Genomic DNA, 72,089 nt, shown 5'->3' with positions numbered 1-72,089 from the left:
TGATTTCTGCAATGACACGGGAGACCCTCTCGCGCTCACTCCCACACACACACACACACACACACATCGTGTCACCTCTGATCCCTGTGTGTACACACCTGAACACCTGATACTGTTGAGTCTGGCTGTCGCTCACATTCATCTCTTCACCTTACGCCATTTTTTTTTTTTCTTTTTGGTCTTTCCCTTTCTCCTTCTTTCACGCTCTCTCATTCTACTTTCTTTTCTTTTCTTGTTGAGGCCTTAAGGGGCCGGAGAGAAAAATCACCCCTGACAGATCCTTTTGTGTTCTTGTACTTTTATGAGATATAAACAGGAGGGAGAGGGAGCTGTGTTTGAGCAACACACACACACACACACACACACACACACACACTGCACAGATCAAACCGCTCTTGCTGTGTCATAAAAATTACAGTACCTTTATGAACGAGGAGGTCAATAAACAACTAACACACCCGTTCAAACATCCGTTCAAACAACAGCATACTGCACACACACACACACACACACACACACACAGGGGGAGAGAGAGAGTGGTAAAGGTGAGTGTGACTGAAAGTGTCCTGCGCTGCTAAATTTAAACCTGAGCTTTAAGTGGGTCTCGGCTTTTTATGTCTATCGCAGCTTTGTCTCAAGCACAAAGTACACAACAAACACACACACACACACACACACACACACACACACACACACACACACACACACACACACACACACACACACACACACACACACACACACACACACACACACACACACACACACACACACACACTCCACCACAAACACACAAGAACACGGTCTGTTTGTGTGTTAATGATTAGGAGAAGGAGCCATTTGCTGGCAATGGGAATGTGGGCAGTGGTTTCCTAAGTGGTGCTATCTGGGTTACAGGGCCAAGGCTGCCGGGTTTTCTATCTCTCGACTCTGCTTCACGGGGAAAAGATGCAAACACTGCAAACTGATAGAGTGACTCAGTTAGTGTGTTTTTATTGTTCAGCTGTGTGGTCTAAAATCTACTTTTATTAGAGACTAAACGTTCTCTTATAAACTGTATATTCTACCAATATTTTCAATGTGCACTCCTCTTAACAACAGACTAAGACATACTTGTGTCTTAGTCTTGATATTAGATGGTGCAAAATTGACCAACATTACAAACCAAATCGGCCTAAAGGACCATAAAGTTGAAGAAACACTTCTGTAAACCAACTGCAACAAAAAATAAATGTAATAAACTTGGCTTTGCAGATAATAAATCACATTTTTTAACTGTGTTCATGTGGTTTAAGTAGAAACGGGCAATATATCATCAACAAGCATCAAATAATCATCATATTTGAATACACAATTGTGAAATGCACTAATTATAAGAAACAAAATATTATACATATTGATGAAAAAATACATGGAATCAACAAAATTATATAAAAAAATTAACTTAACCATTTTAAGCCTAATTATTTTGTTATAGCAGAATTTGACCATTGTCAAATTCTGTCATTGAATTGTTTCTTCCATTTAACGTTAAATCGCCAAATAAATATTACCTGAAATGAAAGGTAATAACTGTATTTTAAGCATGTAATAAAAACAAAAACAGTAGATTTTTTTATTAAAGTATATTAATAGTGTATTGTCACTCTCCTTCAAGAGGCACAAATATCTAAAAAAAACATTTTTAGAAGCCCAGCTTTATATCCCGATATCCCCTAAAAACATCGGGATATTATTTATAAGCCATATCACAGAGCCTTTGCTTCAAGCTTAGCTTAAAGAAAGTGCAACAACAAATGTATCAGAGACTGATTTCACCCTGAACAAAAAAAAAGTTGTGGGTTTTCAGTGTCAACAAATAATAAAAAAAGATTGTTGTGATTCGTCTTATCCAAATCTCCCCTCAGCATAAAGGTCCCATGCATAATTAAGTCAAGGTTAAGCAAATAGAGTAAAGATTGTCGCCTGATGTGGCGACTAATGGACTTAAGTGTTTACTGTTTTGCATACATTTTAGACTTTGTTTCTTTTATATTACTTCCTGCGGGTACTCGGAACTGGGTCACTGTGCACGTTCCTCAGATAGCGAAAAATCCTCAGATACCGTTCGAGGTTGTCATGTGAAGAGCTGTGACTTCAGAGTGGACGAGGGCCTCCTGTATGTGTGTGTGTGTGTGTGTGTGTGTGTGTGTGTGTGTGTGTGTGTGTGTGTGTGTGTGTGTGTGTGAGTGACGGCTGTGTCCGAGCCCAGTGACAGCGACCCGTGTGAGTGTTGAATCGTAGTGACAGCGCTTTGGGGGAGAAGGAGATGGGATGACTCCTGTGGACAAGTGACCTATGACCCCCTCCCCCGATGTCAGAACTGAGGCATCCTCGAACAATAGCATGAGCGGACCAAGAGGCCGAGAAGGAGACAACAACACAAAAAAAAGAAAAAGCTAAGCTAACCGGCTTTGGGGTCTTCTCTACCTTCACTGATCCAGTTGTGGAGCCATATCAGTGTGTCCATCTCTGACACTAATGCCGTTCTAATGAGCCCGCTGATAATGCCGGCTTAACCACGGGGATGTGACGGGAGGGGCAAAGTGTCAAGGGTTAATGGGGAGGAGGGAGGAAGGATTTGAGGAACATCAGGATGACCGAGCAAGTGAGCAAGTGTTGGAACCCAACCGCAGGTGTGTGAGTTTATAGATCAGATAACACTTTTTGCGTATGTGGATTATCAAGCATCTTTTAGTTAAACCTTCAGCATCTGTAAGTTCACAGATGAGACGTAGTTTGATTACGTCTGGAAGCAGCGTGGGATCATGGGAATCGCTGTCTTTTTTGGGTCTCGTTTAGTTTCACTGTGTGTTCACATTTTCCGGAATAGTTGGAAAATTTTCCGGAATAGCACGATAAAATAAAATAACAGAAGACAAAAAACACAAACGGGGTGAAGCGAATGACGTCTTTAAAAAGGTAGGTTATAGGTATATAGGTCTAATTAGTGTTGGAAACTAGTGCTGTGCAATAGGTTAACGCGCGTTAACGCATGACACGTTTCCATGACGACTGACCGAAAAAAGACGCGCATGGTGTCATGTTTACGTGCCGCGACACCGGAGTCCAGGCACCGCTTACCAGTTAGCTCCGTTAGCTGCATTAACTCCTTTTAGCACCGTTGGCGCGCCTACAGTCGAACTGGAGTCTGGTCTGTTTATTAAACGAAAAGAGCAGTGCTATAAATAATCAGCGTACCTGTGTACTGCGTATGTGTGCCTCTGTTTTTAAAGTTTAGCGGTACTTTAGCGACTGATTCTAACAATCCGGAGTCACGTAAACATGAAGTCACGCGCGGCTTTTTCCAGTCAGACCTCATGAAAACTCGCCACGCTTTAGCGTCGACGCCGTTAAACGATGTTGACGCCGCTAAACGCTGTTGACGCCGTTAAACGATGTTGACGCCGCTAAACGCTGTTGACGCCGCTAAACGCTGTTGACGCCGCTAAACGCTGTTGACGCCGTTAAACGATGTTGACGCGTTAACGTTTGACAGCACTATTGGAAACATTTTGGCTAAAATACACAACATCAATCTCGTCGTTTAATATGCTAATGCAGAAATGTGACACATTATACACTAAACCCGTACTCAACTCAGAGGTTTATTACGGCTGTAATCCTTTTACTGGCCGCGCACACAGAAGGCGATGAAAATGAGATGCGTATCATAAAACACGGAATGTAAAATTGATTTATACCTGTGGTCGCCAGTGTACTTAGTCGCATTTTACTTCACGGCACCATGTAAAGTTAATTACTTATCTCCACTGTATTTTATTGCCCTTTTTTTAATGTGTACAGTGTGTGTCACTGTCATTGTGAGGCTGCATTTTAATGCCACACCCAATAATAATAATAATAATAATAGTAGTGTTTACAACAGGAAGATTTACCTTTGTACATTAGAGAACAAAAACAATAATCTTGGCTTAATCTTTCCCCCCCGTTATGTATAATGTGCTGCGTCTTCGTAAGGCAAACACCGAGCACTGAATTTTGACGATATGATGATGCAGAAAAGCCCTGAAACAGATGTGAAACCATAAACGACGTCATTTCACGACAGAAGACGAATCCCTGCGTGAATGACAACGACACGACTACTGTTTCTCTTTCTCACACACAGCACAGCACGAGCATAGAGAGCATATTGACCAGGCTTTTTACCATGTTTCATGTTGCCCTACAGGCAAGTTGGTTATGGAATTAATATTAAATCACATGCTGCTAATATAATCTGCTGCCTGGAACAGAATATTTGTCATGTCAAACAGGAAAGCTATTTAGCTATTTAGCTAACTCTGGTATAGACCCGGTTCTGTACATGGTCCCTGTCAACTAAACTGACCACAAATGCAAATTAGCCATTTAGCTAAGTCTGATATAGAGCGGTTCTGTACATGGTCCATGTCAATTAAACTGACCACAAATGCAAATTAGCTTTGTAGCTAACTCTGGTATAGACCGGTTCTGTACATGGTCCCTTTTAGCCATTTAGCTAACTCTGGTATAGACCCGGTTCTGTACATGGTCCCTGTCAACTAAACTCACCACAGATGCAAATTAGCTTTTTAGCTAACTATGGTATAGACCCGGTTCTGTACATGGTCACCGTCACCTAAACTGTCCACAGATGCAAATGAGCTTTTTAGCTAACTCTGGTACAGACCCGGTTCTGTGCAGGGTCCCTGTAAATTAAACTGTCCACAGATGCAAATTAGCTTTTTAGCTAACTATGGTATAGACCCGGTTCTGTACATAGTCCCTGTCAACTAAACTGACCACAGATGCAAATTAGCTATTTAGCTTACTCTGGTATTGACCCGGTTCAGTACATGGTCCCTGTCAACTAAACTGACCACAGATGCAAATTAGCTTTTTAGCTAACTCTGGTATAGATTGGTTCTGTACATGGTCCCTGAAAACAAACAGTTAAACGAACTGCTTTAAAATGAGAGACTCTATTGTCTAAGATGTTTTTGTGCAGCCGTTTAAAATCTTGCTGTTTACTCACCTCTGAGTGAAGTGTGAGGCCCTGTAGCCGTTAACTGCTCCTGTTGTAACTGTTGTTTATCCGATCTGTGTGTGTTGCTGGTGTAAACAGGCCTAATGAAAATAATGTGAACAGAAAATGTACCAAAAAGACACTAAAAAAAAACACTGTTGAGCTGCAGCGATGGTGAGAGTTTTCAACTACTTTTGCGCTGTCAGTCCATTGTTAATGAAATATTTATTAGTGCAGCATTAAAATAGTCAATAAAAAGCTTTGGACGCGAGCGAATGCAACCCTTTTACCGATCAAAACACCAACAACTATGTGCTTACAGATACCCTCGTCTGCAATAAACACACAAAATGGCCATAAACACAACATGGCTAACCACGTTTGAACCGAAGCACCCTGCCCTACAAACTTTAACACTGCAGAATGACATGCAATGACATTGTGTAAAGGGCCTTTTTCACCTGTCTATCTTGGCCCCGTGTGTGCTTAAAGCAAACTCATTGCTCAGCCTGGAATCTGCTCTGTCCACACAGAGCCTCTTTGAGCAGGGAGAGGCTCGCGAAGACAGACCCAAGGCTCGAGTATTGACTCACCGGGGCCGACAACCTTATCACGGTGAGAACCCACACACATGATGAATGAGTCTATGGCGCGGCAGATAAGGCGACAGGTAAGCGGAAGGGTCACGGGTATAGAGGGTAGACTGGCCCGCTATTACAGCAATATATAAGCTGAGCATACATATCTTTGTTTCGCCCGCGGTTTAGACAGAGGTCAGATACGAGCGACCGGGGGGAGAAGGACGCCGAGAGGAAGCTCAAACAGGTTAATCTGCCTTTTAAGAGTCTGTTAACCACATACAAAGCTGTCAAGAAACACGTCCGGGTGCTCTCCACACACCAACATGTGTGTGAGCAGACGAAAAGGACACGTAAACACACAAGTGTGTCGGCGCACACAGACGCACACACACACACACATTGGGTTCAAGGGGCCACTGAGTGCAGGGCAGTAGGTGTGAGATTACAGGAGCGGGGCCATCCAAAGGGCCGCCTGCTCCTATCTTTATTTAACCGCTGATTAGACGGACTCTTTGAAGGCCCCTTTAATTGCCGCAGTGATGGGCGCTCTTAAAACCTGGAGGCTTTTTTTCGCCTCTTTTATTGATTCCTCCTCTTATGACACCAATAAAAACGCCCACACTCTTCCGTCGACTTGGCTTTTCCGTTTCTTCCCACTTTTCTCCACTGTTGCTCCCTCTGCCGCTCGTGTTCTTCACCATGACTCCACTTTTTTACGTCACGCGTGGTCCGACTTGCCGCCGTCCCGTCTTCATTCAGGTTTGACAGCCCAGCGCTGCGTTTGTGCCTCAAGCGAAAAAAAGGCTCGAGACAAGAAATTTTGGTTTCCTGTTTTTTTTGTGTGTGTCATATTTCACGAACTGTGCATGCGAGGAGACGTGTTCCAACAGAGAGCTCAAGAAATGTGATGTCGGATTAAGAGACAGAGACATCTGTATTGACAGTGCGAAGACGCAGTGTGGAGCAGGTATTCGGGTGTTTGATATAACCCTCGTCATCATCTTAGATCCCGTTTCCCACAATAGCAGGCAGCTTTCACTGTGACGAGCTTGGGAAGAAAGAAAAAAAAAAATCCCTGTTCGGTTTCTGCCGAACAGGATCTGTGTGTGCGTGAACCCACCGGCTGCCTTGTTGTTTCATTATCCACAGATTTCTATCAGATGAAGTCACCTCATTAATTTTTACAGGCATTTTAACGGCACCATTGTTTTTCGGACTTACTCTCGTTTTACAGAGCAACAAATACTGCGAGCAAAAGCGAAGCAAACGTGCCAAGGTGTTGTTGACAAGGCAAACAACCACCATCGAAATGTGATAGAAAACAGTCGGATTTATTGTTTGCAAAAATAGTTACAACTTTTGGATCAGTCAACAATCCAGAAAGTCTAATTAGTTATTAAATAGACATAAACAGCCATATTTGGGCTTGTGATTACTCTGCAGCTTTAAAGCTCACATAGAGTGGTCCTGTTGCACATATATGTGAGTTATGGAGGTCTACTTACATACATTAACTTGTTTTTATGGTCAAAAACTAATTGCTGTAAACGAGCCGATGGAAATCTCTCTTTTCTGACGCTCTCCTCAGCCGCTGTATTTCAGACTGAAATCTCACACCCAGAAGACAGACTGTGTTGTGATTGGCCAGCCAGTGTAGAGCCTTCCCAACTGTCTTGTGATACCCGGAAGTGACATAATTAGCACACCAGCTCTCAGAAGCGCAGCTCCCCCCTCTGGAACGGTGGATGCACTGCTACTCATTGTCAAAACATTGTTTTATGACTTCGACCCAGAGTCAGAAGACACAGTCGCTCGTGAACCACCTCTACAACGGACGTTATTCTTCTTCTGCGGTACAATGTACGCAACCGGATGTGCCCGGACTAGTACCCGGACCAGGAGGATCCGCTGTTCAGGAGAACTGCTGTTTACCGGAAGGGTTTTTATCAGAGATCTCACTGAGCCCGAGATTACAATACAACACAGCGTTCTCAGTAATGGCTGAACTGAGTGTTTTGAACCTTCAGGGCTTCATAAACTAGGTAATATCGCAGATACACACCAAAAAAACAGCGTTAATTGGAACTTAGGCCCGCTTTAATGCAATAACCCACAAACTAAAATAGCCATGTCGTACAGTGAAATGTTCAACAACAAAAAAAACAGTGTGATGTTTCTAATAACTCAATACACAGCACATGCTGTACTTTAAAAGCCACATGTCCCGTTACGATCTTCAAGCATCTTAAATATCACTTCCTCTGTTTTTTTTAAGATGCTGAAGCCAGACAGAACGCAAGCATCCTTGTTTGATATGTGACACGACACAGACACCCAAAGATACTCCCACAATACATCCCATTCTTGACAGCCACAGTTGTAATAATAGGTCACGACAACTGTGATTCTGATAATGAAGGACAACACATACAGCAGTCACACGAGACCTTCTTCACCCTTGACCTCACATCCTCCTGGTTGTGACCCCCGCTGATTCAAACAGCCTCCACTGTCTGGCCGTTAGCTCCTTTGACCATGACCTCTGACACAGCTCAATTCCATGGGCACGGACTTCCCCATTGTGTTGCACTGCTCATCAAATGTTTCCTCATCGATTACCCAATCGGGCAATCGAGCCAATTCCCGTAAAAAAGCTTGGTGTTTCACGCATCATTAACTCAATGAGCAAATTTTGTTTACGACGCCTCAATTGGTCTCCGTTGAGCTACAGTTGCTTTTCCGTCTACTGAGAACCAACTGTCTGAAGGTGGTCTGAGGAAGTCTGGAGGCGAATCTAATATGTGTGAAGCGGGAAAGGAGTCGTTTCGTTTCCAAGAACATGACCTACGTGAATTTAGCACACATAAATCACGTCTTTGATTCTCTTTTAATCGTAAAAGCCACGGAAAACTTGATGCGACTGATAGCTATGATGGAGCATCTCTAATACGGGCAGATTTGGTCAGATCACACCCGCACGTCTGAGCTGTAACCTTAGAGGCTCTGTAGCAAACGACTGGTTCTGATCCCATTACAGACTCATTGATCTTTGTCTGGCTCCTGTTCTGCAGCGTCAGCCCGGGGATTGTATCGATTCCAGGTAGAATCAACAGAAGCGCTGACCAGCCATCATCGACTGTCTAGGAGGATAAATACTTTGCTGCTGTGATTCCATCGGGCACTGAGAAAAAACTCAATACTGAGGGCAGTTTCACACACATAATTGTAAACAAACACAAATTATGTCATTAAGCCGTCGCATAGAAGTCAACAATATATGGCTGCATGCATGCTTGGGATTAGACAAACGGGTTTCCACACAATGCATAACACAATGAGGATGAGTTCAGGTGTTTGCACAAAAACTTCAACCTTCAAACTGTTTTACTCAAGGCTAGGGCTGGGGACCAACCTTCAGTCTTTCTGTGGTATAGACTGGTTATCACATTACGTCTTTATCACCCAATATGAAAAATGTGTTGTCATTCAAGATCACATTTCAGGACCTAAGACAGTAGTTAATGGTGTGCAAGACGTTAGGACCAGAGACAAAGAGGAAGATGGGGATTAACTGCATGTATTTGGGTGGTGCTTGTTTCATGAATGAAGGAATGTCAAGACGATCTAACGTGCACAGAATAAATATGAGAGCAGGAAGTTCCTCAGTGTTCTACTGCAAGAAGACGACTGGACCGGTTAAAACCTCTGTATTTTACTGTTAGGTGTAAAAACCTCTGTATTTTACTGTTAGGTGAAAAACTGGTACAGTCATTCAAGAATCTGTATCAAAATCCAGATATAGACATCAACACTGTATAATTTGTTTAATCAACACCAGTCCTACATGTGGTCATTATTTTTAACTCCTATAACCCCAAGACTTCACCCACTCATTATCTCACTCACTCAAAGCAGATGGCACAACAGCTTAGCTGTGGGACTGGCACCCTAAGACAGATCAGACACGTGTAATTAGGGATATTTAATCAACTAATTTATAGCCCAATCTCTGGCAGCGCATGAAAACCTCTGACTCCAGAATGCCTCATACATATTCTCCCCTAACCTTGGACAGACGAGGTGATGAAATACAGTGGAAATAGAGTGTGGGTATCATTTAAATGCTGTCTGTTCTGGTTCTGATACCAACTCGGCTCATCAATTCCAGTTCTTATCTCAAACTGGGTCAAATATTAAATAATACAAATCTCTAGTCTAGTCTCTTCCCTGGTATCTAAGGGTAGCGTGTTCCAAAGTTTAGGGGCTGTATCTAACAAAAGGTGGTATCCCCACTTTTCTCCAATAAACCAGCAGCGGACAATCGCAGTGTTCTTTGCGGTACATAGCTAACAAGGGAGTTGACAATGTAGCTTGGTCCTAACCCACGAAGTGCTTTGTATAAAATGAGGAGGACCTTGGGAGCCAGTGTACACTCTTAGAAATAAAAGTGCTAAGTAGAACCATATAAGGTTCTTCGGCTTGTCCTCATAGGAGAACCCTTTTTTGTAGCCCATTTGGAGGGTACCACCAAGAACCCCTTTAAAACCCTTTATTCAGGAAAGGGGTTTTAAAAGGTTCTCTGGATCAAAATGGTTCTTACTGGAAACATTAGTGTTACCAAGAATCCTTGAAAAAAAACATTTCTTCAGGAAAGGGTTTTTCAGAAGGTAGATCCTCAGCCCTTGTAGAAGGAACCCTCATTTCTAAGAGTGTAGGGCAGCTAAGACCTCTCTCTTCCTGGTTCTGGTTAATAAATGAGCAGCAGGATTTTGAGCTGAAGTCTGTCAGTGGTTTTCTTTGGGAGGCCAGTAAGAAGTACATTACAATAGTCAAGTCTGCGTGAGATAAAGGCATGTATTAGTTTTTGGGTTTTTTTATGTACCTGATCTTGTTATCTTTTAGGAAACGTTTAACAGATTTATCATGGGTAGCCAATTCCTAGCACATGGTAGCCAATTCTTATTCAGTTGATTCTTAATCCTAAGTGGTGATGGGGCAAAAAATGGGTTATGTAAAGGGGGTTAATTGGGGGATGGGGGAAAGGGCAAATAATGAATTCAAGCCTAATGGGGAGCCGGAGCTGAAAGAGAAGGAGATGGGGGACGCAACCGTCAATCCTGGGTCGATCATCAAAGTGGTAAGGCAGATGAATTAAAAATAAAGTAAGTAGTAATTATGTAGAGTTTTAGGTAGCCCACAGGGGGGGAAGGTGGGGAGTGGGTAACGAGGCTTGCTTCAGTAATCCCAACACTGACCTAGTTTTATAAGGTCAACTAATGATGTTATGCCAGCTGACTTTTTCAACAACCCCCCATTTACACCCATTCTTAATCCCATCAGCTGACTGCTCCATCCCCCCCCCCTCCCCGACCAAACCACTCACCTCAAAAATGAGTCATGCAATTTACAGCCACTGGCAAATTGAGCGATGTCTGTAGGTTATCCCAACAGCATACCACCCAAGTACGTGTCTTTTGAAGGGGAAGGTTTCCAACAGCGGCGTGTTTATATAATAACAACATATATCCGATGATGACTGCGTTACCTTCTAGCAGCTCCACCTTGTCTGCTCACCAACACTAAACATGACCTTAAAATACTCCAGGGTGAAACACAACATGACTTGTGTTGTTTATCCCCCAGCTCAGCCAGGTTCAAATCCGAATGGTCTTTTGGTATCAGGTCCGGCATGCGATGTGGACATTCTTGCAGTGACGACAGGATTAGGGAGGTAGAATCTGGGTTAAAGACACTGCGCAGTGCCATCTGTTGTTTTGATTTTCACCTCCAATGACCACAAGCAACACAAACCCCCCCCCCCCTCTCTTTCCCCATTGCCTTAAATCATTCTTCATTTCACCAGCGTAAACAAGGCAGTGTAAATACTGAAGCAGAGACATGTGAGGCATGTGAGCTGATTATAGCAATAGGAGAGTAACATTCATAGTGATGAAAGAGACGCAATAGTCATAAAACAGCCCGCATCTCGAAAAGTTAGAAGATTCACGATCTTCTACTCGAGCCCCGACCCCAACAAAAAAATAAATGGAATTCATGGCTAACATTTATCTTTTTTTTTCCTCCTTTATCTCCTTTTTCTTTCGAGCACAATTGTCGTCTCCCTTTTCTGAACCCCTTTGTCTTTATCTGTGCTCGGTGTATCTCAGTCTGTGGCCGTTTCCCAGGCTCCTACAGCTGATAACCCAGCTTAGTGATTTCCACACAAACACACTCTCGTCGCGGACACACACTTCTTACCCGGCCACAAGCATGCAAACACACACACACACACACACACGTCTGTCTTCACACTCTAGCCTTACAGCTACAAACACAGGGACACCTCTGCAGACTAGACGCCATGTTTTATTCAGAGCCATTTGACTGGCAGTGCTTCACAGTCAAATGTCTCCTCCCCACACTTCTTACCAACAACATCCCAACAGCAATCATTTAATTACAACCAGATTAGGGTAATACTCCAACTACAGATTTTTTCTCTCTCTCTCTCTCTGTGATCACTCTTGACTAATCTTTTTAATCACATTAACTAATAATCAGTGTCATAAGCATAAACTCATTAACACGCTGAGATGTTTGTCCAATCACTTGGTTTATTTATCCGGGGCATGTAAACACATCATCATCGTCGTTTCATTTTGAATTTATGTATGCGCCATAAAGGTCACGGAATGTAGAGTGGGATATCTATAAATAACAAGTGATGGTTGGAAAATTGAATATACATGAACTATGTACTTTATTTTGTATCATTTTCTAAGAAAAAAAATAAAGGTTTAGAACAAATGCAATGTGCAAAATATGATATAATTCACTGATAAATACATAAAATAATTGTTTTTTGAGGAAATGGTGGACCTACAGTGACTTACACGTCACCTATTTATAACCTAATTATTGTTTTTTATCTGTTTAAGTTGATATATGTAAATTCCTTATTATTATCTAATTGTGTCACACTCACTCAAGTTGTACACAAATTAACTGATGCTGCATTTTCATAAGTAATATCAATGTAAAACAAGGTCATTTGTAAAAGACACAAATTCCTACGGCGTCTATGGTTCACCTTTTAACTCATTTAAGAAAAATGACGTCATTTGCCAAGCGAAAGTATGTTAAAGGACTTGGAAATGTAATGTATAAATTGCTTGCATCTGTGTGCGTCGGCTCTTGCTCAACGGAGCCATGTGGCCCTTTAGTAATGTGGCCCTCCCATGTGCCTGTTCGGGGACCATGGACCCAACACAGAGGCAATTTTATACCACTGACATAAAAAAAAGGGGGGGAAAGAGGGAGTGAAAGAAAGGAAGAAAGGATAAATCAAGCCCAAAGAAAGACAAAGGCAACTGGCCAAGGGGGCCCAAAGTGTCATCTTGCCTCCACTTGGGGTGAAAAGAAGGGAGGGGAAAAAAGAAAAAAGAAAAAAGGAAGTCTAGAATTTACCAGAGGAAAGTTCTCTTTCTTTTCCTGGACAGCTGAGTGTCTTATTATGGGATTAGATTTAACCAGTGCCCCCCTAGGAATGTGGAACAGAGGGCTGGTGGTAATGGGTGGAAGAGTTTTAGGGGATGATATGGGTCGGGCGCTGAAGCTGTAGGGGTGGGCCTGGATGTGGGGTGGGGTGCCGTTTTTTTGGTGGTGGTAGAACGGGTCAGGGAGGCAGTGTACGGGAGGGCTTGGCAGCCTGCCCAGGGCGAGGGGAAGCCGCAGCACTGGGGCCCACATGGATCCTTGCCAACAGTGCAATTACTCCTCATTCTGAACAGCTGGCACATAATGGGTATCCAGGCACTTGTAGGCCCTGCGATAGGACATGGAGATCCCAGGTCACTGCCCCCTTGCATGTACAACATGGCAACCAGAGATCATCCCACCGAGGTGGGTTTGGGGGACGCAATCATGCCAGCAATGCCGATGCACGCCAGTGTCATAACGGATAACCCGGGTTAAAAATAACATTTAAAAAAAAAAAAACCGCTGCGTATTAAGTAGGCGCAAATGCGACGCAAGCACAGACACATAAATGCATCAAAGTGCAAGGATAGGCCTCGTCTGTGTTTGATCCACAGTAATATGCTCGCAGGCTGAGACCCGCGAGTAGAGTGTGGGGGAATTCTGTGTTTATAAGTTCAGTCTGTTTGAAACTCAGTCCAAGTTTATAATCCACCCACTGTGTGGCGGCTTTGTGCTTTCCCCTCAAAGCACTCACACAATGTAAACACGGCGTTTAAAAGGGAGATCTTTTTTTCTTCGTTTTTTTTTTTTTTAATCTACAGTCTAAAACAAAGGGAGCACAGGAAATGGACTCCATCTTGAGGGAGAAAACAAACAGACCGGGGCCTGTCAGTCAAGCTCATATGGCACGGCGATGTCATACGAAGTACGAGACGTGGGTACCGACGAGTTGGGCCCCGCCGATTGCGCGTTATATCCCCCGGGTACCAGCGCCAGTAGCTATGGAACACATGGCGAGCGAATGTGCAGTCGTAATGCACGCTAACACCCGTTAGCAATACAAACTGACATCCTATGTGTAGAATCCTCTCTGTCAGGTGGTAACGATGACGGCGATGATTGATGTCTTGTGTGCAGTGATTCAGCCCGGGCTTCTGGGTAGCCTCACCACAACCACTCCAAGAGTCTTTGTGACTCTCGGGAAACCTCATCCCCAGTTTCCCCCCCCCCCCTTCAGAGGTTCACGTACGGGACTCGCAGAGACCATCAAAGAAGAGGTTTCCGAAAGATAATGTCAATACTATTGAGTGTGCACATGTGTACACACACATTACGCCTATGCAACTGTGTGGGGTACAGAACAGATGACAGCCTTATGCCGAAAATTATAAAACACCCAGGCCATCTGATAGAGTTTAACTGGCATGTTCCACTTCACTTAAGGGGCAACAAACAAGAGAATCTCTGTGTGCTGCTAAGTCAACACAGACCTGGCTCCACATCCCTTTAAATATGATTAAAGATTTGTTTGTACTTTATTTCTGCTCTTAATTTTATCCCCTCTGTAATTTCTCTATCACTGCTCCATCGCAGGTCTCGTATAGAGCGAACATGTGTTAATCATTCTTTTTTGCTTCCACAAATGTTTATCCAGGAAAGAGTTTATTTAGCAAACACACAGGTCAACCATTGAGGAGAATCACTTCAGTACCTGCTTTGTGAAAAGAAAAAAAAAAAGTGACAGGTAAAGAAAATAATTCCAATTTCCCAGACCAAATGTTCTCGGCTTTTTCCCAAGGTTCGACTGAGTGACCTCCTGGTGACAAGTATACCAACTTATAACCTTTTCCATGGACAAACAAGGAAGGACCATAAAAACACTCCAAGGAATTCAATGGGGGAAGTTAAAGGTCCATTTGTGCTTTTGTTGTTCCACCCCCCCCCCCCCCCCACCACCACATCTCAAGAGCCACATTAGACAAAGATTAGGCAAATTGGCCCAATAACAGATTGTTTGAGATGTTATTTTGGAGTTGCTGTTGTGTTTTTGTCTGGAATTGACTGTCGTTGCGGGAGTGAGGTGTTTTACAGTTAATGTTGAAAAGAGCGCTGCAGATGTGCGATGCAGTTTGAAAAAAAAAAAAAGACTCAATGCCTTTTTAGTGGTGTACTTGCATAACTGTCTTTCAACAAATCAAATGTGAACCTTCTGTTTTGGTGATCATACTCTTTGGTTTGATTAATTCTGTATTTCCTTTGTTTTACTCTTTCAGCCCAGGAACTAAAACGTGAGCCCTATCCATACACATTGCAAGCCTGAATTCAGTGACAAATTTAAGTTAACTGCAGATCAATTGGTATCATCATTTATATTGGCAAGTTACAAGAAACCCAAGCAAATCCCTTTGGGTACGTAATAGGCCTATATATGGACAACAGTCGACAGTAAAATCACTGCAACTTTCCACAACTTGCGTTTCCAAGTGGAACGGTTTGGTACGGTACGGTGTTTCCATTAGGAAAAGTACCAAAATAACCAGGCCCAACCGTTGCATTTTTCAGTACCCTTCCCTTGGGGTACCAGATTACTGGAACACTATGGTACGGGTGGAGCTAGAAACCACGACAGTCTGCTGATTTGGCGACAGAAAAGCACCCCTCCCTTGCGACCGGTGACGTCTTGTTGAGACAAAACAGCCACAAACGGAGCTCTGGTACAACGTCACGTGGTATCTTGCAGAGCCAGACCCACGGGCCGGGTCAGGCCATTTTTCCTACCACTATCCTCGGGCCGGGTCGGGCCCTTGAGCAAGCGTTTGTGTTTTCGTGTTCGCGTGGTACGTTATAGCACGCAATATTGTGTGAACCCTGCGGCCGTGAACGCATCATTTAAAAACCATGAAGCGTATCGTCAGTAGCAACATATGCGTTCATGGAAGTGGATCTCAGCACCTCTGTTATTGATGTTATTGTATTAAAAAATTATCTGGTTTAAATCGGGTTCGGGCTCGTTATTAGAGTTAATGGGTTGGGCCTGGCGATTTTTTGGGCCCGATCTACTGTACCAAACCATAATATCATGTCAACCACATGATGACTTTATTGGAAGACATGGAAAGAGTCCTTAATGGTGCGTCTATCCTGAACCACACAATGATGCACGCACTTAAGTGTCTTCCTGCACAAACTTTGCACTTGTAATTAGACTTTAAAGTGCCTTTAATGCTAATCCCCGTAGCTATTGTCTGACTCGATTTGAAAATAGCTGTCAAACCGGTGATATTAGAGGTTGAACTATGATGAACATTTGTTCGCTGAGATGAGCAAAATGCCAGTGAACGCTGATTTACACCTCTCCCCAAGGCCTGTCAATCACACGAAATTAGATGTTTATTAAAAAAAAAAATCTGCCGTTAAACACCGCCAACCCAACGACCCCGAAAAAACATCCATCAGTCAGGTCGGACGAGAACGAAAACAGGTACTTGTTTACAGTCAGAGTGACACATGGCAGGAGAGTGATGCTGCTTTTTATGAAATGAATCCTCGCTTTGGGGCCATAAAGCAGTCAGCGAAAGATGAAATACTTGTTTGGATGTCGCTGATAGGGACGCAGGCGACGAGAGCAATGGCCTTAAAAACGTCAAGAGTGTGACACGTTGGTAACGTTTCATTATTGAATATTTATAACATGGCTTCAACTAATGGTTCTTGGAGTGCAAAAGAGTTCCATCACCTTATCCGTTGTAGGGGGCGGGGGGTGGGGGGTAGGGTAGGGTAGGTAGGGGGACGCCTTCAGCATTCCTGCTTACATCATTCCAGTGTGGGAAGTTGGCGGTGCAGCGTTGAGGGCTGCGTTTAACGTGCCTATCAGCAGCCACCATACTATCAACATCAGCTTATGACTGACTGTAATGTGATTAGAAACACACAACATTAAGTCACCGCCTGCCTCCAAGCATGACCATGACTTCCACTGCTCATGGGTAGGATTATGCTAATGTGAGGCAGTTGGTGTGTGTGTGTGTGTGTGTAGAGGAAGGAGAAGGAAACGATGACAAAGGCACACGGCACTTATTTCCCTCATGTTTTTCTTGTCCAAACACGATTGTTTCCGTCACGCGCCATTGTTTTTCCTCACCTCTGTTTCCCCTTTCTCTTCCCTTCTTCTTCTTGGCTTTTCAGACTTTTCCTTCCACATCAGATGACGCGGGGGCCCTCGCATCTGCCCCGTTGGCACAAACCCCGGTCCTTTAGCTGCCAGCAGAGGCTCAGCGCAGCCTGCTGATGTCAGAATAGCTTTCTTTCATCTAAACCTGCTTCATTCAGCAACTCCGCTCTCTGGCCTGCACTTTGTTCTGAACCCTCTTTTGTGTGTGTGTGTGTGTGTGTGTGTGTCTGGGTGTCTAGGTTCTATGAGCGGATTTTTCACCATAGGGTGGTCGTCAGTTAGGACCGACACCTGTTGTTCGCAGAGGAGGAGCGAAGACGTCCTGGCTGCATGGCACAAGATGGATTCGGAGAGTGCAGCTGCCAGGATGACAGAAACAAGGCCTTATAGTAGAAGCAGAGGCTGCGGTATCAGTATAAACACTTGTTTGTGTTTGTCTGCCTATTCTTAATCCAGCATCTCTAAAAACTTAAGATAAGACTTAAAAAAGTCCTTCTGTCAAACAAGGCACAATCAAACAAATTTGACGGTGATCCAGTTATGGGATTACGGCTACATCGCAAATATTGGTATTCTGCCAAAATTATGAAAATATAGATTAAATATTGAAAGAAAGACTTCTACCGCTTTTCCACTATACACACTCTTAATATAGTGCTAAGTAGAACCATATAAGGTTCTTCGGCTTGTCCTCATAGGAGAACCCTTTTTGGCTCCAGGTAGAACCTTTTTATAAAGGTTTTGGAGGGTTCCACCAAGAACCCTTTTAAAACCCTTTATTCAGGAAAGGGGTTTTAAAGGGTTCTCTGGGTCAAAATGGTTCTTACTGGAACCATTAGTGTTACCAAGAACCCTTGAAAAACCCTTTCTTCGGGAAAGCGAATGGTTCCAGGTAGTACCTCAGCCCTTGTAGAAGGACCCTTTTGGAACCCTTGAGTGTAGTACCGCCTCGCCTCAACTCTACACGGTTTGTTTGGTTTTCCATTACAATATAAGTACCTACTCAACATGGGCGGAGTCATCACTGCACGGCTGCATGAAACTGCTGTGACTTCGTTTTCAAACGCGACAAACACACAAACGAGTGACTAGCAACTTATAAAGCAGTTGTTTTCGATGTAATGAATCATTAGAATAGTTCATTAGAAAGATTCGTTCACAGAATCGTTTAGAATCGCCGTTTTCGGCAGTGCTGTCGCTAAATACACCAGCCTTCTGTTAAATGTTGAGATTTTAGACACTCCCTTGCTAAATGTTGGAGATTACCGCACGTTTTGAGGATTTTTAAGCAATTGTTCGGTTCGATTCTTGCGTCGGACGTCACGCTCATGAATAGTATCGACTCAGCTCGCTTGGAACCTCGCCAGAGCAGTCGTACTAAAAAAGGTTCCAGGTAATATCGCTAATAACTTGATTTCACGACCTTGCTATTCCGAGGTAAAGAAATCAAGTATATTAATGTCTCTCTTCAGAGATGGCAGGTATTTGACGTTAAACTAAATGATTTATAAGACAGTTTATAGTGTAGAGAGTGAAAAATGACAAAGATACAGCATTATAACCCAGCAATTGCACCTGATTAATCTGAAGCACCAGGATACCTCGGTATTTACATAATCAATAATCTTGTAGGATAAAAAAACCGCTGAACACTGACAAAGACTTATTTACATCGTTAGAGATTAGCGGTACTCAAGGACGTGTCTCGTCTTTAAGGTCAGTGGGACCGGTTGATAGGGCCCCCCCCACCCCACCATGCACCAAACAGCTGCTCCTGTTCACATAGCTCCTCCCTGGGCTTTAGGAGTCAGAAATCAGCATCTAAAACAAAGCCCCGGTGAACTCTAAACACCCAGTGTGACAGAAAAAGACTGACCTCTAGAACTGGATAAGTAAAGACCGAAAAAAAAAAAAAAAAATGCAACCACCCAGAGACGTCCACTTTTGGGGTCAGCAAGGCCAAGAGCAACACTGGCTCTATGTCTGGGGACGTTTATGACGTCTGGGTCCCTGAGCAGTGGTGACTTACAGCGCTAATCTCAGGGGGTTATTCAACCTCTTGGAGCTTACAAGCGTACAGGCTTTGATGTCATATATTGTTATGGCATCTGACCGCATTCCGTGGCTTCGAAAAAAAAGACGTGATTAGATTGCGTTGTTTGCTGCACATCTGTGTGTGTGTGTGTGTGTGTGTGTGTGTGTTTGCCAGGCAGAATTAATCACTCATTGGCCACAGTTCAGCCAGGGTGTTTTCCCTTCCCCGTCTCATTGTGACAATGTGAGGATTTCACATCATAAGAATCTGTGTCAGTCTAGCAGATCGTTATCTACGCCGCGTCAAGCTCGATTCAGACAAGCTTTTACTACTCCGTTCTACTTCCGCAGACATGCGACGTTCCCGTTCACACACCAGACAAACTGGAAGTACGAGTCCCAAGGTGACAGGAACACGCTTTTCATCGCGTGTTCAACGTCAACTCCGATGTCGTGACCGTGCAAGCGGCGTGACGTTTCTCCCTTCACTGCTGGGCTGTGGTGATCGCAGAAACAAGGGAACTCATTTTCCATTGAGCTCCCCAAGGAAATGTAATTAAATTTCATAATGACTTTGGGGATGTTAACTCTGCCGTCTCGGCCAAAACAATGGGAAAGTAGGCTACCGTGTGTGTGTGTGTGTGTGTGTGTGTGTGTGTGTGTGTTGGCCTTCATATTTATTTCTTTATTTTGTGACAGAACCTCTGTTTCCACTTCCTTTTTCCTCTCATCTTTTTTTTTCCCCCAACCCTCCTCCTGCTCTTCTCTTCTCTTTGGCCCATAAAGTCACAGACCTTGGGGAGTTCCACTACTTTACCATTTCACTGGTGTTTCATTGCTCCCCATTGTGTGTACACACTGCAGGTCAAGGGTCACAATAGGAGGTCATGGCACAGTGGAAGTGTCCAGACAGCTCACTTTATCGCTTTCTATTGGGGGTGGGTGTGGAGGGGACCCCTCGAGTCTTTACGGGGGGGGGGGGGGGGGGGGGGGGCAGCGTTGGAAAATGATACATATCATTTTGGCATCAAATGGTTGGAGTGCCGTTACAGCTCCAGGAAATTAAGGAGCACTTCCAGAACGTAAAAAAAATGATATACGAGCGCGAACATTCAATACGAGTTTAACTGCGGCAGCGAACACACACAAAAAGAGAAAAACACTTTCTCTTCACTACCAGCCCTGGAGGAGTAATAGAGCGAGGCAATTAAGCCTCAAAACACATAGAAGTGCTTTTCAATGACCTGCAGTTGAGACTGCTGAGCACCATGTGGGCACCAAAAACATGACGGGGCCGATGAAACGGAGCCGGAAAAAACACTCGGCGGGACGTAAAGATATTTTATTATCGCAAAACAGGATTCGCCCCTTCGGATTAAGGTTGCGTAAATTACCGAAAACCGGAACCCCAGTCGACGTGCAGCTGGGCGGCGCGGAGGTGCCGGGCGAGAGAGAGGAAGGGGAAGTGCTGGCACTGTTGGGGCTCCGCTAGATTTTCCCCTGTATTGAAGTAGAAAAGCGACGAGGAAGTGATATAATCCTCCTCCTGGACAGCGGCCAACATCATCCATCCTGTGTACAATTCTTTTCGACACCTCGCTCTATTCCTCGCTCTCTCTCTCTCTCTCTCTCCGACGAGCATGTTGCATATTGTGTGCGTCTGTCTGTCACCGTCTTCCTCTAGTGCCTGCCTTGTTTAATAAGTGCAGAGATTATAGGGGGCATATAGGAAAGATAAGGAATCATTTCAAGGGGTGGTGGGCGACATTATACGAGGGGGGGGGGGGGGACCTCGAGGGATTTGGGCTGCATTCCAGCACTTTTTTTTTTTTTCCTTTTCCACGCCATTCCCTTAAGTGCCTCGACACACACAACCTCCCTTGGGCCAGCACGCGACAGGTGCTGACTTAAGAGCCCCCCCCCCCCCCTCCTTTCCGTCCACTTGTGCCCCCTTCACACCCATTACAACATGCACTGCCACCCTCCTCCCCCCCCCCCTGACTCCTCTGTGATTTACATGGACTTGATACGCATACCTGTGCATGGAGGTATGTTTTATAACCCAGCCTCCTCCACACACACACACACACACATACATGCCCCTCCATGGCCAGCAGCTGTCACACGGGTAGATTTATGTCCTCTGCATTGCAGATGAATTTTGCCTGGATACAAAAAGTACAAAACACTCAATTCCAGGCTCCACGGGCGCCTCATCAGTGTCTCCTCCTCTGCTGCTTCCCTTTCTATTGTTTCCTCACCTCATTTGTCTTCATATCAACTCTTCTTGTCTGTGTTTTTCTTCATTATTTATCTTTCTTCCCCCCCCCTTTTTTCCTTCTTCTCAAATCCTCCTTCTAAATCCCTCAAGGTCCCAGAGCATCCTATTGTCTCGCTCTCTCCATCTTTCTCACTTACTTCATCATCCCATATAGTACCTCCTCTGCATTACATTCTCCCTACCTCCTCCTTGTTTTTTTTTTTTCTTTGTCCTTTTTTTTTTCTCCGCAGTCTCTTTCCTTCCCCTCCCTCCCTTCTTTTCTCGCTTTCCTCTTTTCGTTCTCCATCTCTCTCTTTCCTCCCTCCCTCGTGTCTACTAGTGGTAGCCAGTGCCAGACTACGGTGGAGGGAAGCAGACTCCAGGCAGTTGGTGTTCCTGTTAGACACACACACACACACACACAGAGAGAGAGTGAGAGGGAGAGTCAACGAGGACAATGTGTCTGGGACTAGGAGGTAGGGGAAAAACGCATGGCTGCGCTGCCACCCTGAGGCAACTCGAGGTATAGTTGCAGAGGGGAGGTCATGAAGGGGAGACAGAGAGGATGATGAAATACTGGCAGCTTTTCAGTAACGGCTGAGCTGAGCCCGGGTCCTGGTGGGCGGGGTGAGCAGCTGTGAGCTCATTGCTGCTGCTGCTGCTTACTACTCGCTCTCGGCTGCGGCGGCTATTATGCAAGAGAACGATGGGAAGGGGAGGGAGAGAGAGAGAGGCGAAAAGGAGCTTTGCGAACAACAGGAGGCTCAGCGAGGAGAGTACACTGATGTACAGAATGTCTTCAGCGAGCATCGGTGCCTCAAAGCCACACACACACATACACACTTGGGTTGCATCGTAGCTCCTTTGTCTCCAAAAGTGGAGACCCCCTTTCTTTGGGGTACGGCATTCCAGAGGAGACTGGCGGGCTTTTACCCCCTTCTGTAATCATCACAGAGACAAATGACGACGATGTCCTTAAAGCGCAGCAGGGACCTTTAGGAGATAAATGGCTTTAATTAATCTCGTCGAAACACCGCTCGCAGATATGTTCAAATCGCTGAAATATGACGGGGAAATATCCTCCGTTTAAACAGATATGCAAATAGTCAACTGGCGAGGCAAATCCATTCAAATCTGGCGTTGTCTGTGCACGTCCGTGAGAGCGAGTTCAAAGAGGGACACATTTATTGCATGTTTCAGGACGCTTAGCAAAGCACAAGGTGACCCAGACACACGTAATCTAAAGTGGAAATATGAACGCGTGCCTACGTTTGCAGCTTTGCACTCAAATGTCCACGTTGAAAAGAGAATGATGAGAGTGGCATTCAAGGGCGAGGCAGCGCTGTCAGGGGGAGGTGTTACACAACTCTGAAGAAGACACTGATGCAGGCTGATTGTTTGCGCTGAAGGGCTCGCCGAGTCAGACACTTGCAAGAATGTGCGTTGCACTCAAAAACTGCGGGTGACTGAGCTCAACGCAGGTGAGCTTCAATATCAATTCTTGAATTTGACGCGCGGGAAACAAATTACCTCTCTGACCCTGGAGATCGCGCACTCGCCGTCTTGTTTGCCTTTGTTTGTGCTTACTCTTCATTCCTGTATCACTTCACTAGAGTGGCGGCCCCTCCCCTTCTCGCACACTTCACACCTGCTCACAGTGAATGCCGGGGTGACCTTCAGAAAAATGCCTCCTTACATTCTGCTCTATTTTTACCTCTCGTTGCGACACAAGTGGGATTTATGTACCGGGTTTCTATGAACTCATCACAGGGTCATAATAAAAAATAAAAAAGTGCTGCTTTTTTGCACGCCGTGTGGCTCTCTACAAAACTCTGAGTCAGTGTGTTTTCGGCTCTCGGATATTGCTTCTCGTCTCACACACACACACACACACACAGGTGTCACGTCGAATTTCTGCTGGTTTGCGTCAGCACCTTCTCGGAGCACCCCGTCCATCCAATCATCCCTCAGCCCATCAGAAGCATGGGAAACTCAGTGATGAATATGAACCTCAAAGCGCCATTAATTAGAAGACGGTCAAGGACCGCGAAGACAAAAGAGGCATCCAAGACGGTTTAGATGTGTAAAGTTTCACCGAATTGAGGCCGACAGGCTTCTTCGAGCCCAGTGGGGTACTTATAATTTGTTGGGGGAGTGTGGAAGGGAGAGAGTTGGGGGCGAACAATGGCATTGTCCTTGTTGCACTAGAAGCCTTGGCTGTCACTACAGACTGTTAGCATTAATTTGCTTTATGTCTAGTGGACGCGAGGTCCAGGATGAAGCGACGCATGTGTTGATTCCTCTGCAGGGATCACATGCCCTTATCGGTCCCCAATCACAACTCCATCAGTGGGGGGGTGGGGGTGGGATTACATAACCCTTGATCTTGGTGCACTGTCATGGTCGACCACCCAGCGCTGGGTTTGTGCCTCTGCCAAGTTGGTGAGATTATGAGCAACTGGCATAGCTATACGGTAATCCGCCGACAAGGGATCAATACGACGAGGACGAGAGGGACAGGGTCAGACTTCTTCCCTGGCCAGATCTCATATAATACTCTAAATGCGTGGCTCAAGAGTACGAGGATTGATTTTTGCCTGGCTGTGATCAATAGCAGACAAACAATTGTCTCGGCGTATGCGTGAGCAAAACAAAACCTTGATCCAACAATCAATTAGGGAAGAACCTCGTATGAAAAAGAGAATTAAATCACACACACGAGATTAGTAATCGACAGGTCTGCCCACATGTGTTCGGTTTACTGACGTCCAACGGCCTCATTCGGCATGACAGGAGTAATGACAGCAGCGAGGGGAAAAAATAGACTGAGGGACCAGGAGACAGACAGAGCGAGCAGAATAAAAATTAGACACAGCTAATGCAGTGGGACAGTAGCTTTGTACTAGTCATTGTGCTGTCCAGTGTGTGATAGCTTCCCTCAGGCCTCTGCGCCCTTCGTTGGCGGTAATTTGCTGTTGTCACATTCGGTTCATATCAAGACCGTTCTACAGGCCACATCATACGAAAAGACTTCTACAGTTTCCCCTATATGCCTTCCTGTGGCTCCTGATCAGAGGCCCCCGCAGAAGGGCTCAATAGTTTAGGCAGCGCAGGGTGACAGCTTGGTGGGGTCCTGGAGCCTCAGAAGGTTCTCAAGCCAGGGCCCTTTTGGTACAGGCAGCTGTGAGGGGGGGGGGGCCCGGGGACAAGAGGTGGAAGGCCAGCGGAGAGGAAGCGCATTTTTCGTTGAAGGGTGTATTGTCACCACCCATCATCTCTCATTGCCCCGTTGAGAGTTGAGGGGCTCGACTCACATTTTTCTTTTTAACTGCTTTTCCTCCCCGTCTCCTATATCACAAGGAAACTCCACAGATGCATGAGAATTGTGTTGCGTTTCTGAAAATACCAAAAGCACATGGTCACTCGACTTACAGCAGCCGCACTAATGCTCTCGTCAACTACATTCATTAGCTTCAGATTCGAGGAATCGGGGGGGGCCCCCGCGGGGTTTTTTTTCTCCTGCTCATCATTGATATTGCAAGCCAGACACATTTAAACACGGTGGGTCCATTCTCCAATATCCCCTCGGCTTTGATCTTCCATTTTCTCCTTTCGCTGCGATTGATAATTACACTGCATTACCAGGGAAAGACACTCGCATTAGCGACCATATGTGCATATACACACCCCGTCCCAGAGTGGTACTGACACCTCCCAGAGGGGTCCCAGTGGTGGAAGACATCCTGCACATCAGACCGCAGGGTCGTCATTATTAGAGCACTATACGTCAAAGAGCAGACTCCATAACTCAGAGTCCAGTAACTGGCGTGAGAGAGATGAGAGTGCGCAGAGTCGTCGTGGGATTTAGGGGCTGCAGCGATTACTCGATAGAGTCGAGTAACTCCATTACAAAACATCCTTGAGGCAAAAACTCTGCCTCGAGTATTCGTTTAATTCCTATCTCATTGTTCCACACGGACCATTTTAGCAGACGCACACCCCACATCCGGATTTTGACTTAAAAAGACCATTTCACAATTCAACAAGCAGCCAACATGGTGCAGTTTAACCACTGTAAACGACAACAGACGTACCACAACATGCCTGAAAGCATCCAGTTGTTAACGTTTGCGGCACACGCTAACGTAAACATTGATGTTAGCTGATTTAATGTAGCTTTACTAGGGCTGCAGCTAGGGATGTGAATCTTTGGGTGGCTCACGATTCGATTCAAAATCGATTCTCGATTCAACCAATTCCATTCATACGATTCTCGATTCAAACGATTCTCGATTCAAAAATGGATACAATGCATAGTGTGTTAAGGCAAATTATGGCATCAAAACAATACAGTTTGTATAAGATAATGTGATAATGTGATCACACAAAGGCAAACGTAAGACAAAAATGAACATTTATTCATTCAAAACAAATAAAAATTAACTTATTGTACAAATAAATAACTTGCATAAATAAAAGCTTAGACTAGCTGCCTTTTTCTCCCAGAAGTTACAAAAATAAACTGTACACAAATAACACAAACTGGTGTTTTTTCAAAATAGAAACAAAAATCGATTTTTGATGTTTATCAATCGATTCAGAATCGTGGATGAATAGAATCGCGATTCATATGCGAATCGATTTTTTTCCCCCATCCCTAGCTGCAGCTATCGAATCTTTTTGTAATCGAGTATTATACCGATTATTCCTCAATCAATTCGGTAATCTGATTTTTAATCTGAAAAACGAAAAATAACTGGCCGAATACTCGATTACAAAAACATTCCATAACTGCAGCCCTAGTGGGATTAAGGGATGATGCATGGCGGGACAATAAAGTGAGTGATGGAAAGAGAGAATATTTGACAGAACAGCAGAAAAATATGTACCTAGTAAAACAAAAGAAACAAAGACAAAGGCAAAAGCAGGGCAACAACAAGAAAAAGGTAGACTTAAAGACAAAGGCACAAAGAGAGTCGGGGGGTGTGACAGACAAAGAGAGACGATCCACTACCTAAGCAGACTATAGCAAGAGAATCCGTCTGGCCTCCCCTCCCCAAGCAGAGCCTCGCTCGACTATTACAGTAATGAGTGCAACTGCCGGACTGACGTCATGTATCTATAGCATTTACTGCATGCGCTGATGTATAGGACAAAGAGCTGGAGGGAGATAAAACAAGGGAAAGGGAGGGGAGAGGAGAGGAGAGGCAGGGATGGAGAGGTGGAGATAGGCGGGGGTGAGGTGAGATATAAGAACAGGGGGATGTGCGGGGGGATCAGAGGCAGCACTGTATATATGAATGACAAATAAAAAAAGAGGGGGGGGGGGTAAAGACAAAGAAAACAGTGATGGGGGGGAAATTAATTTGTGTCAGCCCCTCCTTCATTTGCCTCACTTTGTTTCATATGCACTTGAAATAAAATCAGCTTGAACACATATTAGATAATAGAGCATACCCCCCTCGCCCTCCTCCATCCCTCCCTCCCTTTCTCCCTCATCACACATTCAATTCCCCGCCACAGTCCAGTTCACAAAAACAATAAAACACTTATTGCACACATATGCATGTTAGTGGCTCCGCCACCCGCCATGATTAGGATAATGAACGCGGCGATAAAAAAAAAAGGGAGACCACCAATTACCAGGTTCTTAAATTCTAATTGGCTGGAGGATCACAATAACTCGCTAATCTGATGCACAATGCCTCCAAAACTGGAACACACCGTACCGAAATGACAGTCGAGCGTGTCCTCTGCTCAAAGTCACTGTTGTGTACGTGTACATTCCGACACTCCTATGCACTGACAACTGGGAGCTGCAACCAGACTTCACTTATTGACCACTGTGCAAAGCCTTGCAGCTGGTGGTCAAGTCCCTCGTCCAAGGTCACCTTGATGCTACACTGCAAAAAAAAAAAAATACAAATCCCACACTCAAAAAAGAAAGCAAAACACTGTGTAATGTATAAGATTGGGTTAGTAACCCAGGAAGACGACAATCTGTACACGTTTACATGCACATTTGAATCAAGCTAAGACCATAGTCTGACTAAGACAGGCAATCGGACAACTTGCAGAGTCCGATTATACATGCGGAGGAGAAAATCAGCATTATCCAGGTATGTTAGTCCGACTAAGGCTAGCTCGATTTTAGTCAGACTAATGTGTTTACATGACATTAAGTAAACTGAATTATTGTCTTAGTCCGACTAAAATCAGACTTTCTACATGCACGTAAACACACTGAGTAAATGACCCGAATATTGATCATTTGTCTTTATATGTGATATTTGAGTTGATTATTAACTAACTCGAAAAAAATGATTGATCTATTTCTTCACACCAAAGTGTACTGAACCAGGTACTGTTTGAACACCAGGGGGCTCAATTGAAGTAAATAGTCAATGTAGTCCTAAGTAAGCAAAAGCAAACAAGTTGAAATTGTGCAAATTGTGCTCGACAAGAATATTTATCTAAGTAAGAAGAAATAAGATTGAAACATCCTAAAATAATATACTTTCCCTGAATTGCCGTTCTTTCTGCAAATGTTTAGACTGAGCACACAAATCTTTGAGGCACTGCAGTGCAAACGTTTATGCTACTTGTGTAGTATATTGTTTAAAGATTCCCAAGCAAACTCTGTAGGACTTAAAAAACATCTTCATATTGCACATATAGACTCGTCCACCGTGAAGAGTTACGATCAAAGTCCGAGTCGGCAGCAGAAACACAAGCTACTTGGGCTGAAGTATATCACTTGTGTTTCCAGAGCACAAAGACAGAGAGGCTCTTTATTTTAGACAGGCATGGCAGGGGGGCGACCTAAGGAGCTATGAAACAGGGGGCCTCTTGAATGCGACCACCCCAAAGACAGCCCACTGCCTGCGCTGACACTGTGAGATCTGCACAGGAATTTACCGTGACAGCGGAAACAGCCTCTACTCAGGTGGACGTTCATAAAGACAGAGCCAAAGTGCACACACACACACACACGAATGTCCAGACCTTGGCAGTGAACCCTGTGAAAGTTCACCTCCCTGTAACCTTAGTGGAGGGATTCGAGGAAATTGTAAGCCCTTTCTCACCTTTTGATCCTCGAAATGTTCTCAGCTTCTCCGAGTACAGGGGGGGGGGGGGGCAACCTTGTCAACGCAGTGTCACATTAATACTCATATTATCGTTGTTCTCAAAGGGCAGAACGTGTACATCGACTTAAATCCGAAGTCTTGCCTCGCTGCGACTTCCAAAATCTAAACAAGACGTTTCTGCCCCCAAATGTATGTTTATGTATGAGCGCAAACTTGATGGTTCCTAGAAGCCTCATTTCCCGGGGGCATAATTAGAAAGGGGGGGGGGGGGGGACACTTCCTGTTACAAGAAGAAGTATTTCAAAAGTCGTGGTATTGGAGCCATGACACAGACTAAAGCAGGCCTCTTTACATCATGGTACCATTGCTTTGTTGCGAGTCCAAAAAACCATCACTTGGCAAAAGTGAAACCATGGGAGCGATTATAACATCCAGTTTCTGTCGTCAAAACCGAAATGCTGGGGTAGAAGCCAGGGCAGGCCTGTGCTTGATCAGCAGGGCCCCTGCAGCAAGCATCCAACCAGAGACAACCTGGTCGCGCATTAGTAACCGACTCGATCTACTGTACCTCGGGGGCAGAACTATTGCTTGGTTCAGATCCAGATCAATCAGAGAGGTATGCTTGTGAAGAAAGCCTGAACTCTGGCGACCCGGCAGCACAGAATAAAACAACATGCACCGTGGCCCTACTTCCAAGTATTTCCGGAGTGCACCTTGGGCCCATTTTCGGGAGTGAACCCCGCATATCGGCTTTCAAACTGAAAGTAAGTGGATTTGTGTGCATAAGAGTTCATGTATGTGCACGCATGTGCCTATGTACGGTATGTACCATTTGCACCATATGCACGTGTGTCGCCGGCATGTGTTTCTGATGAGTCAATATAGATCTGCATTTCAAATAAAGATAATGGGAAGCAGAGCAAGACTGAATGAAAGAAACAGGGGGTGGGGGGGCATGGTATCTATAGGTGGGGAGGAGGGCGGTGGGAGGAGGGGGGGGGAGACATTCCAGAGGCCTGATGTCGGAGGTAAATTAAAAATATCCCCGGCTGCTTGGAGGGGGTCCAAGGCGGCTGACACACACCGCTCAGTCAGGGAGCTCGCTGCTGATCCAGTAAGCGCTCACTCACGGCCAATTATGCTCCCTGTGATGTGTGTTCCACCCCCTACACGCCACCCTTCTTCCCTGCCTTTGCCCCTCTAGCAACACTGGCCAAAGAGAGAGAGCTGTCAAAGAGCCAGGATCAAACATCCAATCAAACACTGGCTGTCACACACCCAGGTGATGATTAATGGCTTGTATTCTCTGACCCAGAGAAGAAAGGAGAACAGAGCAAGCTACAGATGGGAGTTTTCAACTCATTACAAAAAAAAAAGCGCAGTAACATGTGTTGAGAGGACCAGGCATCCTCCCCGCGTTCGTGCAACCGGCACTGGCAGGCAATTACGGTATTGAGAGATGAAAGCTCGTCTCCATTTAGAAAGCATGGTTGTCAAGATTTTTTCTTTCGCTTCCAGGCAAATTAACAAATTAGATATAAAGGGGCTTTGCTATTCACCTGTGTGCCGCAAGAGCCTGCACAGAAGTCCAGAGGTTCTCACACATGCACGCTCACAGTAAGGGTCTAGCCACTGGCATCCAACCGTGTTCAATGGAGGAAACCAAACACTGGCCTGTTTTGACTGGACGTGATCCTTGTTTCCGGGCGGAACGCTGCCAAAGACGGATTGATGGCTCTCACCCAGAGGACGACGTTTACAGGAAAATCCTCCCGGCAGGAATTCTTGCTCCTTTTCATACATATACTCGACACACAGGGTCACAGTTATGGCTGCACCGGGGGCAGCGCTCCCCAAGTGATAATGAAGGCAATGTGGCTGTTCGTATTAGCACAAGGACACACACATTTGCACTTCGGTGCTTCTGGGAGCCATCATTGCTATAATGCTTAAAGCCCACAGCCCTGAACTTTAATCACAACAACAACGCTTAAGGACAGGGTCATACTTTCTTTGTCCATGTGACGCAGAGGTCTTCATCCGCATCCCCGTATTACTGTAAATAAAACTAGACGTGTGCACGAACGGTGCACGCTCCCCCTGTAGCACAACACATTCCACTCCAGTTGGTGACGCGGCCTTGTTTTCGGTCAAAAGAGACAACAAAGAAGACGGTAACCACGGGAGCTCGGGTGAGGGCATACGAGAAAGATACAAGGCAACGCAAATGAGGGTGAGAATTCACTGCTAATGGAAATGGAATGCATGCACGAAACGCTAGACTGGGGTGCAGAACGCAGTAGATAGGACCGTGTCCTCACATTAAGCATTAAGCTAATTTAGCTTATAGTTATCAACATTGTTATTATTATTGTTATTATTATAACGGTTGTACTTCTCGGCAACATCTTACAAAATCAGACACAGTTAGAAACATCAGTAACCGAGTGATTATTCAGTTACTTTGGTGGCTTTTCAAAATAAAAGTAATATTAGAGTTGGTTTCAAATCTGGACCTGGGTGCTCTTGTTTATTTCTAGAGCAGCAACTAATGTTTATTTGCATAATCGATTCATCTGTAGATTATTGTCTAGATTGGTTTGGTCCATAAAACCTGGAAATGATGTTTTTGAATGTCTTGTTTGGTCCACAATCCAAAAATGGTTAACTTTTAAGAATTTCTTTGTTGTAGAGAGCAAAGAAACGAAGAAAATATTCACATTTCAGAAGCCGAAACAACAACAATGGCGGCACAAGCTAAATAATCATACATACACACATGTATACGTAATACTACACCCCGTCTTTCACATACAAATACACACATTTATAAACATGTACACAGAGTCCTGCACACAAAAAAGATTTGTGTGTGTTGCAGCCTCCTAAGTGAACTTAGAACACACACACACACACACACACACACACACACACACACACACACTAGTTGAATCCATATGGATGGAAATGCGTCTCTGCCACATTTATCCTGAGCTGCAGGGAGACAGACCAGTTGCTTCCGCAGTGGATCGATGAGACGAGAAAGACGAACGCTGAGATTAAAGCAGCAAGAGGAAGAAAGAGAGAGAGTGATAGGGGAAAGAGAAGAAGAGATAGGAGGAGGAGGAGGAGGAGGAGGAGGAGGAGGGGTGGGACGGGCAGGATGTGGATGCGAAGGAAATAGCAAACACATTAAGATTTTGTGAATAATTTGAACACACGGAGCGATACTTTTCTACACTTCTGACAGCGCAGAGAGACAGAGATATACTGCAGAAAAAGAGACGGGACACATGTGAAGACGTGACAAGGGGGGAGATAGAAGGAGACGGCGTACAGAGGGCGGAAGCGAGAGAGACGAGGTATAGCGGTGACAGTGATAGAGAGCGAGCAGACTCCTGGGACAGCAGCAGAGGCGAGTCCATCGATCCGGGACAGTGAGCCGGCTCACATTTCACCTCCTCAGCACTAACGCCGGCGCGGAGTTAGCCATGGAACTGAGACCCATATCCCGTCCGGTCAGGGTCACCTCTACTCTATATTCATTTAATGTGTGTGTGTATATATAGTGATTCAGGAGAAACAGATCTTGCAGATGTAAAATCTCGGCTTTTTTTTTTTTAAAGGATCCAAAAACAGTGACAAGATAACACGCGGAAGTCCAAATATAACTTTGAAATGAAGGTCATCCCAGCCCAACAACATTTTGAGCGGGACTTTTCCTTCCGCTGATGCACAGCCACATGGCATCTGAACACTTTGTCCGATTTGGCTCGGCCCACCCCCCCTAAGTCACATGCCATCCTCATCAGGGGGAACTGATAGCCTGAATGAATCACATCCATCTGTAAGTGCTGGGGCAGTGTGGGTGGGTGGGGGTAAGGGGGTTTGTTTCTCAAAGCCATCCACTGTCATCCGAGACGGGGCCAAGTCATGGAACAGACGAGCGAGCATGTGGCATCTCTTTGACCCCTGGACCGGAAACCTTTGCCCCTATCTATCTGTCGCCGCCGCCGCCGCGGCTAACGGACGAGCCCACGAGCTTGGGAAACCAAACGGCCAGAGGGGATCTTTCATGCGAGTGTCCAGTCACATCAGAAAAGGTCATGCAGCGGGGGGGGTCAGATCGGAAACAGATGAACTCTGACCCCGTTTTAATACTGGGACTTTTAAGGTTTCATTGAAATAAAAATGTCTATTTCACCTCATTTTACACCAATATAATGAATCTACGTGTTAAAGTCTCCACACACTTCATCTTTGAACTGTATTGAACGCAGCTTGAAACAGATTCGCAATTTTTTCCTGCTGCAAGACGTTTGACTTGAACCACATTTTTGTTTTGGCTCCGTGCCATTACTAACTGGGAAAGTAGCGTCCGCTTTTCTTTTTGTTTTTTGTTTTTTTAATCCTGCCTTGGATTTCTGATTCCAACTGTGACTCGCAGTGCTGACAACTCATTCAGGTTCAGGGGTATATAAGATTTTTAGGATTTTATATTATAAAATATGAAAAAAAAGCCTAGAATTATACAGTAGAAATTTACAGTTATTACATTTTGGTTCCGTATTATTGAATAAAGGTAGGAAATCCGCATATGAATAAACATAAGGCTTGAATTACTTCAGATTTATTGTTTTGACCACAAAGCAGCATATTTACTGGCATAATGGAGTCATTAAAATGTCTTTTTAGCTTCAGAAAAAGTCAAATTTAGTCGTGGATTATTAAATTCAAGACTCTCAAAGGTCTTTTTAATGGGGGGGGGGAAAAATCCAATCTGTGTCCAGTCAGACCGTTGATTTAGAGGCATGTGATCGTAATAACTGCTTAAATTGAGCTTTATGACAAGTGCCCTCGACACACGCTCCACAAACCGCATTAAAATAAAAGAAAACACTGATAACATGAGCCCCATAAAAGCAGTCGAAATGAAAGAGGGTGTGGACAAATGACTTTGGCGAAGAGCGAACCCACACTTTTCATATCTTTCCACGGGATATGAAAGTTTAAGGGCCGCCTAAGGACTGGTTTTCTGGACGCGTCCCAAAGAACCTTCTCAGTCAGCACCAGTCAGTCGAGTGGGGGGGGGGGGCGGGGGGGTTTATAACCCACCTGACAAACATGACCACCCAGCAGGCCGGCAACATGTACAGTGAGCCGTTTCACTCCATTAGCCGCGGCGTCAGATCCTCGCGCTCGCGGCACCTCGTGAGTGACGTGACCGGCGGCTCCAGTGTTTAACTGAGCCCCCGACAGCAGCGCCGCCGTCACCACCTCCTCCGCTGGAACAATAAAAGCTTGGTACTGTAACAGGAAGAGGAAATATGGCTCCCCGCTGATTCTTCCCCCCGCTGCTACTCCTGCTACTATTTCACATAAATACCCCCAAGTCCAAATCAAGACCGATGAAATGACAAAGGGGAACTGTAGAACTCGAACTGCGGCGGTTTGTCCGACACATGGATATGAGAAATATGTGTGAAAAAAAAAAGAAGGAGTACAAAAATATCTCGATACACGGCCGAAGACAGCTTAATAGGGTTTAATGTCCCACACTTCACAGACCTGAACGTCTGACTCTCGCACTGATCCGAGGTCAGAGGTAAAACCGCAAAAGGAGCCGTCTTCACTGGATCTCTAAACTCAACAGTCCTCCGGTCCCACGTCGGCCTTTCTACGAGCTCTGGGGACAGATCTGCAACCATGCTAAACTAACAACGCTCTGGTTTCGGGTCAGAAATGAAACACAAGGGAAAAGAAGGGGGGATATATACACACATATATATATATATATATATATATATATATATATATATACAGTATGATTCTGGCTCGAATGTTTATTTTGGTCCAGAGTCACACGCAATCAAAACTTCCACGTGCGTACCGCCGCCGCGCACATGCACGCTTTCAAACGTAAACACGCAGCTCGGTGATTAACGGGGGGGAATTCCCTCTCGTTCGGTGACGCTACGCTTATTTATACTTATTATACACTGCAGTTCAAAAGTTTGGGGTCACCTATACGATTTTTTTTCCCAAGTTTTCCATTAAAAGTCACACTTTTATTCCTCAAAACAGTTGCAAAATGAATAGAAAATAGAGTCAAAACATTAACGAGATTAGAAGTAAACCAGCAAAACTGTTTTCAGGGTTTTCTAATCATCCAATAGCCTTCTAACGCGATTAGCAAACACAATGTACCATTAAAACAATGGGCCTCTATACACCTATGTACAGATTCCATTAAAAACCAGACGTTTGCAGCTAGAATAGTCGTTTACCACATTAACAATGTATAGAGTGTATTTCTGATTCATTTAATGTTATGTTCAATGATTTCCTTCAAAAATAAGGACATTTCTAAGTGACCCCAAACTTATGAAGGGTAGTGTAAATCACAAAAATGACCTTTCCTATAGGCGCCACTACATTGCTGCAACATGTTGTTCTGTAAAGTTACCCTTCCACCCCCCTACCACCACCACCCCCTCGCTCTCTGACCATCTGGATGGTCAAACGCAGAGTGGTCTCAAAGGTCAAGGCAGCTACGCTCCATCGTGACCCCGCCCGCTATCGCTGCTGCACTTATCTGAAATGGAAGACACTTTGTGAGGCCGACAGTCAGGTGGGGGGTCACGGATCGGGTGCTATGTGCAAAGTATGCGGTGTGTATGTATGTGTGTGGTCGTACAGTATGTGAGAGTGGTGACTGTGCTCAAAAAAATGATCTAGGTGTGACATGGATGGATCCCAGCCAGCGTTTTTGTGACCTTGAGATGCTCATCTGTTCGAGGGTTTCAATGTGTGTGTGTGTGTGTGTGTGTGTGTGTGTGTGTGTGTGTGTGTGTGTGTGTGTGTGTGTGTGTGTGTCCCCAGCGCCGGGACCTAGAGGAGTAACACAGTAGAGCAGCAGAGAGTCTATAAAAAGCCGTGTCGGAATGAAAAGCCGGGGCTGTCCTCCCCAGTAGCGAGCCGGCGATAGCGTTGGACGTTCCTGCGCCGGAGCCAGATAATAATGAAACACTGGTGTCAGACAGGAGACAGGAGGGGAAAGAAAGTGGAACAGCGGGGGCTAATAATAGCAGCTGAAACAGTGCTATTCCCACCACAGGCTGTGGATCTATCATCACACTTACACACACACACACCGACTTGGCATAGAGTTTGAACAGTAACCTGATCGAGCCGCCGCCGCCGCCGCCGCACAAACCAAAGCAATCAGGAATCGCAGCAAATCCAGCATGCGTACAGTACGTGTGTGTGTGTGTGTGTGTGTGTGGAGATAAATGGAAGCAGAGTTGCACTTTTTTTTTTCCTCCATAAAGCGGAGGAGCGCACGCCTCTGATGTGCCCTCGCGGAGAGGAAAGAGGGCCTTTCATTCAAGCAAAAGAGGAGATCTGTCTCTTCTCTCCTCGCCCCTCATTTCCTCCCCCCCCCCCCCAACCCAACTCCTCGAGAGCATCTGAAGCCCATTCTCTCAGCCCTCTCCTCCCACTCTCCTCTCCATCACCCCGCAAAAAAACATAACGTCTCCCCTCTCTCCCTCTTCTCCTAATTGTACCCAGCCGTCACTGAGACTAAAGAGGTGAGGAGCTCTGGAGATGAGAGGAGAAAGGAGTAGGCCAGGCGAAAGAGGAGTCAAAGTAGGAGAGAAGAAAAGGCGAAATGAAAGATGTGTTTGTTCAGTACCACAGGCTGACACATCCCTCTTATCTCCTGCCCAGTCAAACCATATGCCCCGAGGCCACAGGGGGAGGGAAGGGGAGGGAAGGGGAGCGCAATGAGGTGTAAGTGTGTGAGCGACGGCGAGTCGATTAAAACACAGGATGTGGTAAAAAAAAAAAGAAAAAAAAAAAAATCATAACAACAGAGTAACTGCTGGTTATTTAAGGTCAGCCAGGGATGGAAATATGAACAGAGAAGACACTGACTTGATGCAGCTTCTTCTGCAGGACTCGCCGCCGCCGCCGCCAGCTCCTCCTCCTGCGGCGTCCTCGTCGCTCCTTGTTGACCACACACGCCGCCCTGGCACCACCCTCCTGACACCGACGCCACACGACACAGAGAGAGAAAAACACGTTTGATTATACAGACGTAAAAACAGTGAATCGTGACTGTCAAACACCATTTTTTCCCCCCTTGCTACCGTAAAAAAAAAAAAAACAGTGTTTGGTTAGTTTCGTGTTACCAGAGTCAGAGTCTGAGGTTTGATTTGTTAAGATAAATGCAGAAGTTAAACGTACACAGAGGTGAGTAAAGGGAGAGCGAGGAAGGAGAAAGGGAGACTGGTCCCACATGTTCAACTCCCGCTGAACCAAGCGTACGATCCTCCTGTTTATTGACTGGAAAGCGATACCTTTAAGGGCTTCATTCATGCCACATTACTCGAGGTAAATTCAATAGCCCCGGCATCACGGCCTCGGTCATTCACCTTCTTGCCCTGGGTGATTTTTTACATGTTGGTCGTCTGCCCCCCCTCCCCCCTCCCCCCTCTCTCTTCACAGAAGCCATTGTGTTTCCGATGGAAAGCCATTTATTCAAATCAGACTTAAGGTCCATGTACTAGTAAGCTTTCTGTCCTCACTAGTAAGACAATTTGACATACTAGTAGAACTACTAGGGCGCACTAGTAGAATGACTGTGTCTTACTAGTAACATTTTTCCACTACTAGTGCCACTTTTGGCCTACTAGTGCACAATCAAACCTTACTAGTAAACTACTGTGCTGCACTAGTAACACTACTAGGCCCTACTAGTAGGCATGTGTCATGCACTGGTCGCCTCCTGGATCATACTAGTAGCACCAACATGTCCAGTAGTAGCACTAGTAAGACATTTTCGACCTCACTAGTACTACTAGTATGTACCAAAATGCCCAACCCTACTAGTACTACTAGTAACATCAAGGATACCCACTAATAGTACTAGTAAGAGTCAAATGTTAACTAGTAAGTTGTTTTTGATCTTACTAGTACTAGTAACAGCAAGAATGTCCAATAGAAGTACTAGTAAGGCATGTTTTACCTTACTAGTACTGCTAGTAACAGCAATGATGCCCACTAGTAGCACAAGTAAGATGTTTTGGCCTTACTAGTACTACTAGTAAATACTAACGTTTCCACTAATAGTACTAGTAAGGAATGTTTTACCTTACTAGTACTACTAGTAACAGCAAGGATGGCCACTAGTAGTACTAATAAGAACCAAAATGTCCACTAGTAGCACGAGTAAGATGTTTTTGACCTTACTAGTACTACTAGGTTTGGTACCAAAATGCCCACCAGTAAGATGTTTTTGACCTTACTAGTACTACTAGTAACAGTGAAAATGCCCACTAGTAATACTAGTAAGGTAAAACATACCTTACTCGTGCTACTAGTATGTATTTAGGCGCTACATGTAGGGTCCAGGGGGCTACTAGTGGATGACACATGCCTACTAGTAGGGCCTAGTAGTGTTACTAGTGCAGCACAGTAGCTAACTAGTAAGGTTTGATTGTGCACTAGTCGGCCAAAAGTGGCACAAGTAGTGGAAAAACTTAACTAGTAAGACATACTCATTCTACTAGTGCACTCTAATTCTACTAGTATGTCAAAGTGTCTTACTAGTGCATGGATTTTAATTCTAATATCAAGGATGTTGAATAAATGCTCAAACGGCTTTCCATAGTTTCCCTTTCTTCACTATACATGCCCAGAGGGGCCGGTGAAGTTTATTTTATTTTATTCAGTGTGAGCTTTACACGCTTTTTAACAGGAGCCGAAATGTATGCAGGATTTTTATCTGCTAGATTCCAATGTGTGACTCCACATTACTGGAGCACCATTAAAATTTTAACTCCTGGAAAGTACGCAGAGGCTTCTAGGAACAGATCCAAGTGTGTGTAAAGTGTGTGTGTATGTGTGTGTGTGTAGTGCTATCAGCAGCTCATGGTGTGGATTTACAGCGCGCCTCCAGAGTATACTTCCGACCCATCTCGCACACACGCACACACGCACACGCACACACACACACACACACACACACACACACACACACACACAGCCCTGGGTGCGGAAGGTGCGCTCTTTATCACTGTGACATTTCCATTTAAAACGCAGCCCAAGAGCTCTCTCTCTCACACACTCACATCCATGTTTCCTGTGCCCCCATGCTATGCTGCGCCACAATACCAGCCCACTTAACATTTAGCAGTGGCAGATCAGCCTGCAAAAAAAAAAAAAAAATACAATTCTGCCACTTCCCAACACTTCCATGGGAAAAGCTCATTATTTATCCCTGACTTGGAGCGACAACAGTTATGACGGGACAGAAACACAAAAGAAGCATGGGTTAGCTGCTGTATTTACGGCACACACACACACTGACAAAACAGTCTGTATCCGACTCTGATGAATGAAAGTTGCGAGCACAGCCAAAAAAAAGGCATATGTCGGTTTGTTTAAAGAGATAATGAAGATAAAAAACACATTTATGCTACACAAAATGATATGGATTTATCCTCATGAACACACATGGAACGACGTTAGACAGAGAAATCATTTGCGTCTACAACTAAGACTAGATAGATAGATAGCAATTGTTTTAGCCAATTTAACCTATCTTTAAGCTAATAGATAGAGTGATATATAGCAATTGTTTTAGCTAAAACAATCCTGAAAACTTGCATTAATCTCCCAACATTTAGCACGGAAATGTCTAAAATATTAATTAATTAATATTTAACAGAGGAGTCTGATGTATTTAGCAAAAACACACTGCCAAAAGATATTTTTATTCTTGTTTTAAGGATTTTAAATGTAGTTGCAAGAAATATAAATAAAGTAGTATAGCTATGTGAATGTTGTACTTAAGTACAGTAACAAAGCATAGATAGATATCTTACTAGCTAGCTATCTAGTTAAGCTATCTTACTAGATAGATAGATTGATATCTTACTAGCTAGCTATCTAGCTAAGCTCTTGCTAGCCATCTTACTAGATAGATAGATAGATAGATAGATAGATAGATAGATAGATAGATAGATAGATAGATAGATAGATAGATAGATAGATAGATAGATAGATAGATAGATAGATAGATAGATATCTTACTAGCTAGCTATCTAGCTAAGGTCTTGCTAGCTATCTACTAGCTAGTTATCTAGTTGAGCTATCTTACTAGATAGATAGATAGATAGATAGATAGATAGATAGATAGATAGATAGATAGATAGATAGATAGATAGATAGATAGATAGATAGATAGCAATTGTTTTAGCCAACTTAAGATAGCATTAAGCTAACAATACCAGCACACTTAACATTTAACAGTTAGCTGCTGTATTTACGGCACACACACACTGACAAAACAGTCTGTATTCGACTCTGATGAATGAAAGTTACGAGCAGAGTCAAAAAAAAAAGGCATATGTCAGTTTGTTTAAAGAGATAATGAAGATAAAAAACACATTTATGCTACACAAAATGATATTGATTTATCCTCATGAACACACATGGAACGACGTTAGACAGAAAAATCATTTGCGTCTACAACTAATAGCTATAACGTACTGAGTGAAGGGATGGGGGGGGGGGGTCACGTGAACGACTGCGACAGACTTGTTTTCATTAGAGCAAAGGATCCAAGGAGATTCTTGGCATGGAAAACAACCAAATATCAAAGTTGCTGCAAGAGGAATAACATGTTAATCAGCTTATTGTGCAGCAGGACTCTTCTAGCAGTGATTTTAATTCAAAGAGTCAAGAGCCAATGGAGTTTTTCCCAAAAAGGACAACACATAACTTTTCCTGGACCCAGACTGAATGGAACATGTCCAAACCCAAGTGTCCCGAGAGTTCATGTCTGGATATAAAGACTTCAGAGGTTCAGGGTGCAGAGTGAGAATTGGGAAAATGAAAAGACAGCAAGAAACACACTTCTCCCTGTGACACTTAATATGCAGGAATGTTCATTAGCAGCACTACCCAGAAGTGAGTTTGTAGAAGGGTATAATTGCTGTATTTTGTAGCCTTAAAATGATGCACGCCTTATGCACGTAAAGACAAGGTCCAGCCGGAGCATATGTTTTGTGTTTTGAAGCAGTGCAAATGCCACCTTATGACGTATATTTCCACCAACTGGAATGGTTCAGTAGGTTTTTTTTTTTTGCATTTCCATAAGGAATAGTCCCAAAATAACTGGCCCCGTGCATTCCATTTTTCAGTGCCCTTCCCTTGGGGTACTAGAGTAATGGTACGGTATAGTACAGGTGGAGCTAGACCCACAACAGTCAGCTGATTGTCTATTCTCATCAATAATCTTGACGTCTTGTTGAGAGCCACAAACCGAGTTGTCGATGCACCGGTACGACTACGCTTACCAAGTAAAAGTATTGTTTTACGGTCTTTACCGTTCTACACCTTACCATACTGTACCAAACTGAACTGTAGTATGATGGAAACACGGCATTATCTATCTATCTAGTAAGATAGCTTAACAAGATAGCTAGCTAGGAAGATATAACTAGCTATTTATCTAGTAAAATAGCTTAATGAGATAGCTAGCTAGTAGATAGCTAGTGAGAGCATAGCTAGCTAGCTAGGTAGTAAGATATCTGTCTATCTATCTATCTAGTAAGATAGCTTAAGTAGATAGCTAGCTAGGACGATATAGCTAACTATCTATCTAGTAAAATAGCGTAACAAGATAGCTGGCGAGTAGATAGCTAGTGAGAGCTTAGCTAGATAGATAGCTAGTAAGATATCTATCTATCAATCTATGCTTTGTTACTGTATTTAAGTACAACATTCACATATCTATACTTTACTTTATTTATATTTCTAGCAACTACATTTAAAATCCTTAAAACGAGAGTAACAATATCTTTTGGCAGTGTTTTTGCTAAATACATCAGACTCCTCTGTTAAATATTGCGATGTTAGACATTTTTGTGCTAAATGTTGGGAGATTAATGCAAGTTTTCAGGATTTTAAAGTCGTTTTAACTGATTTACACCCCGGCGTTGTTTAGTTTGATTCATGCGTCGCACGCATCTGGCATATTGTGACTTTAAAACCAATAAATAGAAGTGTTCCAATCCAATCCAGCTTTATTTATAAAGCACTTTCAAAAACAACAACCGCTGAAACAAAGTGCTGTACACCAGAGATAAATAACAACAAATAAATCAAATGTGTGACCTAATCTCGCCCTAAGAACAAACAACAAAACGTACAATAAAATGCCATAAAACAACACAAACAAACACGTCATACAATAAAACTATAAAAGGTTTATTTGTGGTTGGGCCAGATTTATGTTGATGTATAGAACGTTGCTCTTTTCCATACACAGATTGAGGATATATTTGATATTAGGACGTCAGTTAAGAGGCCACAGGTTAACCTTTTGACTTAATTCGCCTGTCAGCCATCAAACCAGGGGAGCCACATAAAAGGAGGGCTCATGAAAACTATGTCGGACTTCTGTTCGTGACTGTATCTCACCTCTGTGCTAATGTAAAGCAGATGTTGACGGATGACGACTTTTCTCCACTCTTTCATTTCGCTGCAGACAGATTCTGCTGCTGCTGCTGCTGCTGCTGACCCGGGGCGTCGCAGCGGCCCCCGGGGGTCTCTGTCGGCCTGACGCCCGCTCCTTCTCCATCCCTCCCCGGGGGAGAGGAAGGACGCTGAGCTCCAGTGTTCGCGTCCACGGTGATTAACCACACACACGCAGCAGAGGCGGCGGCGGCGGCGGCGGTGGACGTGGTGTGCACAGCCAATCACCTCCATTAAAGCGGGGGGAGAGGTGGAGGGGGCTTCAGCGGACACAGAGGGCACTTTGTGTCGGGGAAACACGGGTGATTGTCCTGTGAGACGGAGGGGGGGCATGAACGGGTCGCTTGTGCGTGTGTTTTGACAACCTCGGTTGAGATCCTTCCCGAAATATAAACCGCATGCGTACCCCATTTCCTGTTTCATATCCGGGTTCGGTCACCGGGATTATTTGGGATTAAGAAAACAAATGAATGTTTTGTCTTATTTACTCTGATCCGCGATAGACTAAACCACGTACATGTAGTAGGAAAAGAAAAGTTGATAAACTTAATTTGTGAATTATTTACAGAGGACTAAAACAACAAACCAACAGGCCCGAGTCGATGTGCACTAACTGGCCATTGATTGGCCGCAGATCAATGCGCTTACGTGGTGTTTACTGCCCCCTATAGGTCGCCATGATGTCAGTAGACACAACGTTAGATAGATTCTCCACACCACTTTAAATGAGGATGAGATAGATAGATAGATAGATAGATAGATAGATAGATAGATAGATAGATAGATAGATAGATAGATAGATAGATAGATAGATAGATAGATAGATAGATAGATAGATAGATAGATAGATAGATAGATAGATAGATAGATAGATAGATAGATAGATAGATAGATAGATATCTGGCAGGCTCATGGAGATCAAGAGAGCTGTCAAAGAGGCTTTTCATGGCCCCACGGGAAGCCGGACAGAAGTGTCTACGACGGAGACTCTTCATCCTGGCAGACGTACAGGCGGGCAGAGCCGGGTGAGCGTCTTGGCACCGGGAGTGGAGCCGACATTCTGGTGGAACAGCAGCGTCTGGCACCGGCAGCAGACTGGCCTCTCCAGTGGCAATGAGGAAGATCACACACACAGACACACACTCTGCCACACTCCTGCTGAGGAGCAAGCAGAGGCTGGCAGGGAGGGCTCCTCTTGAAAGGCCGCTGTTGTCTGGAGATGGCTTTCACGTGAATGGGAGCCTTAATAGGCATTGTGTGACGGCTCTCGTCGCACGCTGAGTGATCCTCTTCTGCTGGGCTTTAATTAATAAACAATGTTTGAAGACCACAATGCACTTGGAGGGACAACACAGCGACTCCTCGGTGGCCTTGGTGCCTGTTTGTTTTTGAGTTGTACTCAAACTCCCACTGAGGTGACCACATGAGCCGGGTGGTGTTGACATTTATCATAAGTTGTTTTCCCACTTTGCAAAAAGAAAAGAGACAATATTTACTGAGGTGCTGAGGTTGAGATATGATACTGGAGCTTTTTTTATACAGTGAATAGAAAAGAACAGTGTCACTTGGTCAAAAGTGTGTCCACAGGAAGAGAAGAATATGTCAATACTGACCTAAGATATGGCATTTTCCTTAGGATTTGGCAAACTACGTGACTAATTTTAACATTTTATGTCCAACAAAGTGCCAAATCAAGAGGGTCCTACCAACTACCCACTGATAAAAATATACCTTTTGGCCTCTGCTATAGCCAAATAAAATGAATTGCCAAATAATGATACTATAAAAACTGCAACAAAGCAGACAAGATTCAGTGTTTTTTTTAGCTTCACTGTAAGACAAAAATTCTCAAGGTTAATTGTACAAAGATTGTATGACCCATGAGGAAAAGCGATCCTCCTCAGAAGCTGTTCTATAGACTAATGGTGCCACCTGGTGGAATGTGCAGATATCAACAGATGCCTACACAAGCAAGGTCAGTAATTTAAATAATATATCATATGACATAGGTGTGAACCCAAGAGTAAAAAGAGGTTTATCCAATGGAAAGCTGGAACGCCTTTGACTGTATATTCAACGTCATACAAATATGCATGAGTTCACAAAAGTAGTTGATCCTAGAAAATTCGTTAAGTTTACTGTACAGGGCTTGACATCCAATTCAAAGGTCGTCCCGTTTTTTACTTTTTGTGTTGCAGAGTAAACCCCCAAACTGATCTGATGCAGCAAAGAAACACTTGGAGTTATTAGGACAAAGGGTAGTAGGACACCTTACAGCAAAGATCATTTTAATGGTCCCAAATATTCTGAACAACTAAGTGTACACTCATGTAAAAGAAGAAAGAAAAAAAGAAAGAAAGAGAAGATATGACAAAATTCATCACATCTAGAATTCCACTCAATCTTTAATCAAGACGGGATTACAAATTCTCCAAAAAATCTGCAGTTTCAAAGGGCAAAAAGGGTAAAACTAGCTCACCTACTGAGGTCTTTAAAAACCAGTTCAAGTGTGACAGAAAAAACGTCCTGAACATTTAAAGGCAGGTCTTTTTTGTTTGTCATTTACAAAAACAGGAGAAAGACTGAGACAAATAAAGGAAGAAGAAAGAACAAAAGAGGAAATAATGAAGAAACTGCTGGCTTTTTTTCTCGTGAGAGAAAGAACGTCAGGTGTGGAACGACGACACTGATGACATCATCAAACGACAACAAGGACAGCTCTTTGCCACATGCTGCCTCCCGTCTGGTCCTATACACTAACGTAAAAAGAGGGACAGAAAGCAATGGACAAAGGGAGTGAGAAAGAGCAGAGGAGAAAAGAAGTAAAGGATTCTAAGGGGGGAGGGGGGGCTGGGTGCAGGTTGTGGTTCTGGGTCTGAATTGGCCGACCCATCTGGGCCGCTGTGATGTCCTTCCCTGAGTGAGGGGGCGGGGGGCAGTGGGTTATGGTCCAGGCCTGCAAGCTCTCTGGGATTTCAGTCTGCTTGTATGTGTTTCTGTATGTGGTCTTTTCCTCCAAGTTGCAAAATCATCCAACTCCAACCTGTCTCATACTATCCAGGTCTGCTGAAGATCTTCCAAGTGCAACCATCCCTCCCTCCCTCCCTCCCTCCCCCCCAAACATTTACACATCTGCTCCACTTTCCAGACGTTTTTTCACTCCTGGTCTCCTGATTGGCACTTGTATGAACGAGTCCGTGGGCTATTCAGAGGAGGCTTTGAATCCATTCACAGTCTGCACCTCTTTGGGCCGCCCGCTGACGGCGAGTGGGTGGCGTTCATTCATTCTATTTGTTTACAAGTTTGATCGTTCTTGTGTGAAGTCTATGCGCGGATACTCTCGGAGCGGCGCGCAAGCTGAGACAGTGATGCTTCGTTTAGGAGCTCAGTTTGGACTTCTTGGAGGGTGGCAAAGGTTCCTCTTTACTATCCCCGTCCTCCTCCTCCTCCTCTTCCTCCTCATCGTCGTCGTCAGGATAATCCACCAGTCCCACTAAACCGCCCTGAAGAAGAAAAGATGCATATTAAGTCAAAAGGTAGTGTTATTTACCTGGTTTAATACTGTAACCCATCTATTAGAGATCATCTGCAGCTAGCAAAGGCGTGGAAGACATTTTAGTAACGTTCCACAGCAGCCGTGTGATGTTTTAAAGATTATCTTTGATGTCAATTCTCACTGCACCATAAATAATTCTGACACATCTACTAAACTGTCATTCATTTTGAGGATTTTTGTTTTTTTCTCTTAAAGCACCTCGTTCTATAGCATCTGCATTTTTTCTTCACACCTTCACTAACCCTTAAGTAAAGCTCACATGTATTAAATCAGTGCAGTGCAATGGCAGTAATGATTCCTCTTGAATACACAGATTGTAGGAGTGTGAAAATTGACAGTTTAAGTGTGCAAAAATCTTTTTTTAACCATCTTCTCAACACCATCACAACACTGTAAGAGCGAGTCATTTACAGACGTCACACGTACCTTTGTGGTTACAGTCGTGGTGGAGGGTGAGCTCCGCGCCCCCGAGCCTGGAGAGCCTGGTGATCCCGGAGAGCCTGGGTTCAACGAGGCAGATGACGGAGGGCTGGACAGGCTGGTTTTTGTGGAGCCGGAAAAGGAGAGCTTGAAGCTGGGGTTCTGTCTGCCTGACAAACTGGACTTCCCTAATATCTCTTTGTCATCCGAGTCTTTCACTGCAGTTGGACAAAAGGTAAGATGACAAATGTTAATTTTTTTCCCATTGTGAATGCATTTCAAGAAAAACACCCAGCTCTGCTTACACGACCAACGTTTTCAGACAGCGTAACCTGCATTTCCTGTTTAGATACAGCCATGCAATACTAGAGTTTTTAATTCATGCTTGTGTAAAATGTTATCAGTCCGATATTGGCTGTTTTAAGGGAATACAATGAAACTGATTTAGTATCAGGTTTCGACTCCAGCTCCAAACTTTGTCATCTTAACTGACTTTTTATCATCTTTTCATCATTAAATCACAATGCAAACATGCAACAGTGCAAGTTCAGGTGTATAAAATAGTAATTAGAACGGTCATTTTACTGATATTGTTCTTAAAAGGAAAAGAAAACGTTGCACACGTACATTTTTTCCTCTCCATGAATTTGCTAATAGGTTCCATGAGGTCTTCCTCGGTCTTCATCTTGTCAGAGGGAGGAACCACTGCCTCGCCGTCCTCAAGGTCATCCTCATCCGTGTTGAACCACATCTCCTCCTCGTCCTCCAGAGTTCGGGCGTCGCGGCGGAAGCGATGGTTCCTCAGGATGGAACGCATGCTGCAGCGAATGACACAAAGCTTAGTGCTTAAAATACACATAGATGCTTGTAAACTGAATTTACTGTTTAAAATAATCATACACCAACAGATAAACCTAGCTCCAATTGTTTAATCATTATAGTGACACAACTAATGTAAATGAGATGCCAATTTTATTTTGCTACTGTCATTTAGTGGGAGACGCCCTTAGATGAAAGGACTGTGTCACTCAATAAATCTTCAGTGACAGTGTAATCGCAGTAATAGCAGTCAGACTTGGGTTTCTTACCTATCCAGTTTAGGGTTGTCCTGTCTCTCCCGCTGCTGTTCATACCGCAGTTTAAGGCCTTTAAATGTCTGGACATAATCCACATCTTCCAGAGCCTTCCAGTAGTTTTCAACTATATGAGCTGTGAGAGACTTCACATCCTCCTGGGAGCAATGGGAGGGGGAGAGAGAGAGGAGTGTAGAGACACGACAGAGAGGGGAACATGAGGGGGGAAGTATAAAAGTGAGGGAAAATAAGAGGGGAAGTTGAGATTTTTAGGGCAGAAGAGGAATGAAGAAAGGTGGAAATGAGAGAAAGGAGAAAAAAGAGAGAGAGGAGAACACACCAGTCAAGTTAGTAATAATATTACATTTCCACAAATGCATCAAGTAAATAAACAAAAACATTTCCTGACTGATTCACATTTATAATTTGTTCAGTTGATACATTTGAGATGTTATTAGTATGACAAATCGCTGCGAAAACTGAAAAACACGTTCTAGCAGTTGAAAGAAATCCCCTCTTGAAGTCTGCATTCATGATAATACAAGAGCATTTTAGCTTAGGATCAGACATAATCACCATTTATGCACACATCGGAAAATCTGTATAACCATCCGCATGCACATGGTATATACAAATGCCAGTGTAAACAGGCAGCACAGGTCTATTTGCAGTTTGTTGTTTAGCTGCAGAAAATGTCAACATGAAAAACAGCAGTAATTTAACAGTGTGAAAGTGTTGAAATGAAAAAAGCAGCAAACAACACTCACCACACGGACATACTCAAACATCTCAATGATGGCCGAGTTCATGAGATTGTAGCGCGATCCGTTGTTGAGGAAAGCCTTGATGACAGGCTCGAATAGAAAGTTTCTCATGATGTAGCGATTGTAGAATTCATCCTTCAGACCGATGATCCTTCGCATGAAACGCAGAGCGCCTGGACATATACACACATACAAATATACAGTTTATTAAGCTCCAAAGTCTGTACAGTGGCGAATAAAGATCAACAGCGGGATCTAATTCTGGTCATGTGTGACTCACATAGGGCCAGGAATGCGTGCTGAGAGGCTGTGAGCACCAGAACCCTCCTGAGAATGTCCTTGTTGATGATGTAGTTCTTGATGTGATACGTGTGGTGCTCAACGCAAAACGTCAGCAGCTCCAAGATCAAGGCCAGCAACTGGGATGTTTGGAAATCATCTAAAGAAAGATGACGAAATGTAGTAACTCAGAAATACAAAATAAACACTTGCACACGTCCAGATGCCTTGCAGATATTCAATACCTTTGCTCGGCTTTTCCTCTGTGGTGTTGGCCAATAGTGGAGCTGAGAGGACATGCATACAGTGCTTATAGAAAAAGCTTAGAAACTCTGTCTTTTCTGTTTTCTGGGGGGAAAAGATAGAAAACGTTTGTCAGAAAATGACTTTGATAAGCAAGGCAATAAACAGTTCCAAACACCTGAAAACAAGGTGCAAGATTGGGGACATTGCTGAAAGTGGTGCTAACTCTGATAATGAACAGAGGCCATAAAAGTGAGCACTTGGCTCTCATTTACAGTTAAATCATTGGCGGTATAAACTGATGTACACAGGATCAGTCAACACACTCACATTTGCTGTGGCCAGCATGTTCTCTGGGTCCACCAGAGTCCGTAGCAGGCCCATCAGCTGCACCGCCCCACCTAGTTCTGGGTCTGTATCACAGATCATGTGTTCGATGATCAGGTTGATCAGGAGGATGTCCTGGTAGGGACAACAAATTAGTTAGCGACAGACCACCTCATGTTCTCATGTGTTAATATCAAGGACATTTATATACACTTACATCATCGTTTTGCTGAGACTCCTGCATGACAAACTCTCGTACCATGGAAGGGTTGTACTCCACCAGATATGAGAAGATATCCGTGGCCGCCCCACGCACCTGAACGTCATCCATTCCCTGTTTTGCAAACATATATTATATATGTCAGTGAATTGTGATTTTCCTGAATAAATTCTTAAAAACAAACACTTCCTTTCACTATTGTTTTTATTTTCAACAGCTAGCTTTCTTCACTAGAAGTACTTTCTTCTCTGGAACATAGTGTAGGTGTGAAAGTAGAGTATGGTAACATGCAAATCAGAGATTGAAAATGTCAAACCACAAAAGGTTAAAGGCACCGCAGCCAATTTACTTAATTATAACTCAAGTCAAATGCTATGTTCAGCATGTGAATCTGCCCACTCTGTGATCAGTAAAATCCACGAATGAAGCACGGTGCTGAATTCTGACATCTTGGTTAATTGAGTTGCTATTCTGATTGGATTTACATCCAAATGAGAGATGACAAATATGAAGCAAGATGTTGCCAAGAGCTGACTAAAAAGCATTCTCTGTTAAAAAACAACAACAACAAATGTATGATTAAGCACCAGCTCTGCCAAGACCTGGAATAATTTGGTTATAATACAACCCTAAACCAGCAGATGCATGCTGAATGCAGGGTGTAACCTTGCATAGAAAAAACAGTGTCTGTCTTTTCATATTGCAGCACAAGTATGACAGAGGAAAAAATCCTGTGTCATGGTTCAAACGAGAAGTTGAAATATCGAAAGTCATAACATTTTCTTATACGAGAAGCAAACTTTTTAGATGTTGATCTCTAAATTAACAGCTGTACACAAACAAATATGAATCATAGACCTGTCTTACCACATGGCATACAATGTTATTCAACAGTTAGATTCCACTGACTCCACTTACTGTGACAAAAAGCAGCTCATGGGAATCAAATAAAGCATACACCCAAAATAACTTCCTGTTTACAATGGCAGCCCACCCACTCCCCAAAAGAAAAAATGTTTTTGCTGATGTTGCTGCACTCACCAGTATGACTTCTAGTGCAGGTAGAATGCCCATGTTTGACAATGTCTTGAAGAAGGCGTCTCTGTTTTGAGGTTGTAACGTTTGTGAAAATGCACAGAATTCCTTTAGGAAATTCACCTGCAAGACAGAGACAATCATGAATCCAAGAGAATGAGGAGGAAAAAACTGTGAATTAGTGAATAAATCAGATCTAGCGTACCAGCTCGTGTCTTTTGTCGTCATCAGTAGCCTCATCTGTTAGCTGTGCAAAGAGGTCTGTTAGGAACTTCTCATCGTCCTGGTATCAAAAGTAGTGGAGGAGACAAGATGGAATAAGTATCACAAAGGGGGGGCCAACAATTCAAGATGTTATAAAAAGAAAATGACCAGCATCCAACAGCCAACTGTGACCTTAAGCAAAGTACTTGTAGAACTTACACAGGGGAAAAAATACACCCACCATATTTATAAAATTACTGATTTATAAGCAGTTGTAATGTGGCATAATCTGTCATTATTAACAGCTGTATACATTCATTAGCAGAAATAAAAACAATTACATTTATTTACTGCCATTTAAACTGGTGTATATTCCATTGAGAAAAATTGCTGTACATAAAAAAAACATACATGTTATATTAGAAACTGTACACTGAAAACCCAGTTGCATTCAGTTATATCTGTGATCCAGTATATGAAGTGTTATTTTAAATGAGTGGTTTGTTAATACTGGCTTATAAAACTACTGCTTTGTGGCAAGTGAAGAAGAAAAAGACTGTCTGTGATGTTCCACCTCACATTTAACACTGTACGAGAGTCAACAGCGAGCCAGTTTCAGTTTTCCTCTACCACAGCATTACTGATTTACACAACACTTCTACGTCTCTATGGAGACTGCCATACATAAACACTGCTGAGTTGACACAGTACAAAAACACAAAGGTCACATGACCATAAAAGACTGCCACACAAACTGAAATGGATAAGCACAAAATGTAAAAATATAACCCCTGTACAATCCTACAATTACTGTAATTGCCAGTTCTCACTGCATGAACACTGTTTTATCTTGTTGGTGCATTCTGATATTATGACACGATTGTCAGAGAGACTTAAATGTTTAAGTAAAAATGTGATACATACACACATTTGTGAAAAAATTGACCAATAACCTTACACAGGCAATACTTAAAGTGTCTGCCTATCTCACCTGTAGCATGCCCACAATCTCCACCTTGTTGAAGAAGATGAAGGAGTGCAGGGTGGACAGCATGTTTTCCTCGAAAACAGAGGGAGTGGGCAGCACCATGTCCTGAATATACTGCACCCGATATGTCTGGTGTATTTTCTGACGCAGTTCAGGATCCGAGATGGGGATCACCTCCTTAAAGCGGGCCGTCTTTGTGAGAAACTCCCGATGTCGCCGCGGCTGTGGGAGTGCTGGGTCAAACTCCAGACAACCAATGACGTCCATGATGCACTCCTCAGAGAACATAACCTCAAAGAGAGCAGTGCGATTGAGCAGGAAGATGCCTTTGATGATTTCATACAGGTGGTGCAGTCCCTCTCGGTTCTCTAAATCCTCACAGACACGGAATAGTTCCAGGAGCTTGCGAATGTAGCCCTCGTTCTCCACAGCGAGTGCCAGTTTCTCACGTCGCAGTGGAGACGGGAGTGAGGACGCCACCAGCTCAGCCAGGTCCTCTAAGCGGTTCAGTTCACATGGTGGCAACTCCAGACCCGGTGATGACATGTCATCAAAGCGCTCCTCCTCTGACTCATCGACGACATCCTGTGTGATGTCCACTGATGGGTCTTTCCCCTGCACCTTCACAATGAAACAATCACACAAGTTAGATGGGATGTAACAAATCAAAGCACATTTAATACTGAATGCATGAGGAGCTAGACGAGACAAACAAACACCCACACAAAGAGAAGCACACTTACCTGGCATATTTTCTCCCAGATTTCGTCACAGCCAGCCTTCTCTTGGAAACTGAGTGCCAAATCATAATTTTCTGCCTCTGACCATACTATCAATGTGTCCTTATTGAGAGAAAAATAAAGCCAAACGCTACAATCACTACACAGAGAAAGGAAATACACAATCTGTATAAATCACATCGTGCACCACACGCAAACCACATACCTGTTGTTTCTGATATGCAGTGTTTGGATTGATTTTTGATTCCAGCAGTAGGGAACCTGTCAGATTACAGGGGTGGTCTGTGTTGTCAATAGGACTTTTATCAGATGCTACATTACCTGCATACAATTAAGAGTTCTATCAATGGTTCCAGTTGAATTGGTGACATATAATGATTAAATATAGCCGGTGGTCATCACTACTACAGCAGTGAGCAGTGTACTTATTGGTTATTAACTTACCATCGCTCTCTGCTCGCACTAGTAGAGATGTGCCTTTCACTCGCTCCACATAAGCCGAGGAGACGTGGCCGGTTCCACGATCATCCCACTGTCTCTCCTCATTGAGGGTATAGACTTTGACTCGTCGGCGAGTGTCCGTCATCCTGACAGGTAGTGGTACGTTCTTAGCTATTAAGGGATGTCTGTCTCACTTGGTGACGCCACAACTTCAGTTCACTTTTTGTAACACCTGTTCAATTCTGTAATACGGTAATGATTTTACATGAGTCAGGATCAACCAGGTTTACACTTATATATGAGGCACCTTACAAGTGATACACCTGGTTGTGTGTAGACGATAAGTCTACGATCGGCTCAGCTACAGTATATGACTATTTTTGACGAGCTGTCTCACAAGTTACGCTTCGGCGTTACAGGCAACGCAACACACAAAATCAGGTTTCAGACCATTTTAGCAAGCTAGCAGTCAATTTACAGTACAGAGGGCAATGATGTTTGCTACGGTGTTAATTATCCGTACAAATGACTGACATTCACTTTCAACTCCCAAAAGAAAACTGAATGACGGGGTTGAAGAATACGCAAAGCTATTACGACCACTGACTATCAAAACACCCTGCCCATCTATTAGTACAGTCTGTACGCTTGAGGGCAATGTTAGCTAGATACGCTAGCTAGCAGACCTATCGAGTAAACTAGTTAGCAAGTACGCTAACTACTTCAGCCCCACATAATCAACGTTCAAAACAACCACCTAAAGCAAGACGACCATAGCTAAGCACCGATAAGACCACTTCACACCCGCGACCCAAAAACACCGTGTTAACCGCTGGCAACTGTTTTCAATTGTGTCGGAATAATACGCCAGCTAGTTAGCGTTAGCCGCTATTTCTGCCCCAAGTGTTCCGCCATGTTCTGGCTCGGGGCCGCGGAGAGACCACTCTCTCCATACTGGTATTCATGCATCCCCAAAATTATGCAAACTCATTAAACGTAGTCGCGTAATTATCTGAAGGTAACACTTTACATCATAAGGCTATGTGCCATTCATTTGCGACGTCTTGCTCAGATAATTGCTAACTGGTCCCCCCGTGAGTATTCAGCCATCTTGGGTCCCTTCGCAGTCAGTACGGGGTTTCCAGCACAGCAACAACAGGGCAGCCCGCCAGATTTAAAGAGACAGTAACATGAAAATAGGACCGGGCATTGTTTGTCTTGTTGATCCAGCACCAGTCTGTACATATAAATTTAAACTTACCACGCAGCATCCACACATAGGTACATACATATTTTGCCGACTAGCACTTTTAAGACTAAGTGTAATAGTACTTGCACCAAATTGTGTATACACAAGAATGAATACCAGTCAGAAAACAATGGTTTATTTTGTTCAAATCAAATAAAACTACAACAGGGATTGTTGAAATTAGATGCGATGCAAAACTAAATGCAAAACTAAATACAGTATCAGCATTTTACATTTCGATTGCAAGCTATGGTAACAAAAAGAGTATAAAATGTCACATAACTAAAATGGCATCTGAATAAAAAGCATACTACTAGAATTTGACAATGGAAACGCATTATCTAGGCTGTGGAGCTCTTCTCCAAACGGGGATCTCTCTCTCTCTCTCCATTAATAAATTAACCCTTGCTGTTAGTAGTGGGCGATCCTCCCAAAACCATACCATGACACACAAACACAACCTTTAGTCTTTCTTCTCAATTTTGAAATGTACTGTTAAGAACATCCAGGCTCAGTTTTTATTGTGTATTTTTATTTGTTATAACGTTTTTTTATCCAACAAAGTTTTCTGATCTATTTGAATAGTATATATATGACAAAATGTCCAGTCCTTTAACCCCAGCTCCTGTTCTGTTATGCCGTCAGGTTACATTTGAAAGGTTTTGGATACCCACATGGAAAAGTCTTTTTTGATATAGACATATGATAGACAGTCAATCTGTCAGTTTGTTGACATGGATCTGTGATAATATGGTTCGACCAAGTGTAAATGTCATACAATTCTCATGGAACTGTTCCAGATTAGTCATGATGTGATTTCTCAGATCGCCCACTCCTAGTTACAACTATCATCTCTATCCTCTTGATGAACAAACATCAGTATCCTGCCAACTCCATTTTAATATAAAGCCCAAATGTCTTACTTTACCGAGTTTGAAACCACAACCTTTTCCCAAAATAGTATACTGCGAAAACCCACCCCTTATCAAACTGACAATGTTGTCCATATACACAGATCTTAAAGATGCTGTGGAAATGTAGTGCAGTGTAAAATCCTTCCAGGTGTGTGTAGCAGGACAACCTGTCACAGATGCCTTTACTTTGCCGCCTGCTGAGCCTGACGTCGCAGCAGGACGTATATCTTCTCCTTGATCCAGTCTTTGTTGTATGGTTGGTATGTCTGGGTGTCAGCTCTGTACCTGTTTAAAAATAAAAAATGAAAATTATATGTTAATAGGATGTAACCAAAACACCTGCTGTAAACAAGGTTTCCATTGAAATACAGTAACTGGTTCACTGATCAGATCATACTTACACAAGACAGCTAAGATCAGCCAAGTCATCAATGAAGTCAAACAACTGGCTTATGTCATAGGTGATGGAGGGGCTGTTTGGATTCATCCTCTTCAGATGCTCTTCATACATTTTGCAAACACCTGGAAAAGACAAGAACATGCGATTGCTATTTGCACCATTGAAAACAGGGAGAGTGTAAATTCATTTAAGCATCTCCATCCAGTATTTGTAATCTGTTTCTAAGAGGTATTTGCACAGTAACACACACATACACCCCAAAACATAAAAAGAGGAAGCTCAGTAACGACATAATACCATTAGAATTGTAAAATAATTACAATAATAATAATTAAGGTACATTTACCAGTCTCTTCATTAGGTTCAACGGTTTATCTACTGGAGTTTTTTTTGCCTTCACCTATAACACCACAATGTGATTGATCAGCCCTGAGATGTATTAGCAAAAAACGTATTTTTATTGGGTAAACTCACCTTCCATGCATTCGTTCACCGACTCATAGTCAGCATATGTGCGGCCCTCAGGTCTCTTGGTGGGTTGGACAAGCAAAATTGTGTGCGACTGAAAAACATAAGAATAAGTGTAAGTACACCTTATATTTGTAACATCAAATAACAGATGTATGCACTCAATTTCCTGTAGTAGTTTTCTGTCCAAAGGATTTTCAACCAGGAGGTTCTGGTATGCTTGTAATTTAGCAATACATCACACTGTAATATAAACGCAGTGTTTGGTGTTTCGCAAAATACCACATCTGCTTAACTCATATGCACATAAAAAACAAACAAATAGTATTTAATTACGTGATAAGGGCCTTGTAGCCACAACAAAACGACAACAGATGAAGAAGTAGCATAAGTGCGTTAGCCTCAGAGCTCGTTAGCTTAGCTGTGAATGAATTAACAGGCGCTAAATGTGAATGAAACAGGACGTTTTATCCGAATCAAACGTTAAAAAGAAAACGCTTACCATGTTTATACTGCCTACGGAACGTGTCTACTACTTAGGTCCAAAAAAACTGCACAAAACCGTTGATTGTTGCTTCAGATTTCCCCGTGCGAAATAGCTACTGCTAAGGCAAAAAAGATCAGAGGAAATGACACAAACCTTGTTCCGGTTGTAGAAGTGAGTTGCTTTCAAAATAAAGGTTTGGTTTCAAAATAAGAGTTTGGTAATCTATTGTGTTTTTTATGCTATATGGATATTTTTTTCAGTGATAGAAAAAAATATTTATATAGTTTATTTTAGTAAAACAAATAATTTAAAAGAAATCATTTATAGTACTTTAAAAGTAAAATTGTTGGATGAAAGAGAAGGAGGCTACTGAATCGTAACAAAAAAAACAAACAATGCAATTTTGGAAATGCTGTGAAAGAAAAAATAATAAATAAACCACACATTTATATCAAGGTTAACAATGGCTGAAAGTTTATTGATCATAATAAGTAAGATTTAACTTTGGTAATCACATTGGCATCGTTTTATTTTACTCTTAAACCACGAGGCAAAGCACAAGTGAATAGAATGAAAGTCACACAAAAATATCACTAAAATCAGATTATATGTTCGAATGTGCGACTATGGAATGATTTAAAATGCAAATTTGTGATTTGCATGTTTAAATGAATGTGGGTACATTACAGTCTTTGACTTAAAATACTTCATAAAAAAAAATGTAATTGTCATAAAAAGAGAAACCTGCTTATGTGCTGGAGGTATAACTGTGTGCAGTATTATGCCCTTGCTCTCAGAGCATCCATGAGTGACCCTCTTCTTGGCAGTCGGGGCTCCGTCACCACATGCCCACACTCCATGTGGCACTTTTCCATAGACGCAAAGTTATTGGCGTTTCCGTGGCAGCTTCCGTACCAGAAATCGGTACATTTCCCAGTGGCCGAGTCGTAGTAAACCCGGGGCACCCATGTATCACAGGGCCCCTCGTCGCGAGGCAGTGTGCACACGTCACCAGTGGGTGGAGTGACAGGGGGCGGTGAGTGCCCCTGAGCAAGGAGAAGAAAAAGTGAAATTACTGTGATTTTTACTGAAATAAGATGAGTAAAAGGTGCGACTCCTACCTCAGTTGTCAGATACTCTGGACATCCAGCTCTGCCAAATCCTTGTGCTGGAGTCACCCCGTCTAAACAACAGCCATACCTAAAGAAGATTTTAATTCTTTTACGGTCACATGTTGGTAACAGGGGCAGGATCCAAGAAGAAGAAGAAGAATTACCTGGTGTTAACACAGTCATAGTCATCGTGGGGGCAGCCTTCGTTCTCTGGTCCAGTGGCAGCGGTCAGGCCGTCGGGACAACAGCCGTAATATGAATGATCACAGTGAGGGACGTTCACAGGGGGGTGGGGGTCAAAAGCATCACTGGTCTGTGGCCCAGAACCTAAAGCAAATTCAATTTAAACCAGATTATATCAATCACAACATGGAAATAGATAAGTAGTTTTGACTGTTTTACTGGCTGATCGGTGTAGCTATGTAACATATTGTGGGTGTAGGTTGTCTATTGCCATAGGAGAAACTAATGATAATATCATCTGTTTCATCTCAAATAACTGGTTGCACATTCATTCCTCAAACTCTTCGAAGGACATCTTGGGTAAACACATACATGATATAGAATCCATCATACCTGAAGGCTCCTCTGTAACATGGGGCACATATCCTCTTATGATGCTCTCATGTGGACTTGGATCCTGCACACTCGGAACCACTAAGAACAAACTGCATTTATTAACGCACAATCACAGATAAATAGTAAATAATACTCAAAAACAAGTTCAGTTGGGCTCACTCTGGGCTCCGGGGCACTCTTGTGTGTTGCATTCCTCCACAGAAACAGGTCTGCTGTCGAGTCCACATTCAGTCTCGGGGTACGGGTTCAAATCTGTGTCAAAACAGTTCACCCTCCTCTCCCTCACACCGCCACCACCGCAGCTCCGAGTGCACTGCAGACAGCAAAGGAGAGAGATAATAATTAATTCTTATTCTTAGGTGCACAAATATAACAATAGCAATTATTATTAGGGCCTGAATTGGAATTGAAAAATTCTCCTTAATTTTTGAGGCACTAATCTGTGAAAATGAATGAAAATTGGCACAGAAATCAGAAAAAATAACCCATAAAATAAGGGTAAAAGTGGTGCAAAAGGGCTCAATTGCGCCCCCAAAGCCAAAAATAAGTTCCACCAAATTTCACAAAACTTGGTAGAAACATGTCACAGCCCAAGACGAACAAAAAAGTCTATTGAGACCATGGCCTCAACTCAACAGGAAGTCAGCCATTTTGAATTTGGAGTCTATGTTGCAGATTTGCACGTTCCCTAAATGAAAACAACTCATCTGAGCACGATAATTGCACCTAAATTAACAAAAAACAAATGAATTTGTACTAAACACATCAAAGATGCAAAGTTATCAAAAGGTATTGCAAATTCAAAACTGGGTGCCCACGGCAAACATCAGAATTTTGGTGCATTTCGACCAACCGCTCGCCACAGAACAGGAAGTGGCCTGTAACTTTGACATACATTGACCGATTAGCTCGAAACTTCACACGTGACACAAGAGACCGACTCTGAGCACGTCGTCTAAGAACATAAAATTGACAAACAGGAAGTGAGCTATTTTGAATTTAGCCTGTGTTTAGCCACCAAACAGGAAGTCAGCTATTTTGAATTTAGCCTCTGTTTAACCACCAAACAGGAAGTGCCGTGTAACTTCGCCATACATTGACCGCTGTGCTTGAAACGTCATACATGGGACAAGAGACTTGATCAGATCTCATCAGCACATGAAAACTAAGTCAAGGGCATAGCGCCACCTGCTGGCAGCACAGCAGCTGTGCGGGCCCGCCCAATGCATGTGGAACTTTGTTCCTGTTGTATGTTTCCCCCACTATCCATTTTTGTGGTTGAGTGACACAGCAGGGAAAAGGTACATGACTTTTTCATCCCTCATCTTTTGTGTTGAACCTTCCCTTCCTGTGTCTCCTTCTTTTACACAACACAACGCAGAGGTTGTGAAACCCCTGGTCATGTTTGTTATCATTGTTATGTCCTCGCTCACCAGTCCGTAGTCAGTCACGTGCCAGGTGATGTGCGTGTGACAGGCAGGTCTTCGGCACGCCTTGACCGTCGGAGGTCGTTCCAGTCCACTGCAAGCAAGGTCATCCAGATGTTCTAGTCCTGGTCCCATACAGATCACCTCCCTCGACTTCATACCTTCCCCACAGGTGACTGAACACTGGGAAGGAGTACATAAAATCTTGTTAACTAAAAAAAAAAAAAAACATTCATATTCTACAAATCTTTTTAATGCTGCCGTATAATACAAACCACACTGAAGCTTCCGACGCTGTACTCAGCAGCACACGGGTGCATGTTGCACGCCTGCTGACTGTGAGGCCTCTGCAGGTGCTGGTCGATGCAGTGAGTCTCATCCACCACGCGGGGGTTCACCGGATCCCGGAGCCAGCACTGCACGCTGCGGCGTTGCATGCCTCCGCTGCAGTTGGCCGAGCACTCCCCGAACACGCCGGTTTCATAGACGTAGGCGTGCGTCTCCCCTCTTGGCTGAGGTGGCGCAACAGAAGCAGTGGAGGGCACGTAAGTGATGTCTTCATCTAAGCCCATAAATTCTTCATGGGTCAGCATCTGGAATAAAGATTAAGTCAAGTAAATTAAAAAATTAAAAGCTTAAAGCCGCCATATGTAAGAATGTGGCCAAAAACGGTTACTACATTCAAATTCAAAATACCGAGGTCTTTTAGGTTTCGTTTTCTGACGTAACTGGCAATCCGTGGTTGCTCGGCAGCTGAGACTCTACTGACTGCAATGATTGGTAGACGGCGGTAGGTGGCGCCACATGCCAAAAACATGATTTCAAAACATAAACATGATTTGCAGTCTGCAAAAGATTTATTTTGAGGCAAACATTTTGTCTGTACTGTTGTTGTTGGTGAGTTCAGTTTGTTATATGAACATTATTCCTGAGTCTCTGTGACATATTAGGAGGATTTTATGGCCAGTTGATTTAGATTTATTACATAATGCACCTTTAAAAAAGCTGTGTATTATATCTGTTCTCACCCTGCAGACGCCTTCCACACAGATATCAGTGCGGTCCCCGCCATAGCATAGTGTTCCATCTATCACTGCAGGGCTGTGACGATAGAAGAAGTTCTCTTCTCTTGGGAGACAGTTGAGTTCACACGGGTTGCTCGCTAACATTGAGGTTGCAGACATGACAATACAATAATAAGGTTATAATCTATGCATGATTTTGAGTTTGGCACATTTAAATACTGACATGGTGTAATTGTATAATAATGAAAAACTGTATAATAACAGGTCAAACCTCCGTAGTAAGGCACCCATGAGTAATAAACGCCCTGAAAGTCAAATCTGTCAAAGTGGGAGCACTGCTCTTCCCTGAAGTCGGTGGACCCGACTGGACATTCCTGCAGACACAACATTTTTGAATTACTGCTTTTTAGGAAACATGAGTGCAGTTTGTGGGCTGGTGTCATTTATAATTAAGGCAAAAATGATCTAGTAGAAGCGTAATTGCCTGTGTGTTGCAGGTTTGGAATGAATTGGGGGATCCTATGCAGTTATGACCGCCGTCTGTTCTGCAGGAAGGAAAGAGAAAAGGCTGCAAATGTTGTTTTTGTACATTTTAAAAAGTGGAGATAATTATAATATCAAATCCTCTAACTTCAAAATCGGTAATATAATTCTATAGGTGTTTACCTTGACGTGATACATTTCCTGGTTCTCTTTGCCACTCCCGTGCCACATGTGCGGCTGCAGGGCCCATAGGCTCCGAAATCTCCCCAGCGGTCGCGAGATTGGCGAGGTGTCCACGATAACTGTAACAAAACACACACACACAGTAAACCGCAGCGTGCTCACACACACACATATGATGATGATATCGTGTTCGACCACGAACCACGAGCACGTATGTTGGAGACACTGAAATAGAAGCTGGAACATTTGGCCACAAACCATCCCATCGAAACTATTTTCATACATATACTTTATGTACAGTATGTGCAAAAAATTATATAATACGAAAAGACTTACAGTTAAAGTAGATATAGACAGCAGCTGTAGGAGACCCAGGACTAGCAGGATGTTCATTGTTCACCAAAATCCACTGATATGAATAACAACTGAGTAAATAAAGTACAGCATATGTGCAATCACTCCGTTACTGCTTGAATGCAATAATGATATTTAAAATACACATATAAAGAGTTGGATAATGCATAATAACAAAGCTGAATAAGCACTATCTTACCTCGTTGTAGTGACTTTCTCGACCTGCAGTGCAGAGGGACATGCACCTCAGTGGTGATGGAAGGCAATGACACCCTGCTTTCTTTCTTTCTCTCTCTCTCTCTCTCTCTCTCTTCTCACCCCCTCTTTCTCTTTCTCTGCTCACACACAGCCCAAGTGTCAGGTTTCAACCACAAAAAAAAAAACCACCCTTAAAATTACATTTTTCTTGTTTAGACGATAAAAAAAAAAAAAAAACATGTCAACAATGTTGTTTTTAAAGCTGAATCAGCTTGTTTATTTGAAGAAAAGCAAAGACGACAATGTGTTATTTGGTACAGCCAAGGAGAAAAACAATGTTTTTGAACACACACACACACACACACAGGATTTCATTTTCAACTGAAATTTACATAAAAGTTATTACGCAAGAAGGCCAATAAAGTGTGATCTGTGCGGTGAAAGATTTATCGATTCCTCCTCGCGTTGCTCTCCATCTGTTGTCCCTTCTGCACGCCTCATAACCACTAAATACAGACTGTCAGTGCAGAGGTGCTGGTGGGAGGCTAACGCTGCCTAAGGTTATATTTAGACTTATTTTAGAGCGAAACCACAGTGGAGTATGGCTGGACGACAGGCAAAAGGAATATGGAAGATGTAACAGCGAGGAGTCGGAGGAGGAGGAGAGAGCGACATTCCTGTAAAACGTATACTTTAGTCTTATGAATGAATGCATGAGTGTCTGGAAAATATAAGTATGATGTGGGTTCTTGAGTGTGTTTGAGTTTGTTATAGTGGGTGTGCATGAGGGAGGAGAAGAAAAAAAAAAAAGGTTGATGACAACATAAACGCTATAATCATTTGTTGACACGCACGCAGAACAGGTTGAAACTCTATACGCTCGAGTCATCACCTCCAGTGAAGACAGCGGCGCGTTACAATCTAATACGTAAGCAACGCGACACATTATAGCATTAAAGCACCAGTGAGCGGGATTTGGTGCCATCTAGGGGTGAAGTTACAGTTTGCAAAGCACTGAATACCTTTTGGTTAGCGCCAGCCGCCGGATGGAGGTAAAAAAAAAGATGTTGGAGGGGTTGTATTTTAATGAAAAGAGGCAAAAAACAATACACAAATCCTATCTTTTGTATGTGTAAGGACTATCGTGTAGATTTGTGCGCCCCAGAGAAACAGGAAATGCGTCACTTGACCGACGCTCGCTGTAAACAAGCGAGAAAACGTTTTCAAACCACATTTGAATGATCTTCTACAAGGGCTGAGGTTCTACCTGGAACCATTTGCTTCTGAGGGTTCTTGGTAACACTAATGGTTCCAGTAAGAACCATTTTGATCCAGAGAACCCTTTAAAACCCCTTTCCTAAATAAAGCGTTTTAAAAGGGTTCTTGGTAACACTAACGAGGGTTCTCCTATGAGGACAAGCCCGAAGAACCTTATATGGTTTTACTTAGCACTTTTATTTCTAAGAGTGTAGTCATGGATTGTACCATGTGTATCTCGTTTATTTCAATTTTCCATCTTTTTATAAATTATTTTAGATGATTCCTATCTTCCTACCCGTCCATAGAGGGCGCCCTTATGGACGGGCACCACCAGGGTTCACGACTCGGTCAGAAAAAGGGCATTGTTCCAAGCATGTTCTGCCCATGGGTTCTCCGGTTTCCTCCCACAGTCCAAAAACATGCAGATTTGGGGATTAATTAGGCAAATTGGACACTCTAAATTAAACCATAGATGTCAGAGTGAGAGTGGATGCTTTGTCTCTATATGTGATCTCTCCAGGGTGTATCTGGTGTCAGCTGGGATTGGCACCAGTGACCTCCGTGACCTTCATGTGTAGGATAAAGCAGTAGAAGATGGATGGATCCTGTGTTTGAAGAAAGACGGCCTGCTCCCCCATGTAATATAAAGGACTCTTAGTATCAAAAACAGGTGATAATAAATGAGTGAAAACATAATAAATATTGTAAATGTAAATCCTCCACACTGAGGCTTTAAATCCTTGTTTCAAAGCCATGAAAACCTCTTGATAACGTGTCATATATGAAGCCATCCCTTCCAGACATTCCCAACACACATCCCGGTCCAAAACCACTCCCCTCTTCAGTATTGTTTTTCTTCCATAAGGGAAAACAAAAAAGTCAGTCAGTCACAGTGTGTGTGTGTGTGTCTCAGAGCTGCCGGTTCAGTTTCTGCATTTCCTTCTCCTTGGCTTCGAAGGCGCTCTTGGTGGTGAACAGGTCGTCCACCGACTCCATGATCTCCTGCATCTCTCTGGACAGCTCGGAGTAGCTCTCCTTCAGCTCGTCCTGCTGCTGCCTCAGGTCGACGGCCGCTCGCATCAGCTCCGTGGCCTGGTGGCTGCAGTTGCTCCGCAGCTGCTCCACGTCGGACAGCAGCACCTGCATGCTCTTCATCAGCTGCTGCAGAGACTCAACGGTGCCCTCAAACCCCGACGTGTCCATAGTCTCTACTTTAGAGTTGTCTGGGACCTGGAATTCAGACTCCAGGTCTGACTTTTGGCCTTTCTCCATCCTTTTTTTAACTGGAGCAGCTCTCGGCTACTTTGATCCAAGGTGTCAAACGTCAGTGTGTCAGATATCTGGAAGAGAGATGAATCATTTATGAACAGACAGTGACTGTTGAAGCATAAAGGAGCAGATTTAGAAGATGTCGAGAAAAGGTTGAGATGTTTTTTTCAGCTAGTGGGGAGATTAAGCCCCTTGCAGGAGGTGACTAATCTCCTCCACCTGGACACCTACTTGTATTTATTTCCTCTTTAAGACCTCCATCCATCCATTATCTATCGCTTTACCTTTTGGAGGGTTCCACCAAGAACCCTTTTAAAACCTTTTCTATTCAGGAAAGGGGTTTTAAAGGGTTCTCTGGATCAAAAACTCTAAAAGTGCTAAGTAGAACCATATAAGGTTCTTCGGCTTGTCCTCATAGGAGAACCCTTTTGGGCTCCAGGTGGAACCTTTAAGAACCCCTTTAAAACCCTTTATTCAGGAAGCGATTTTAAAGGGTTCTCTGGATCAAAATGGTTCTTACCGGAACCATTAGTGTTACCAAGAACCCTTGAAAACCCCTTTCTTCGGGAAAGAGTTTTTCAGAAGCAAATGGTTCCAGGTAGAACTTCAGCCCTCGTAGAAAGACCCTTTTGGAACCCTTATTTCTAAGAATGTAAGGCGATAGGCAGGAACAGCTCGCCAGTCCATCACAGGGCCACTTTAGGACCTTTTCTGGCATAAACACTGATCTTGTCTGGAACAAATCCTGCTCCTAATGAGGCAGAACCTCATTTTTGAGGAACCGGACCCAATATTTAAATAGTTAAGCATTAAGCTGTCCATATGAATGAGAGTGTCCTAAGAAAAATAGCTGCGAAAACCTGTGTGTGTGTGTGTGTCTAAGTGACCTTTCACTGACGTGTAGTCCCGTAATCCACTTAGGACAGCTAACATAAAGACCTCAAGCCACCAGACTAGTGCTGTCTTAGGTGAAAGACAGGCGGGACATCAGATTACGTGGTTGCTTCCCTCCTCCTTAGTTGGTGCAGTCGGAGCAGACAGATTAACCCTGTCCTCGTGAAGTCATCTGTGGGTGGGTGGGTGCCCTCGTCTCAAATTTGCAATTTTGTTGATTTGTGTGGGATTATATGTTGACAATTCCCTCTGATTATAAGGAAACACATGTCAGTAGATACTGTAAATGTAGATTGTTTGAATGTATGTATACATAAAGTAAATTAAATCAACAACAGTACCATAATTTCATCTTTTGGAACAAAAATATGGCCTGTTTATGTTTTAAAAAAAGGAGTTTATTTGTGAAAATCAAGTACAATTGATCATATTCTCCCATTTAATTGACTAACTGATTACTTCACTGCATTTAAAAGCAAGAGCTAGCACATGTTCTCACCCTTTAAATGGCTTTTAAAGATAAGGAGAGTCAATGTTGACTCGCCGCCACCCGCTCTCTTATCAAAACGTGACAGCGTGCTCTGGAGGCCAGAGTTAAAAACCAGAAACTATCTTTCTGTGAAGTAAACACAGAGGTGTGTCAGGGCAGGAAAACAGCGAGAAATGTTTGTATTTAGGACACAGAATTGTGTCATTAACAGTTAAAAAAAACAAGCTGCAACAGGCAGTAAATATATAGTTTAAAGTTAAGTGTATTGGACTGTGGTATGAGAGGAGCTTTTATGTGTTTCATGTACATATACATATACCTATTGTCACTCCTAAAGTTGTTATTGCAAAAGTAAAAAGAGAATTTCTTCATTAAAGCACAAAAACAGAATAATGACAGAGCAATTTAAAGATACTATATGCAAGACTCACATAAATGCAGGTAACATGGCAAAAAATAAGGTAAACAAACTCTTACTTGTTTGTGGTGATTCTGTGATCATTGAGGATGTTTCAGCACACAGTTTCAGACTGAAGATGAAGACAACGCTGGTTCTGCCCACTCTCCGTGACGACGCTCATGATGTGGCTATTTCTGTCCCTGACTCTGAACACTGATAATCAGCAGCGCACCAAGTCAGTGACGTACGTACAGTAACTACAGTAAAGACACTCACTACTCTCATTCACAGTGAAATAAACTGTGTTTAAAAGTTTTAATTATGTCTAACATAACATTTCTGCAATAATGTGTTTCATCTTTTACTGCTGGTTTAAAAATGTAGACTGCCACCAAGTTATGGTTGTAGCATAAAGAGGAAACATAATTGTTTTGTAAATCTTTCAAAAACTTGTTGGATATTCTTATTGTTTTGGCAAATAACGAACAAAATTCACCTTTTTATATTTATATTATATATATTTTCTTGAGAAATTAATCAAGGATAACGTTCAACCACTAAAACTATTTTTTCTGTTCAGGAATGCAAGTAAATAACTATAATTTCAAATCTTAATGAAGAAATAATAATGTGCTTTAATATTTAAAATTTTTTGTGGAACAGTAAATAAAAATATTCATGCATAATAATAATAATTATATTTTAGCATTAAAAATGTCATTTTGGTCGAAGAACTTCTACATATTGGTGTATTAATTGTTACAGAAACATAAAAAAAATGTATAATGATACATTTGATGCACAATTTACAATACATTTACAATTTGAATTTCATTGTCTTCTGGTGGATGTTTGTATGAATTCTATTCTAAAAATGCACATGTTGCATCAATTGTTTGGCACTCATTTTGAATAAAAGGAAAAAAGTGGAGTAAAATTCATCACTGTCACCACATGGGGGCAGCCTTGTATTTGAAAATTGCATTTTTTTTTAAAGTGTCTTCTCAATTGAGCTTCCATGTCTAAATTGAACTTTTTTTGGCATTAATTTAGAATAAATAAATAAATAAATAAAGTTGATGTATTTATTCCATGTCTCCACATGGGGGCAGCAGCCTTGTAATTCTAAATAAATGCGCAGAATTGTGAAGAAGCACATACATTCTGGGAGATGTAAGTCTGTGCTTCATGCCTTCTCCTCCTTGTCATGTGTGTTTTAAACTTACTCATCTGTGGCAACATGAGTCCATGACACTTAGGTGTTTGCTTAAGGCCTCACAATGCTTTTTTTTTTTTTTTAACAAGAGGTTTATGTGTACATTTGAGTGAGTCTCAACACGTGTGACCGGTAACATGTCAACATGTGTGTGTGTGTGTGTGTATGTGTGCAGTGTGGGGGGTTCAGGGGTATGGATTATTTCACCCGAGGTTCTTATTCAGCGAGAGCAGCCGAGCGTGAGGCGCGGAGGAGAAAGGGGACATTGTTGTGGTCCAGATGAGTGTCAGAGGTGGCCTCAGAAAATAGATTCACTTCACTCATGGAAGGCAAAGGAGGGGGGGGGGGGGGGTTAACAGAAACACACTTGCAACAACCGCATGACCCTTCAGTCCATATGACCGCGCTTGAACCCCCCTCTCTTACAATAGCGAGGCGCGGATTAAATGTATCAAGTCACGTGGGTTTTAACGTCGGTATGTTGGCTGCGGCTGATTGACGTATATGAAAAGGTTTAATTCGTCTGGACTGAACCAACATGACCACGACTTCATCTAGTACTAGTTTGTTTTTGTGAAACTAGTGCAAGTGCCTGTAGGAAGTATGTATTCCTATAGCGCAGGGGTGTCAAACTCATTTTCACTGAGGGCCACATCAGCATAATGGTTACCCTCAAAGGGCCAGATGCAACTGTCATAGAGAATAAATGTAACTAAATGTCACCAAATATAATGTAAAATGAAGGTAACTACTCTGTAACATATTGCTAAATAACTTACACTGTGATGATACACTGTGATCTAGTGGCGGTGCCGTAACTTTGCGGGTAACGCAATCGCCATGCATTGTGGGAAATGTAGTTTATGGTCAACGCACGCCTTAACGCAGCATAGACCTATTTTTACAGACCAATTAATCAGCCTTGAGTTTGACACATGTGCTATAGTGGGAGCGGAAGATGATTTTCCAATTAGCATGGCTGGCGTGGCTAACAGTCACAACAGCTGGCTACGCTAATGCAAATCGGAAATTTTAAAAAATGACCTTGTGCCTAATGAGGTTGCACAGTGTTTGTATTATGTTAGCCCTGCGCTAATGCTAACCGTAGCCTCACTAGCTTATCTTTGGAGACAGTTTCGCCAAGTTAGCCGCAACATATAGCACGCTAATACTCAATAAATATGTGCTCGCGTATATTGGGGGAATGGACACCAACTTCGTCGTTTCAGTGTAACACCATGTTCTGCGGGGAACCGTGTGCAAAAATTAACATTGCTCCAAAAAATGTGAAAATCGAGGATGCGCACCACCGGGCCATGCTCTGTCCATGTCCAAAATCTTAGGTCAATCTGACTCACGGTCAGCGAGATATGCCCGTCGCAGACAGACACACAGACAGACGCAACTTGCTTTATAGATAAATAGCACTTTCTGGCATCTTGTGTCTCAACCTATTCCCCCCCTCTCCATCCCTTCTCTTTGTCCTTATCTCATGCAGTGTCCACCCAAACATCTGGTTTGTCTCCACAGACATGCCCGCCATCATCCCTATACGTCGTAGCTGACTTCTGTGATTTACTCACAAGTAAATGAGAGCATAAAGAAGCGCTGTAGGCCTCTGGACCGTGAGGGATCAGGGGCTTGTTGTGGTGTCTCTTACCCTCGGAGGTGTTACACTATTTATGGACTCTCCCGGGTGTACTTGTGTCTGTGATTTACAGTCGTCCATCTGGTTTGGACGTTGCTTTCAGTACTTGTAGGACGTGTCGGCGCCCCCTGTGTGCTGAGGCATCGTGGGAATTGATAGGTGGTTGAAGCAGGAGGAGTTTGTTAATTATCGTAAATAAGACGTTGAGGCAATGAACGTAAAAAAGACAGAAGGAGACCGGAAAAGGAAATGACTCCTGGAGACATGAAGCCTTCAGAGACCAGATTAAAAGACATTTCATCTGCACTACTTACTCGAAATCTAATTTGGGTCAGAGATAAATCCAGTTAAAAATAAAAGAAACGACAATAAACAAAGACAACGCAGACACAACACGACCAGACTGTGACTTAAGACAATCGTCGTCCATAAGTAACTGCCCACAAAGTGCAAAAGAAAACATACAGAACGGTAAAAACAGTAACAGTGAAAATATACGACGGGAGATGTTTGGATTCACGGCCTCCACTTTCATCACCATTGTTTCAGTCGGCTATTTTAAACAAAACTGGAATTACCACCCAGCGGTTACATACCTCTGCTGAACAATGCAGCTTCAGTCTGGGTTCTTTTTTTTCTTTCTCTGACTCCTGTAACATGTGCATATTGCATTTTGTGTTGAAAGGAACATCGTGTTCAAGATACTGAAATATGTTTTTGTGGGGCTAATGTGACAAATCTGCCGCCTGGTTCTCAAAGTGTTTAGAACTTAATAAAAAAGGATTTTAACTTTAAAATAAGGTAAAAATGTGTTTACTGAGGTCACAGCAACCTCGAATTTTGACCAAATTCGCATCGGTTCATCCTCAAGTCAAACTAAACATTCCCCCAAACTGTTCTTTAGATACTGTGGATCAGAGACCAATGAGAGGCCAATGAGCCTCTAGTCTGATCAAGAGGGGGCGGGTCTAGAGGGAAAAAAAAGGGAAAAAACTACAATATTCCATCTAGATATCACAATTAGAGACATTCATGATGATATTTCACAGAATTTCAAAGTAAAAGTGTCCGTTTTGATGAGGGATAGCTATAAAAACAAGTTTTTACGCTACTAAATAATTCTATTCATATCAAAAACAGAGAAATAAATAAAATATGAAATAAATCAATTCACAGACAAGCGGAGCAAAAAGTAGATTAAATACGACAAGTTGATTCGGACTAAGGTTCTACTAGTTTGGGATTTTTCATTAGTTTTAGTTTTTATTTCGTTTTGACTTTTTTGATCGGGGTTTTGTTTTGTGTGTTTTTATTTTTTTTGTAAATGCTTAGTTCTAGTTTAGTTTTTTAATTAGTTTTAGTGTTAGTTTTTTGGGGATATATGGAGTATTTGCCAGGTGCAGGATTCAAATAATTGAAGTATTGTGTCTCAAATATAACCTTTCAAAATTGTCGGCAGAGAAAAAAACAAACCCAAAAGGATCATGTGTGAAATACATTCATAAAGACGAAAACTAAGCACAATTTTAGTTTGTTTTAGGTCATCTTGTAAACAATTCAGTCTCAGTTATCTCTTTTTTTCAACTCTAGTTTTTTAGTTTTCCTTAACGTTAATAACCTTGACAGCGTCACGCTTCATCGTTTGTTTTCTGTTCTATATTTTGAGTGTTTTTCATTCCCTGTCAAGTTTCCAGCTCATGTAATTGCTTTCCCTGCCCTAAAGACGTGCACCTGTGTCTCATTGTCTCTTCCCCTCACTGTATATGTACATATATATATATAATATACAAAGATGAGTTTTCCTTACTGTCAGGGCTGAATAGTCTTTAAACAAGTGTCAACATTCCAGCAATTTGTCTGCTGTCTCTTTGATCCTCATCTGTTTTTCAGTACACTGACGTACGTACATGTCGTACCTCTCTGGTGGACTCTCGCTGATCTTCACTTGTGTACAAAACCAGTTTTTTATTAAAGATCTTGAGCTTGTTCCCATTCTCTGGCTCTATTTAGTGACTCATTCCTGTCTGTGTGTCTGCTACTTCTTGATTTTGGCTCAAGGACCGACCAGCATGATATTTTCCTTATCTACAAAACGATGAATATGCAATTGAAGGAATGTTTTTCTCGATAAAAAATGTAGTGGGTGGTTGGGGGGCGAAATAACAAGTTGTCCTTCAGCCTGAGGGCCACCTTTAGATCTTTAGACCTGGGAGATTTGAGTTCTTTTACTGTTTCATTGAAACGTCACTCACTCTGGATATGACTTATATCAGTTAAATCCCCCTCAAAAAGGAGAGAGTTGCTGCCGGTTTTTTTGGAGAGAAAAGCAGCTCCACCCTGATCCCACAGACTCCTTGAGACGTTGTCGTTTTCTGGTAAATGGGTGTGATTCCTGATCCTGTCCCTGCAGGGGAGTACAAGTGCATGAATGGCTAATGTTCCAGTAAAGACCTTCCCTGCTTTCATTCCATGCCAGAGAATTTTTCTCTCGTCCGCTGACAGTGTGAAGTCTCTCTGCCGTGTTCTGGAGGTCAGAAACTCAATTCTAGTGAAACTGTAGTTGGGAAGTTTAAACTTTTTTTTTTGCCTCTGGAGAACCAAGATTGTGGAGAGGGAGGGAGGGAGGGGGGGGAAAACGTTGGAGGATTTATGCTTGAAAAGAAACATAATCCGAGTGATCTCACTGGTTTGGTATCTCACTGGTTTGGTATCTCGCTGCGGCGGTCGGATGCCTCAGCATCATTAGACCCTATAAAACTGTCTCTCATCCAGGTGACCCGATCACACACACACGGTGATGATCCGAATCGGAGACGAGCAGGTGTATTTTTTCTTTTTAAGGTAATTTTTAAAAAAAAGGCGGAATTCATCGAGCTGACCTTCGCCGCCTCGCGTCCATTACGCATGTCTAATGTGTCCATGAAAGCGCTTTGGCGCGGTCGAGGATAAGCGATGCGTGTGACACAGATCTGTTCTCCGGGCTCAGAATGCTCTATTGTCTGGTCTCCATTACACCTGATGTCTGATCGCTGCCAACACTACACTCCCTTAACAGACCTTTAATTGTCTTATAGCCTTTTTCCACATTCTTGGGCCCTGCAGTTTCACCTCCACACACACACACACACACTCGTGCTGAGGAAAAGTCATCGGACATTATTTTTCTCCTTTTGGCTGAAGCGCTACGCTCGGCCGGCCGTGAAAACAAACACGTGTGTGTGGGAATGTAGGAACCGCTGGCCTGAAAGTGAAACCATATTTTTAGAAAGAGCAAAAACAAGATGACGAGAAGAACAATATGAATTCAAGTCCAAGCTCAGCTGAATCATACGTCAACAGTCCAACGACTACAGTAGATACAGGGTTGTTGTTTTTTTTCATGGATGTTGTTGATACTGTAACTTGAGGAAGAGAAAGAATGTCTAGTTGTGATTATATCCACTGATTCATAATGAAAAATAAAGCAAAGTACATAGTTTCCATTGTTTTGGCCTGTTTTTTCTTGTAAATGTGTTTTATACTGCTCAAATTT

General features: G+C 43.2%; 2 protein-coding genes across 3 annotated transcripts; both read right to left on the bottom strand.

Moving 5' to 3' along the window:
* Nucleotides 1-45,384: 45,384 nt before the first annotated feature.
* smek1 (SMEK homolog 1, suppressor of mek1 (Dictyostelium)) lies at nt 45,385-53,585 on the bottom strand. Of its 2 annotated transcripts, none has more exons than XM_083899148.1 (15): nt 52,505-53,585; nt 52,266-52,321; nt 52,064-52,162; nt 51,324-51,941; nt 50,334-50,411; nt 50,135-50,251; nt 49,091-49,207; nt 48,877-49,008; nt 48,549-48,651; nt 48,305-48,463; nt 48,028-48,197; nt 47,276-47,418; nt 46,815-47,005; nt 46,194-46,405; nt 45,385-45,714 (listed from the first exon to the last, which is right to left on the bottom strand). In XM_083899148.1, exons 1-15 carry the CDS (start codon nt 52,644-52,646, stop codon nt 45,589-45,591), a joined length of 2,463 nt encoding a protein of 820 aa, XP_083755274.1. In that variant the 5' UTR covers nt 52,647-53,585; the 3' UTR covers nt 45,385-45,588. The 2 variants fall into 2 exon arrangements, with proteins under 2 accessions (XP_083755274.1, XP_083755275.1); XM_083899149.1 differs by having other exon boundaries at nt 47,276-47,415.
* Nucleotides 53,586-53,870: 285 nt separating this feature from the next.
* Nucleotides 53,871-56,151, bottom strand: erh (ERH mRNA splicing and mitosis factor). The gene is made up of 4 exons (XM_083899016.1): nt 56,035-56,151; nt 55,539-55,626; nt 55,066-55,186; nt 53,871-54,949 (listed from the first exon to the last, which is right to left on the bottom strand). The coding sequence occupies exons 1-4, from the start codon at nt 56,035-56,037 to the stop codon at nt 54,847-54,849; spliced, it is 315 nt and encodes a 104-aa protein (XP_083755142.1). The 5' UTR covers nt 56,038-56,151; the 3' UTR covers nt 53,871-54,846.
* Nucleotides 56,152-72,089: the final 15,938 nt, after the last annotated feature.

This window comes from Microchirus variegatus (genome assembly GCF_963457635.1).
Source record: "Microchirus variegatus genome assembly, chromosome: 12".
In the NCBI taxonomy this organism is placed as follows: Eukaryota; Metazoa; Chordata; class Actinopteri; order Pleuronectiformes; family Soleidae; genus Microchirus; species Microchirus variegatus.
This window is presented reverse-complemented; position numbering and strand designations above follow the sequence as displayed.

What these genes read in the sequence shown, in the direction of transcription:
- smek1 (XM_083899148.1), bottom strand. Translation starts at nt 52,646, where the DNA reads ATGACGGACACTCGCCGACGAGTCAAAGTCTATACCCTCAATGAGGAG. An exon ending in ACGACAAAAGACACGAGCTG is followed by an intron (nt 50,252 to 50,333) that starts GTACGCTAGATC and finishes TCTGTCTTGCAG; the next exon opens with GTGAATTTCCTAAAGGAATT. An exon ending in AGAGGAAAAGCCGAGCAAAG is followed by an intron (nt 48,464 to 48,548) that starts GTATTGAATATC and finishes ATCTTTCTTTAG; the next exon opens with ATGATTTCCAAACATCCCAG.
- erh (XM_083899016.1), bottom strand. An exon ending in GGTGAACGAATGCATGGAAG is followed by an intron (nt 55,187 to 55,538) that starts GTGAGTTTACCC and finishes TGTCTTTTCCAG; the next exon opens with GTGTTTGCAAAATGTATGAA. An exon ending in GCTGATCTTAGCTGTCTTGT is followed by an intron (nt 54,950 to 55,065) that starts GTAAGTATGATC and finishes ATTTTTAAACAG; the next exon opens with GTACAGAGCTGACACCCAGA.